Consider the following 72,089-nt stretch of genomic DNA (forward strand, 5'->3'; position numbering starts at 1 on the left):
AGAATCAGTCAGTGCTCTGTGAATGGAGAGCGGCACTGACTGACAGCAGGTACTAATGCTGAGCTGCTGTCAGTCAGTGCCGGGGGAGCGATTACAGCTCTCTGTATTCATAGCGGTGACTCAAGCCCCACCGGTGGCACCCTTGTAAATGAACGCCGATCTCTGCCGGGGGAAATAAAGTTCATATTCTGCGGGATGCGTGGCTTTCAGTGCTGGCACTGCACGTGTCAGAACACTTGCAGATTGACCCCATTTCTGCAGGTTAATAGCGTTAGTTTTAAAGATGAGCGAGTATACTCGCTGCTCGGGTTTTCCCAAGCACGCTCGGGTGGTCTCCGAGTATTTGTGACTGCTCGGAGATTTAGTTTTTGTTGATGCAGCTGCATGATTTACAGCTACTAGCCAGGCTGAGTACATGTGGGGGTTTCCTGGTTGCTAGGGAATCCCCACATGTAATCAAGCTGTCTAGTAGCCGCAAATCATGCAGCTGCTGCAAGGAAAACTAAATCTCTGAGCAGTCACAAATACTCGGATACTCGGAGATCACTCGAGCCTGCTCGGGAAAACCCGAGCAACGAGTATATTCGCTCATCACTAGTTAGTTTACATGACAGGTTCCCTTTAAGATAGAACATGTCACCTCGGAAAACGCTATTTACCTGCAAATATTGGGTTAGTCTGCATGTAAGCAGAGTTACAATGCTTCCAACTTATTCTGCAATGCAAACTTTGCAATGCAATTCACTCTGGGGCAAAAGGCCCAAGAGGTTAAGGGGGCCACTACCACCTCCAAAGCAGATGGAATTGTGCATCATAATGAGCTATTGGACTGCAAAGGGCCCATATATCAGTCTTGCACAGGGGCCCTTTTCTGTCTGTCCACCAGTCCACCAGTGCGTTCACTATGCTGTGATTGACAACTCATGGTGCATCGCATCTGTGCAGAGCGAGCTGTCAATCAAGGTGCCAGGACTCACCCATAGTGATGCCCCAATCAGTGCAGAGCGAGCTGTCAATCAAGGTGCCGGGACTCACCCACAGTGATACCCCAATCAGTGCAGAGTGAGCTGTCAATCAAGGTCCCGGGACTCACCCATAGTGATGCCCCAATCAGTGCAGAGCGAGCTGTCAATCAAGGTGCCGGGACTCACCCATAGTGATGCCCCAATCAGTGCAGAGCGAGCTGTCAATCAAGGTGCCAGGACTCACCTATAGTGATGCCCCAATCAGTGCAGAGCGAGCTGTCAATCAAGGTGCCAGGACTCACCCATAGTAATGCCCCAATCAGTGCAGAGCGAGCTGTCAATCAAGGTGCCGGGACTCACCCATAGTGATGCCCCAATCAGTGCAGAGCGAGCTGTCAATCAAGGTGCCAGGACTCACCTATAGTGATGCCCCAATCAGTGCAGAGCGAGCTGTCAATCAAGGTGCCGGGACTCACCCATAGTGATGCCCCAATCAGTGCAGAGCGTCTACAGTCATTTTCTCCCAGTAGCCGCCCTTTCAGCATTATAGTTTTACCCCATGTCTGCAGTTAAATAGCATTTTTTTGAGGTGACAGGTTCCCTTTAAAAAGTTAGTCAACTTTCTGTTCTGTACAGAGTGGAAGGTGTCAAAGGTGAACATTCACTGGAATACTGTGAGTGCATCAGTCAAAAAGTTGAGCGATTAACTTCCATAAGTTGTGCTGTAATCATTGCTGGAAAGCTTTGTGCAATACCGTAGTGAAGCGGTGTAATACGTGCACATTAGGAGTCGCCCTCCTTACACGGGGTCAGACTATTCCTGGGAGAGAGCGCACGCTCAGCTCGCCCCATGCACATCCCATCCACCTAAACTCCCTCTTGCTCCATCTGTGGATGTGACTTCTCCTTCCCCTCCCATCCAGCACTCTCTCCACTATCTGCCTATCTCTCTACCTTTCTGTGTGAGGAGTCAGGGTCTCACCACAAGTTGTATAGACAGCAGATCCAGCAAGAAGACAAGAGAGGATACAGACAAAGGGGAGGATACAGGGGGAGAGACAAGAGGACAGAATGAGAGAAGCAGAAAAGGAAGGAGAGCGACTCAATCCATACACATTCTTCTATGACACCAGCAAATCCTGGTAATTGGGACTATTTTCTTTCGGGACGAGGAATGTTGTGTTTGCTTTGTGAGAGTTTACATAGGATGGGGGCGGCCGGACCCTTTGGAATAAGTATGTCCTGGTATATCGCAGCTTTTCTCATTGTTTTCTGTCCTTGTCCCTCTCTTACCTTCCTTCTCTACTGAACAGACTGTGCATGTGAATGAATCTGCTTGGAAAAGACCCTTCCTTACCGAACAAGTTCCTTGCAAGATTTTAGGATCGGCTTCTAAGGAGAAACCCATCAAGTGAAATGATTGACAACTCTTTCATATGGCTGTTCGTCCTATTGCATTGCACCCTGACTCCGGTAAGTGTCAAAAATGATTAAATACACTGTATGAAAAAAAAAATAGTTATAAATATTTTGGCAGAATTCATCATGTCAAAATGTGTTATCGGTGGCTTTTCGTGAAACTGACGATACTTCTGATTTCAGAGGGTCGCCACGTGCGCAATGAAATGACAAAGTCAATCTTATATAATGCAGAGTATCCTGGATCCGCGGAGTCTGGGGTAATGACATAATGTTACATTGTGTAGAGGATTTACATGCAATGTATCAAAAGAGTTTCCAAAAAAAAAAAAGGAAACTTTTCGCCCCTTTCGTTCAGACAGTCCGGGTTATTTATTTTTTGTCCCAAAGCCACAGAGGTTTATTTGCTTAACCTCGAAAAGTTACCCAATCCGATAACCTAACAAATAAAGTATAATAATTACAATTTCGTTCATCCCGGACGTTATTACGTTCTGCTTTCCTTATTAGAGAAAATTCTATTCTGCAAAATGGAACTGGGACTTGTGGCAAAACACGAACCAAGAATAGTTACTTCTTTATAACAAAGAAACGTCAACAGTAAACAAGGAACAATATACATCAAATATTATGTTATTGCACGTATATAAGTTACAGACCAGACAAAGCATAAAAAACGATTAGAAGGGACCCGGTGATTGGTGCACTACTATGACCCGGGTGATAACACAACCTGGCTGTACACCTTCTAACACACGTAATGAAAAGTATATTAACCCTTGTACTCCAGCCAGGTATCAGTACGCTGATAAAGCCTCACGTCAATCAATACATATAAGTGGAAAAACACCATCCCCAGAAGCCGACAAAGTAAAGAGCAGATTAAAGATTCATCAATAGTATCAATATTCAGAAAGAGAGAGCAGAGACTGAAATCTTTAAAAAAGTATTAGCAAGAGAATGGCCGTGATTACAAATAATTAATAAGTGTGTTAGATATACAGGAAACAATCTATAAATAGAGGTTGGTAGGGGGATGCGTTTCGCTGCCCAGTGAGGCTTCCTCAGGGTTCCCACAGTTACTGTTGTACTTCTTCCCTGAAATGCAAATCTCTGTGGAATACATTGACCTTTTATAAATGTTATGAACATTTCTGTCCAAATTCTGACCTGGTAAATGTATGTTTTGGAATGCAACACTAGTCACTAGACAATGGCTGGGAAATTTGCTTTTCACTAGTCATTGCCCCTTTAAACCCTAAGATGTACAGGTTGACAGTGTGAGACCCATCATCACTCTAAAGTTAGGGTCAGGCGAGCATGGATTCTCTCATCGGAGAGAATCATGTCAATTATGCAAATCTTCTTATCCATCTTCTCCAGTCTGTCAGTCCATTGAAATCAGACTGCACTCAGATGTCATCTGAGTGCAGTCTGATGTTTTCCACAGACTCATTGACTTGTGTGGCATAATGCAATCAGATTATTGGACCAAACTTGGATTTTCTTCCTAGGACCGGCTTGGCCCGGGGATAAAAATTAGAAAGTGCGCGGCCCCATAGATTAATATTGGTATGAGTGCAATCTGATATTTTGTTGAATTGCACACGGACCAATAATACATTAGTCTGCACAAGGTTAATTTCAGCCAAAAACCTCTACCTTCCATTGAACCAAGGGGGAAAAAGTTTTTTTAGTAAATTAGAAGCTGAGTAAGTAACAAACCCAGATAGTGGTCTCTTCAGCACAAGGTCTTCTGTGAAGACCCAGCTCTGCATGTCAGTACACTGGGTTACCTATTACAGATGAAGCACAGAACAATCTGTCATTTAACTGTTTCACTTGTGCACCGAGTTAAGAAAACTTTTACTTTCAATCCACTGTAGTAATTTCCCTGTTTTTCCTTCTTCTGTGCCTACTTAATCTTATCTTATCCCCATAAACTAAAGTGACAAAAAGCAAATTATATTTTTCTTGAAAATCTGACTTTTCCCAGCTGACCTAATGGCAAAACAGCTTAGTCGTATTTGTCTAACATGACAGATTCTGGAATATTGGAAAGCTAAGTAACAGTTCATATACGCCCTAACTTCCATATTGATTTAAAGATCATCTAATTAAAGGGGGTGTCCCGCAATAGAATATTGATGACCTATCCCTAGGATAGATATCAGATTGGGGGGGGGGGGGGGGGTGTCTGACACCTACCGATCAGCTGTTATTTGCTATGGTGACAGTCCGATGTGTATACCGTACTTAACATAGCTGAACTGCACAGCTCCATACAATGTGTAGCAGCCCCTGCCGGAGAATAGGGTCAGATCTGCAGTACCCGCAGCAGCCAGTATGCAATGTGTGGCACTGTGCTGTTCAGTGTTTACAACCTTTTCTATTTGGAGCCAACAAGAGCTGATCAGTGGCCATGTCAGGTGTCAGACCGACGCAGATCTGGCATTAATAATTTAGTCCTGGACCCCTTCCTTTAACAATGTAACTAAGAAACAACAATGGATCCCACAACAGATCCCAACAGCCCCATCTGACTTATAATGAAGTCCAGAGGACTAAAGGAAACAAAATACTGTAGGGTACATTCTACTTGCCTCATATTAGACAAAAAACGTATGAATTGTCATCCCCAAATGTTACAATAAATTCAACATCACAACATGTAGTGGCAGAAAGTTTCATAGTGTCACTGCTCTTACAGTAAAGAATCCTCCCCTATGATGGTTTGGAAGCAGGCTCGGACTGGCCCATAGGGGAACAGGGGAATCCCCCGGTGGGCCCCTGTGCAGATCTGGGCCCCCAACCCCACTGTATGGGCAGTACTTGGCATAATTCACTTGATTCACTCTGTACAGAAAAAAAGCAGCATATGATCATTCATTAACCAAACTACCCAGTTTATTGTCATATAGAGATATAGGTGAATGTGAGATCGAGGGTAGTGTAATATATGAATGCAGGTGAAAAGTGGGCCCCCAAAGTCAGTGTTACTGGTGGGCCCTTGTCACCCCACTCCGACACTGTATGGGAGATGTAGTGGATGCCCCCTTGTTATAGTCCTGGGTATAAAAAACAAACATTAGACAGATGTGCTTATATACAGGGTTATCAGTGGATTTAGGGTGCAGAACCGCCGAAAACTGGGTGAAAATATGGCTGAACTGTGCTATATTCAGCATGGAGCGGGGTATTGAATATTTATCCCAAACGTGAGATGTTGGCAGGTCTGACAGATACTTATAGTTCCAAAAAAAGTCAGTATTCCGTAGAGAAAAGCTGTAATTATGTGATGACGGCTCCAGATCATTATAGTAATTGCTCTGTATATCACGGAGGTAGGGGCCAGCGGGATGTGACGTGATGACCCCGCGGATGGCAGAACACCCGAGCGTTACATCTTATTGGAATCTCACCGCGACTTCGGGGCTTGATGTCACAGTGATGTCACGGGCGGGCACCATGTGAAATCGCTGCTGCGGTCTGCTGGTAGCACGGGCTGTGTGCAGACACTGGGTGCTACGTGGAGAAGCTGCAGACTGACTGGCTACTGCCATCAGATTATATCTAATAGGGGAAAAGGGCTCCGCTGTTTATGGAGGAAAGGGTAGAAGAAGGAGGATGGGGGAAGTGGTGAAGAGCACTGTGCAAACTGATGTAAAAAGGAAAAACACAGTTAATGTGCAATATGTGTGATGTCTGCTGTGTAATATGTGTGATGGCTGATGTGTAATATGTGTGATGTATGATGTGTAATATGTGTGATGTCTGATGTGTAATATGTCTGATGCCTGATGTGTAATATGTGTGATGTCTGATGTGTAATATGTGTGATGTCTGATGTGTAATATGTGTGATGTCTGATGTGTAATATGTATGATGACCACCTTGTGTAATATGTGTGATGTCTGATGTGTAATATGTGTGATGGCTGCACTGTGTAATATGTGTGATGGCTGCAGTGTAATATGTGTGATGGCTGCACTGTGCAATGTGTGATGGCTGTTGTGTAATATGTGTGATGGCTGCACTGTGCAATGTGTGATGGCTGATGTGTAATATGTGTGATGACCACCTTGTGTAATATGTGTGATGTCTGATGTGTAGTATGTGTGATGGCTGCACTGTGTAGTGAGTGATGGCTGCTGTGTAATATGTGTGATGGTTGCAGTGTAATATGTGTGATGGCTGCACTGTGCAATGTGTGATGGCTGCAATGTAATATGTGTGATGGCTGCTGTGGAATATGTGTGATGGCTGCTGTTGGATATGTGTGATGGCTGCTGTGCACTTCACCCGATCCCATCCTACTTCATCCCAAACCTCGCCACAGTCTTCATCCCAACTCTATCCCATCTCTTCAACCTATCACTAACAACTGGTGTTTTCCCCTCAAGCTTTAAACATGCCTCAATCACACCTATCCTCAAAAAGCCCTCTCTTGACCCATCCTCTGTATCTAGCTATCGCCCTATATCACTTCTCCCTTATGCCTCCAAACTACTGGAACAACATGTCCATCTTGAACTGTCCTCCCATCTCTCTTCCTGCTCCCTCTTCGACTGCTTACAATCTGGCTTCTGGTCACACCACTCCACTGAAACTGCCCTAACTAAGGTCACCAATGACCTCTTAAACGCCAAGAGCAAGCGACACTACTCTGTCCTCCTCCTCCTGGACCTGTCCTCTGCCTTTGACACAGTGAACCATTCCCTATTACTACAGGCCCTCTCATCCCTTGGCATCACAGACTTGGAACTATCCTGGATCTCATCATACCTAACTGACCGAACATTCAGCATCTCCCACTCACACACAACCTCCTCACCTCACCTCACCCTCTATCTGTCGGACTCCCGCAAGGTTCAGTCCTAAGGCCCCTGCTCTTCTCCATTTACACCTTTGGCCTGGGACAGCTCACAGAGTCTCACGGTTTTCAGTATCATCTCTATGCTGACGATACACAGATCTACATCTCTGGACCAGATATCACCTCCCTACTAACCAGAATCCCTCAATGTCTATCTGCTATTTCATCCTTCTTCTCCGCTAGATTTCTAAAACTTAACATGGACAAAACGAATTCATCATCTTTCCCCCATCTCATGCGACCCCCCCCCCCCCCAACGAACCTATCCATTACAGTAAACGGCTGCCCACTCTCCCCAGTCCCACAAGCTCGCTGTCTCGGGGTAATCCTTGACACTGATCTCTCCTTCTAACCACATATCCAAGTCCTTTGCACTTCCTACCGCCTTCAACTCAAAAATATTTCACGGATTCGTACATTCCTCAACCAAGAATCTGCAAAAACCCTAGTCCATGCCCTCATCATCTCCCACCTCGACTACTGTAATCTCCTGCTCTTTGGCTTCACCTCAAACACTGTCGCACCCCTCCAATCTATTCTAAACTCAAAATAAGAAAACTATTCTAAACTCAAAATAAGAAAAAAGCAGAATGGCACTAAGAAAAACGTTTATACTCACTGGTGGAGAAGGTAATTTCTGAGTCAGCGTCACCTTGCCCGGTGAGTCCACGGTAGTGGGTGTGCTTGCTTTGAAGACACATATGCAAAGATCTAATGAAGAAAGAAAAAAGCCGCACCACTTCAACGTTCCGTGTAGTTAAAAAGACGTTTGTCCTTTATTTCTTACAATGTGGTGTGGACATGATTACAGAGGGCAGTGCATTTGCAGAAAATGCTGGTACATGAAGAGGCCCTCTGTAACCATGTCCACGCCACATTGTAAGAAATAAAGGACAAACGTTTTTTAATTACACGGAACTTTGGAGTGGTGCGGCTTTTTTCTTTCTTCATTGGATCTATTCTAAACTCCGCTGCCCGACTAATCCACCTGTCCCCCCGCTATTCTCCGGCCTCTCCCCTCTGTCAATCCCTTCACTGGCTCCCCATTACCCAGAGACTCCACTACAAAACCCTAACCATGGCATACAAAGCCATCCACAACCTGTCTCCTCCATACATCTGTGACCTCGTCTCCCGGTACTTTCCTGCAGCAACCTCCGATCCTCACAAGATCTCCTTCTCTACTCCCCTCTTATCTCCTCTTCCCACAATCGCATACAAGATTTCTCTCGCGTATCACCCCTACTCTGGAACCCTCTATCACAACACATCAGACTCTCGCCTACCATCGAAACCTTCAAAAGGAACCTGAAGACCTACCTCTTCCAACAAGCCTACAACCTGCAGTAACCACCGATGGACCAAACCACTGCATGACCAGCTCTATCCTCACCTACTGTATCCTCACCCATCCCTTGTAGATTGTGATCCCTCGAGGGCAGGGTCCTCTCTGCTCCTGTACCAGTTATGACTTGTATTGTTTAAGATTATTATACCTGTTTTTATTATGTATACCCCTCCTCACATGTAAAGCGCCATGGAATAAATGGCACTATAATAATAAATAATAATAATAATGTCTGCTGTGTGATATGTGTGATGTATGCTGCGTAATCTGTGTGATGACTGCTGTGGAATATGTGTGATGGTTGCTGTGTAATATGTGTGATGTATGCTGCATAATATGTGTGATGACTGCTGTGTAATATATGCAATGTCTGCTGTGTAATATGTGTGATGTCTGCTGTGTAATATGTGTCATGACTGTTGTGTAATATGTGTGATTTCTGCTGCATAATATGTGATGTCTGCTGCATAATATGTGATGTCTGCTGTGTAATATGTGTGATGTCTGATGTGTAATATGTGTGATGTCTGCTGCGTAATCTGGGTGATGACTGCTGTGCAATATGTGTGATGACTGCTGTGGAATATGTGTGATGGCTGCTGTGGAATATGTGTGATTGTTGCTGTGTAATATGTGTGATGTATGCTGCATAATATGTGTGATGACTGCTGTGTAATATGTGCAATGTCTGCTGTGTAATATGTGTGATTTCTGCTGCGTAATATGTGTGATGACTGATGTGCAATATGTGTGATGTCTGCTGTGTAATATGTGTGATGTCTGCTGTGTAACATGTGTGGTGGGTGCTGTGTAGTATGTGTGATGTCTGCTGTGTAATATGTGTGATGTCTGCTGTGTAATATGTGTGATGGCTGCTGTGTAATATGTTTGATGTCTGCTGTGTAATATGTAAATTTAAAAAAACTGACCGTCACATCCAAACATAAGCTAAATGTGAACAGGTGCTGAACCTAGAGTCACCAACTCATATACAATCAAACAAAAAAGGCAGCAAACTGTGGTGCCATAGCATGTAAATATAAAATATGAAATTTGAATTGCATTAAAAATATGAAAAATTGAGAAAGCTTAGCACATAAATTGGCCAATTCATGTGTAACTGTAAGCCACGTTAAGGCGATTCTCGTTTCCAGGGCCTAAACAATGCCTTTCCTCTCTTAGAATACAGTCTTCATGTGTATGGGAACTTAATATGAATCCTCTCTTAGACTAAAATCTCTCTCTAGAGGGGAAGTGGTCCTGCTGTGATTAAAAACACCTGTGGCTAAAAGGCGGAGTGCTCAGTCAGAAGGCATTGTTAGGTCCTGGAAACGAGAAACACCTTAACGTGGCTTCCAGGTACACATGAATTGGACAATTTATGCGCTAAGTTTTCTCAATTTTTCATATTTCTAATGCAGTAATGCAATTCAATTTTCATATTTCACATTGGCATGCTATGGCTCTACAGTGTGCTGCCATTTTTGTTTCAGTGTATATGAGTTGGCGACTCTAGGTTCAGCACCTGTTCACACTTAGTTTATGTTTGGATGTGACGGTCAGTTTTTTTAAATTTGTATTTATTAGCCTTCTGACTGAGCACTCCTCCTTTTAGCCACAGGTGTTTTTAATTACAGCAGGACCACTACCCCTCCACAGACATATAGATTTCAGTTTAAGAGAGGATTCACATTAGGTTCCCATACAGATGAAGACTTTAGTCTAAGAGAGGATTGGCATTAGGTTAGGTCCTGGAAACGAGAATCAATATGCACTAAGCTTTCTAAATTTTTCATATTTCTAATGCAGTAATGCAATTCAATTTTCATATTTCATATTGGCATGCTATGGCGCTACAGAGTGCTGCCTTTTTTGCTTGCTGCTTAATATGTGTGATGCTGCTGTGTAATATGTGTGATGGCTGCTGTGTAACATGTGTAATGTCTGCTGTGCAATTTGTGTGATGGCTGGAATGTGTCATATGTATGATGGCTGCATTGTATAATGTGTGGTGGCTGTATTGTGTAATATTTAAACTGTAAGGCTATGTTCACACAGTGCAGATTATTTGCGTTTTTTTAGCGTTTTTGCGCTATAAAAACGCTATAAAACCGCAAATAATCTGCATACATTAAGCATCCTATCATTTTTAATGAAATCCGCAATTTCTGTGCACATGATGTGCGTTTTTCCGCATGAAAAACGCATTGCGGTAAAAATCCGGACATGCTCATTAATTTTGCGGTTTTTTCGCGGTTTTTCCACTGTCTAATGCATTGGGAAATGTTTGGGAAAAACCGCGACAAAAACGCGTCAAAAACGCGTCAAAACCGCGCAAAAAAAACCGCATGCGGTTTTCATGCAGAAAACCGGCAGAAATGTCAGGATTTTCCCAGGAATTTTCTGCATCAATTCCTGAACGTGTGTATGGGGCCTAAAGCGCAGCGGAATATGTTGGTGCTATATAAAGATTATTATTATATGTACATTGTGTTATGTGTGATGAGTGCAATATGTTTTGTGTGTGATGAGTACATTGTGTGTTATATGTGATGGGTGCAATATGTGTTATGTGTGATTAGTACTGTCACAGGTTCCTTCTCCGGTACCACACAATCAACAGAGCCAGCGAAGAGTGAACAATCCCAAGACCTTTATTTAGGCAAAAGTACGAAAGGTCCATATACGATCCACCACACACAGGATAAAATATTCCAGAACACTAATGCAGTTCAATTACAGAATAAAAGTCCAACAATCCAGCACAGAGGATAACAGTCCATATTCCCTTCTTTCTCTCTCTAATATGCTCTTCACATCATGGTTCCACACAGGATCTGATCTCTGTCTCACCTCCCTGATATTTACAAGTCCCTCTCCTCATTCACAGGTTAGGGGGGTGGGTCCCATGGGCTCATTGTTTCAACAAGCTAGGTCAACATGTCATTAGCATATTAGCAAACAACATTATTCACTGACTCTGTGGAGAGATAACAATACAGAACTGTGGGGAGAATATTAGATGGCAAATAACAACTCATCCTACAAGAGAACACAATGAAAATAAGTAAAATATAAATATACACAAAAATGATACCCACATAGCATATCACCCCATCACAACCTCTCCCCCTCATAGTAAGTGAGCACGCCATTAGGTCTACACAGACCTCTGGCCTGCTCACTTTAGTCCACTTTGCTCCACTGTTTATAGTTCCTTGTACAGTGGCAGGGGTTGCAATAATCATGAGCACTTGTTATCCATAAAGTCCCGGGTCCTGGCTTTATGGTCATACCAGGCTTTTTGACTGGACTGGGCCATTCGCTGATGTTCATTAGCCAAGGAAGCTAGCTGGGCGAGACAGTCTCTGAACTCTAGAACGTAGGGAATGATGGGCGTTCCGGTATCTGCGATATCTCCCTCCAATTGTTCTTTCAGAAGAGTGAGAGGCCCACGGACCTTCTGCTCCCACAAAATGACTTTGTAACTCCCTAATGTCATTTCCAAGGAGGATATCTGCAGGAAGTCCTCCCATAACTCCAATCCAACACAGTTTTTCTCCAAAACCATAATCCAAACGTACCAAAGCTCGCTGCATATATTTGCGGACACCCCCCGCCAAGACAATGGGAATTCCCGGGCCCTGGTGAATTGCCTCGGGTCTAACCACACGGGGGTCAGCGATAGTCAGGAATGCCCCCGTGTCTCTAAATCCTGACACTTTGTATCCATCAATTAAGACATCCTGCAGGTGGCAATGCCGTTGCTCTGTATTTCTGATGGACAAAGGCTGGAGTCCGTACACTCCAGGAGGGGTATCTATGGTGTCGTGGTCAGTACTGTTGGGGCCCAGGATTGTGAGCTGTGATTGTCATTGGCCTGCGGCTGGGTGGAGGAGCAGATATAATCGGAGGGGGACGGGGCGCGAGAGAAGGCCGTGGTTCATTGTCCAGAAGCCTCCTCCATTGCGGTCGGATAGTAAGGGCTTCATCGGCCAGGGCTGCAGCTCTAGCCACTGTGCACGGCGTGCGCTCCTGGACCCATTCCCGTACCTCTGCGGGGCACTTGGCAAGAAATTGTTCTATAAGGAACGCCTGTATAACATCTTCCACAGTAAAGGCATTTTCTGCTTCCAGCCATCTCCGACATGCCTGGGACATCTTATGTGCATACATCCTAAACGATCCCCCCATGGTGCATGGGAGGTCTCGGAACTTGGCCCTATATGAGTCTGGGGTGATAGCATGGTAATCCAGGATAGTCTGCTTTACAATGTTATAATCCCGATTCCGCTGTGAGTCAATGGTTTGGTAAGCCTCCGGCAGGCTACCGTTCAGGAGTCCCACTAACAAACGCATCCAGCCTGAGTGAGGCACCTCCATCACAGCACACTGCTGCTCAAAGTCCTTGAAGAACCCTTCCACATCTCCGGAAGCCTCATCAAATGGCTTAAACTCTGTCCGGGTGATCCGTACAGGCTCCCGGATCGTTGGGTTTATATTCGACATTGCGTTACTCCCTCTTTCAAGCTCCATTGCTTCTTGTCTCCGCTGTGCCCGGTGGGCAGCCTCCTCCTTGTACTCCTGAGAGACACCTGGGCCCAGAACCGCCATCTCTTCTTCCTACCACACCACCCACTTTTTTTTGGGGTGGGGTCCTCGTCTCCAGTGCTCGTCCTTCAGACATATGGGAGTAGGTGGTCTGGCTAGCACCCACCAGTAGATCAATTAAGGCCTCTTTAGTCAGTCCCTGGTAGTTCAGACCCAGGTCTCGGGCTCTCTCCTGTAAACTGGATACAGTCCCATTTCTGTACTCTGTGGGTGGTTCTCCATTAGGTTACGCTCTGTTGATCCCGCTGCTTGCCACCAGTTGTCACAGGTTCCTTCTCCGGTACCACACAATCAACAGAGCCAGCGAAGAGTGAACAATCCCAAAACCTTTATTTAGGCAAAAGTACGAAAGGTCCATATACGATCCACCCCACAAAGGATAAAATATTCCAGAACACAAATGCAGTTCAGTTGCAGAATAAAAGTCCAACAATCCAGCACAGAGGATAACAGTCCATATTCCCTTCTTTCTCTCTCTGATATGCTCTTCACATCATGGTTCCACACAGGATCTGATCTCTGTCTCATCCCTGATATTTTCAAGTCCCTCTCCTCATTCACAGGTTAGGGGGGTGGGTCGCAGGGGCTCATTGTTTCAACAAGCTAGGTCAACATGTCATTAGCATATTAGCAAACAACATTATTCACTGACTCTGTGGAGAAATAATAATACAGAACTGTGGGGAGAATATCAGATGGCAAATAACAACTCATCCTACAAGAGAACACCATGAAAATAAGTAAAATATAAATATACACAAAAATGATACCCACATAGCATATCACCCCATCACAACCACATTGTGTGTTATGTGATGAGTATATTGTGAATTATGTGTGCTGAGTGTATTGTGTGATGTGTATATTGTGTGTTATGTGTGATGGGTGCAATATGTGGTATGTGTGATTAGCACATTGTGTGTTGTGTGATGAGTATATTGTGAGTTATGTGTGCTGAGTGTATTATGTGTTGTGTGATGTGTATATTGTGTGTTATGTGTGATGAGTACATTGTGTGTTGTGTGATGAGTATATTGTGTGCTGTGTGATGAGTACATTGTGTGTTGTGTGATGAGTACATTGTGTGTTATGTGTGATGAGTACATTGCATGTTATGCGTGATGGGTGCAATATGTGTTATGTGTGATTAGTACATTGTGGGTTGTGTGATGAGTATACTGTGTGTTATGTGTGATGAGTACATTGTGTGTTATGTGTGATGAGTATATAGTGTGTTATGTGTGATGAGTATATTGTGTGTTATGTGTGATGAGTATATAGTGTGTTATGTGATGAGTATATTGTGTTATGTGTGATGAGCACATTGTGTGTTATGTGTGATTAGTATATTGTGCATATCTGTGGTTAGTGCATTATGTATTATGTGTGATATGTTGAGTTGAGCAAAAAGATGCGAGCCGTCCTGGATCTGCATCCAGTCCTGTCCTCCATGGCACCTGAACCAAGGAAGTGTTCACTTCTGCAACTGGCATACTTGAATATTGGGCATTTACCAGACTCTGTGACATGGCGCGAGGCCCAATCACTCTGCCCCACGTGACACCGGAGACACCCAGGATGGCCAGGCGAGGGTGCTGGCCGCAGGAGTGATGATTGCTGGCTGCTATAGAGGCATAAGGCAGCACAAATTTTGTTGCTCCACTCAAGTGATATGTGATGAGCGCATCTTTTTTATTTTACTTATCATATATAGCAGCGCTTTACAGACATCGTTATCACTGTCCCCATTGGGGCTCACTATCTACATTCCCTATCAGTATGGTTTGTGGAGTGTGGGAGGAAACCGGAGAACCCGGAGGAAACCCACGCAACACGGGGAGAACTGAGCTACGTGAAGCCCCGTATTATGTGTGATGAGTGCATTGCGGCTAATAAAACGCACACATTCTTTTTACTTCTATTTTGTTTTACTTCTACTTAAACCATATTTTCTTCTGTTTTCAGCTTTCACTATCTCAGACTCCACAGACCCAGAAAATAGAAGGTACCACTCGCATGGTTATTTATTCTATACTTTTACTGCAACTCGCCCTAAACCTGCCTGTGTGAATGCTGCTCTCAGATGGCTGTAATTAGACCCTTATAGTGAGACCCTTAGGCTGGCGTCACACATGCGTGTTTTACGTACGTAAGAGCGCAAAAACTACGTACGTAAAACTCGCATTACATACGGCACAATGCTTCTCAATGGGGCTGCTCCTATTAGCCGTATATTACGGTTCAGTATTATACGGCGTTCTACGGCCGTACAAAATCGCCGCATGCTGCGTTTGTCAGCGTATTGCGCAAATAATACGCCAATGAAAGTCTATGGGGGCGAGAAAAATACGGATTCCACACGGACCAGCAGTGTGACTTGCGAGAAATACGCAGCGGTGTTAGTGAAAAGTCGGTAATTCAATTGCCGGCTTTTCATTTCTCCTTCACAAACCCGACAGGATATGAGACATGATTACATACAGTAAACCATCTCATATCCCCTTTTTTTTTGCATATTCCACACTACTAATGTTAGTAGTGTGTATGTGCAAAATTTCAGCGCTGTAGCTGCTGAAATAAAGGGTTAAATGGCGGAAAAAATTGGCGTGGGCTCCCGCGCAATTTTCTCCGCCAGAATGGTAAAGCCATTGACTGAGGGCAGATATTAATAGCCAGGAGAGGGTCCACGGTTATTGGCCCCCCCGTGGCTAAAAACATCTGCCCCCAGCCACCCCAGAAAAGGCACATCTGGAAGATGCGCCTATTCTGGCACTTGGCCACTCTCTTCCCACTCCCTGTAGCGGTGGGCTATGGGGTAATGAAGGGTTAATGCCACCTTGCTATTGTAAGGTGACATTAAGCCAGATTAATAATGGAGAGGCGTCAATTTTGACACCTATCCATTATTAATCCAATTCTATGAAAGGGTTAAAAAACACACACACATGATTTAAAAGTAGTTTAATGAAATAAACACAGCGGTTGTTGTAATAATTTATTGTTCTCGCAATCCATCAGGAACACCCTCGCTTGGAAAAATAATAAACGCACAAGATACATACCTTCTGGTGAACCGTCTCGTCCCACGAAGTAATCCATCTGAAGGGGTTAACTAATATTACAGGCACGAGCCCTGCTAAATGCAGCTGTGCTCCGTGCCTGTAATCCCCAGCGAATGAATGAAATGTAGGTCATTGACCTACATTTCCTTCAGTCGCGGTGATGCGCCCCCTGGTGGATGTCCTCATATGACCTGGAGCGTGGGAAAAAGTTCCCAGGCTGCAGTTCATGAGAACATCCACCAGAGGGTGCCTCACCGCGACTCAATGTAAGTACAGATCCTGCTTTCCTTTCAGCACCCGGGGATTACAGGCACGAGCGAGTGGTTTATCGCAGCTCGTGCCTGTAATATTAGTTAACCCCTTCAGATGGATTACTTCGTGGGACGTGATCTGACATCAGAAGGTATGTATCTTGTGTGTTTATTATTTTGCCAAGCGAGGGCCTGCAAATGGATTGCGAGAACAATAAATTATTACAACAACCGCTGTGTTTATTTCATTAAAATCCTTTTTAATCATGTGTGTGTGTGTTTTTTAACACTTTCCAACAATTGGATTAATAATGGATAGGTGTCATAATTTACGCCTCTCCATTATTAATCTGGCTTAATGTCACCTTACAATAGCAAGGTGGCATTAACCCTTCATTACCCCATAGCCCACCGCTACAGGGAGTGGGAAGAGAGAGGCCAAGTGCCAGAATAGGCGCATCTTCCAGATGTGCCTTTTCTGGGGTGGCTGGGGGCAGATGTTTTTAGCCACGGGGGGGCCAATAACCATGGACCCTCTCTAGGCTATTAATATCTGCCCTCAGTCACTGGCTTTACCGCTCTGGCGGAGAAAATTGCGCGGGAGCCCACGCCAATTTTTTCCGCCATTTAACCCTTTATTTCAGCAGCTACAGCGCTGAAATTTTGCACATACACACTATTAACATTAGTAGTGTGGAATATGCAAAAAAAAAAAAAAAAGGGATATGAGATGGTTTACTGTATGTAAACCATGTCTCATATCCTGTCGGGTTTGTGCAGGAGAAATGAAAAGCCGGCAATTGAATTACCGGCTGTTCACAGATATCGCGCTGAATGAAATCTAAATACAGAATATATATATGTGTCTCAATGACATATATATATATATATACTGTATATATGTTTTCCCTAACATTTGAGCACATAAATCCATTAGATGTCGGTTTTGCAAGCCTGCGCGAAAATCTCGCAGTACGGATGCCATACGGATTACATACGGAGGATGCCATGCGCAAAATACGCTGACACACCCTGACTACGGATCACTATTTTGGGAACATTTCTCCGTATTACGGCCGTAGTACGGACGTATAATACGTGGCGTATTGTCTTACGCCATGTGTGACTCCAGCCTTATAGTGATCTATGGGGGATACATATATACATATTCGCCAACACTCCCTCAATAAGTAGCAATCACACAATTAGACCAGAGAATAAAGTCTTTACTTAGCACAAAGATTAATAAAGAAAAACAGACAAGATGAAGGACTGCTAATAATAAAAACATGATTTTTATTTAACCCCTTCAAGACGTGTCCCTTTTTCGTTTTTGTGTTTTCATTTTTCTCTCCCCTCCTTCCCAGACCCATAACTTTTTATTTTTCCGTCAATATGGCCATGTGAGGGCTTATTTTTTGCAGGACGAGTTGTACTTTTGAACGACATCATTAGTTTTACCATGTCTTGTACTAGAAAAAGGGAAAAAAATTCCAAGTGTGGTGAAATTGCAAAAAAAGTGCAATCCCACACTTGTTTTTTGTTTGGCTTTTTTGCTAGGTTCACTAAATGCTAAAACTGACCTGCCATTGTGATTCTCTAGGTCACTACGAGTTCATAGACACCAAACATGTGTAGGTTGTTTTTTATTTAAGTGGTGAAAAAAAATTAAAAACTTTGCTAAAAAAAAATAAAATTGCGCCATTTTTCGATACCAGTAGCGTCTCCATTTTTCGTGATCTGGGGTTGGGAGAAGTCTTATTTTTTTGTGTGCTGAGCTGATGTTTTTAATGATACCACTTTTGTGCAGATATGTTCTTTTGATCGCCTGTTATTGCATTTTAATGCAATGCCACGGCGACCAAAAAAAAGTAATTCTGGCGTTTCAAATTTTTTCTCGCTACGCTGTTTAGCAATCAGGTTAATCCTTTTTTTTATTGATAGATCGGGCGATTCTGAACTCAGCAATACCAAATAAGTGTACAGTATATTTGATTTTTTTTGTTTTATTTTTGATGGGGCGAAAGGGGGGTGATTTAAACTTTTATATTTTTTTTATTTTTTTCATATTTTTTTTAAAAAATTTTTTTTTAACTTTTGCCATGCTTTAATAGCCTCTATGGGAGGCTAGAAGCTGGCATAGCCTGATCGGCTCTGCTACATAGCAGCAATCATTAGATCGCTCCTATGTAGCTTAATTACAGGCTTGCTATGAGCGCCGACCACAGGGTGGCGCTCACAGCAAGCCGGCATCAGTAACCATAGAGGTCATGTGATCATGTGACGGGGGTCGGCGATGCGCACATTTCCGGCCGCGCGGCCGGAAGCGGTAGTTAAATGCCGCTGTCAGACTTTGACAGCGGCATTTAACTGGTTAATAGCGGCAGGTGGATCGTGATTCCACCTGCTGCTATTGCGCGCACATGTCAGCTGTTCAAAACAGCTGACATGTCCCAGCTTTGAGGTGGGCTCACCGCCGGAGCTCACATCAAAGGGGGAGACACGACATGTGCTGTACTAGGACGGAGCATGTCATGAAGGGGTTAAAGTAATCTCTCAGCAGGTTTTCCGACGTAATCTGAGAGCATCATAATGTAGAAAAAGAAAGCCTGATTCCAGAGATGTCTCACTTATTAGGCTATTGTTACGCCTGGAGTTCACTGGAGCCCCTGATGGTGGAGACAGCCTCGGGTGCAGATCCCGGTACTGCTGCTGCTGACCCCAGGGGTTAGGTTATCTGACACGGACTAAAGGTACCTTTACACTAAACGACTTTGCAACGATAACGATAGCGGTCCGTGACGTTGCAGCGTCCTGGATAGCGATATCGTTGTGTTTGACACGCAGCAGCGATCTGAATCCCGCTGTGATATCGCTGGTCGTTGCTGAAAGTCCAGAACTTTATTTGGTCGTCAGATCGGCGTGTATCGTCGTGTTTGACAGCAAAAGCAACGATGCCAGCAATGTTTTACAATGGTAACCAGGGTAAATATCGGGTTACTAAGCGCAGGGCCGCGCTTAGTAACCCGATATTTACCCTGGTTACCACTGTAAAAGTAAAAAAAAAACACTACATACTCACCCTCTGATGTCTGTCACGTCCCCCGGCGTCCGCGCTGCTGCTCAGAGCTTCCTGCACTGAATGTGTCAGTGCCGGCCGTAAAGCAAAGCACAGCGGTGACGTCACCGCTCTGCTTTAGGGCCGGCGCTTACACAGTGCAGGGACGCGACAGACACCGGAATGTAAGTATGTAGTGTTTGGGTTTTTTTACATTTACACTGGTAACCAGGGTAAACATCGGGTTACTAAGCGTGGCCCTGCGCTTAGTAACCCGATGTTTACCCTGGTTACCCGGGGAGTTCGGCATCGTTGGTCGCTGGAGAGCTGTCTGTGTGACAGCTCTCCAGCGACCACACAACGATGAAACAGCGACGCTGCAGCAATCGGCATCGTTGTCTATATCGCTGCAGCGTCGCTTAATGTGACGGTACCTTAAGGCTATGTTCAGACACACAAGTCTCGGATACTGGATATGGGACTGGCCACACACAGATCATGGGACAATGTTCAGGAACTGGTCACACTGGGACCAGGGGACTTCAGGAACGGGACTGGCCACACTGGTAACAGGTGACTTCGGATTCAGGACTGGCCGCACCAGGACCAGGGGATAACATTTAGGCACTGGCCTCACCAATACCAGAAGACTTTGAGAAGAGGACTGGCCGCATCGGGACCAGGAGACAACATTCATTTACTGGCTGCTCCAGGACCATGGGACAACGTTCAGGCACTGGCTGCACTGGGACCAAGGATTCTGGATCAGGACCATGGCCACAGTGGGACCAGGGGACCTCACAACTGCACTAATAGAGCACAGACTACTTAATGACTCAACTTGTTGCTTGGCGACTCCCTAAGGGAAAGAGAGACATTTATACAGGATAACTCTGAGCAATTGGCTGGGAGCCGTCTTGCAGGTGTACTAATTATACTAAATGTGTCTCAGCAACAAGCTGAGGGCATTTACTATATGTGCGCGCTGCCCTTTTGAGAACAGGAGAGTAAGCACACATTCGCACTAGGTGCGCCACTGGGAACTGCGGCACACACTTCAGGAAGAGACAGGAGCACATCGGGAAACAAAGCGGGGTGCCGAGACGGCGAGAAAGCCCTGCATAGAGAGAGAAGGGGACACAATGCAGGGACACCAGCCACTGCGCTACAGCTATGTGATGTAGTTTCAATACAATGATTGTTTTATCACCAGTAGATTATCACTGCAGCACTAAGTCTCACATGCAGGCTAGTCCAGTTAATCTGTGTGATGCGGGGTTGCTGCATCATCAGACTCATTCCCATAGTCCACAGGTATAATAAGGTGGAATGAGTAGACCAAGAATGGTATGTGGCTGATCAAAGAAGAGGCTGGAATCCCCAAGCCTCCAAAAGGAAATTTATAAAAGTTGGCAAGTATAATAATATGGATGTTAAAATGTCGCCTTCTGAAAGTGGCCGAACAAGTTTCTTCAAAACTAACTGACCAGTAACAGTAATTAGAGATAATAGAAATTATATTGGTTTTACACCAGACCTATCAATTGTCGTAAAGATATATATTTTTTGTGTGTGCTTGGGGTAAATCCTCGTGTTCTCCTGAATACGGCGCTGTTTTTCTTTTGTTCCTATGCCCCTTCATTCCTGAGATACAGCCCCCTTTTTCTTGTATGTCAAACAAGCCTTACTACCAAGTGGGTGTGACAACAATGGGAGTCCTGCCCACTTCGTAAAAATACTGTGGACAGGGAGAGAGCAATTTCTCTGGATTGGAGAGGCTCAGGAACAAAAGAAAAACAACGCCAGATTCAGGAGAACAGCGGCAATTACGCCAAGTATAATAAAACGCATATTTATGGCAAGTGAAAGGTGAACTAATTGGCCATGTTTTACATGTTTGCCATTTGTACGCTTGCAACATTTGACCATTGATTTGCTGTGATATTATGATGACATTCTAGGTGTTAAATGCACAGTTGGTTGACAGAAACTTTAAGGGCACAGTGATATTCTGTGTATTTCACTATGTATCTGTGCAGCGCCCCAGAGTCCTGGTCGTTGCAATAATGTCGTTCTTCCACCAGGGGGAGTGATATTACATCTGATGGCAATAAAGGAGATCTTCTTTCCAGGTATCACAAACCATACACCACACTTCACACTCCAGTCCACCAGGGGGAGCTACGCTCCTATCTAGTAGGGCACTCCTCACAGAAGGGTAAAACTGGTGGATTGGATAGGAAGTTAGTCAGACGCTACCTGGGCTTGACCCAGGGAATTCCTGTCAGGCAGACAGGGGGAAAGGAGGAACATCGGAGCTGCAGACAGAGGGTCCCTGACAGGGGTGGGATCCTGTCAGAGGCCTAGATAGCTAGAAGGCTACGGAGCTGCGCCTGCCCCACGTGCGGCAGCATCCTAAGAAAGGACACGAAGAGAATTGTGTTGTAGAGGGTGAGAAACGAAGTCACAGCACAAGGAGATAAAACCAGAAGGGAGCTTAGTCTCCAGAAACGCGTTGAGATTCTTACCCATATGGTTCATGCTGAAGTCTGTATCCTCCATGTTTAAAGTTTGTGAATAAAGAAAACTCTTTTTTTCCGGACTCGGTGAAGCTGGACATTCTTTTCTTTTTTGGACAAGGAGATAACACCAGAAGGAGTTCTGCCCTGAAATAGGCTGCCTCCTTCTGAGGCGCGAAGCCGGAACACCGAGGGAGCAACCGTCTTCAAGCATTGCTCCAGAGACCGGCAGGACAGTCAATTCCAAGTTGGCTGCCTGACCTTAATACCTAAGAAGACACGGTGGCAACTTGTGGGGGTCGGGGCGTCTCTAGGGTCCCTATAAAAAAGTCTCAGGCCATCAGTCATACGGGTTTGTCCTATCCATACCATCTGGGGGACAGAGAGGAAGAAATAACATCTAGAACATCTACAAGAGTTGTGAGGACCTTACCGGGAAGCTCAGCAGGGAGGTACTACAACACACAGGCGCAAGAAGGAAGGCTACTGATTGCCACCTGGATAAGGGGACTCTGGATTTGCCTTCAGACCGGCCGGACTCTGCCTACCCTGTGGTCGGTACCCTGGACTGTGGATGCTGAAGTCTTCAGTAAAAGGTAAAGAGACGGCAACCTTGTGTCCTCGTTATTCCCTGTGCCTAACATCGTCCACCATCACCCTCTACACTTCTGGGAAGCCCTGGGGATACACTTTACCTGTGGGAAGGTATACCATCTCGCTGCCATTACATCACCCCAGCGGACCCCTAAGCAGCGTCGGTCACCCTGACCGAATACCACAGGTGGCGTCACGAACACTTCCCCTTTAAAGACCTTTCCCAAAACCATAAAAACTCCTTTCTTTATTGGACGTCCCTCAAAAGGCCACGGACCGGGTCGGGCCTCCGTGACATCCCCTGAATCGAAGGACCCGGTGCCGGGTACCCCATTGCCCTTACGTGGGGGCGCTCCATCTGCACTATTTGCGGCACAATACATAGATGGCCTTTTCTTTTTTTTGTTTTTCCCAAAGCGCACTCTCATGCAGTGGTAAATATCCTTGCGTCAGTTGCACATGGATTTCTTATAAAGTATTAAACCGAGGAGAACTGAGTGCTGACTTTCTTCTTTGGATTTATCAACCATTTATAACCTATCCTGTGGATATGTCATGAAAGTCTATCATCGGAATAAGTTAACCATGTACTGAGAAAGAAGAAGAAAGAATCTCCAGTAATGGAGCCATATAGAGACCATCCACCTCTGGATGATGACTCCATAAATCAACATCCTATATGACTTATTTTCTCCATATGAAATAGTAGGCAAAGGTCTTACAACACAGGTCCATAACCCAATCATGTGCGCGAGACCTTGGGGGATCAATAGATCAATGGACATCTGAGAACATCATATTTCGGGATATTAAAATATTGTGTCTGTACCCAGTGCGATCATAGGCAGGGGGGAAGACATTGCTTATCCTGCTTTTACTTATCTGCCACTGTAAAACACACACATATCCATCAGAGTGACACATACTACTGTCACTTTAACACTTTTAATTATCAGTCTTGGGAAATGTTCAGCCATCTGTCAACGTAACGATGATGAAACTCCCCTGTTATCGTCTGCAGATGTTAGGTTGAAAAGTTTTGGTGCTTTTAAGATTTCTTCAAAATGATGAGATTAGCATTTCCTGTTTTTCCCTGAAGTAATAGTTTTCTGTAGGAGTGCATAGTTTCTGTCACTGTCCCATTGGATGCACAGAGCATAACTATTCCCACGTATGTCAGTAAGTAGCAGTGACATAGACCTGCATTTAGCCACATATTTAGCCAAACACAAGGGCTAGTGTCATGATTCTCAATGGCGAGAGAACATAGCCCAGCATATATGAGAACTAGCTCTTGGAAGATGGAAACTATACTGACCATGAACTAAACCTGCCGCACAACTAGAAGTGGCCGGGTAGCATGCCTACGTTTTTTAACCCTAGATGCCCAGCGCCAGCCGGAGAACTACCTAATCCTAGCAGAGGAAAAGACAGTCCTGGCTCACCTCTAGAGAAATTTTCCCAAAAGGCAGACAGAGGCCCCCACATATATTGGCGGTGATTTTAGATGAAATGACAAACGTAGTATGAAAATAGGTTTAGCAAAATCGAGGTCCGCTTTCTAGATAGCAGGAAGACAGAAAGGACACTTTCATGGTCAGCAGAAAACCCTATCAAAACACCATCCAGAAATTCCTTTAAGACTCTAGCATTAACTCATAACACCAGAGTGGCAATTTCCGATCACAAGAGCTTTCCAGACACAGTAACGAAACAGCAGCTGTGAACAGGAACAAAATGCAAAAACACACAAGGACAAAAGTCCAACTTAGCTGGGAGTTGTCTAGTAGCAGGAATAAGCACAGAAGGCTTCTGATTACATTGTTGACCGGCAAGAAACTGACAGAGGAGCAAGGTTATATAGCGACTCCCACATCCTGATAGGAGCAGGTGAACAGAGGGGATGATGAACACAAGTTCAATTCCACAAGTGGCCACCGGGGGAGCCCAGAATCCAATTTCACAACAGTACCCCCCCCTCAAGGAGGGGGCACCGAACCCTCACCAGAACCACCAGGGCGATCAGGATGAGCCCTATGAAAGGCACGGACAAGATCGGAGGCATGAACATCAGAGGCAGTGACCCAAGAATTATCCTCCTGACCGTATCCCTTCCATTTGACCAGATACTGGAGTCTCCGTCTGGAAACACGAGAGTCTAAGATCTTTTCCACAACGTACTCCAACTCACCCTCAACCAACACCGGAGCAGGAGGCTCAACGGAAGGCACAACCGGTACCTCATACCTGCGCAACAATGACCGATGAAAAACATTATGAATCGAAAAGGATGCAGGGAGGTCCAAACGGAAGGACACAGGGTTAAGAATCTCCAATATCTTGTACGGGCCGATGAACCGAGGCTTAAACTTAGGAGAAGAAACCCTCATAGGGACAAAACGAGAAGACAACCACACCAAGTCCCCAACACAAAGCCGAGGACCAACACGACGACGGCGGTTGGCAAAAAGCTGAGTCTTCTCCTGGGACAACTTCAAATTGTCCACCACCTGCCCCCAAATCTGATGCAACCTCTCCACCACAGCATCCACTCCAGGACAATCCGAAGATTCCACTTGACCGGAGGAAAATCGAGGATGAAACCCCAAATTACAGAAAAACGGGGACACCAAGGTGGCAGAGCTGGCCCGATTATTGAGGGCGAACTCCGCCAAAGGCAAAAAAGCAACCCAATCATCCTGATCCGCAGACACAAAACACCTCAAATATGTCTCCAAGGTCTGATTAGTCCGCTCGGTCTGGCCATTAGTCTGAGGATGGAAAGCAGACGAAAAAGACAAATCTATGCCCATCCTAGCACAGAATGCCCGCCAAAATCTAGACACGAATTGGGTCCCTCTGTCAGAAACGATATTCTCAGGAATACCATGCAAACGAACAACATTTTGAAAAAACAGAGGAACCAACTCGGAAGAAGAAGGCAACTTAGGCAAGGGAACCAGATGGACCATCTTAGAGAAACGGTCACACACCACCCAGATGACAGACATCTTCTGAGAAACAGGCAGATCCGAAATAAAATCCATCGAGATGTGCGTCCAAGGCCTCTTCGGGATAGGCAAGGGCAACAACAATCCACTAGCCCGAGAACAACAAGGCTTGGCCCGAGCACAAACGTCACAAGACTGCACAAAGCCTCGCACATCTCGTGACAGGGAAGGCCACCAGAAGGACCTTGCCACCAAATCCCTGGTACCAAAGATTCCAGGATGACCTGCCAACGCAGAAGAATGAACCTCAGAGATGACTCTACTGGTCCAATCATCAGGAACAAACAGTCTACCAGGTGGGCAACGATCAGGTCTATCCGCCTGAAACTCCTGCAAGGCCCGCCGCAGGTCTGGAGAAACGGCAGACAATATCACTCCATCTTTAAGGATACCTGTGGGCTCAGAATTACCAGGGGAGTCAGGCTCAAAACTCCTAGAAAGGGCATCCGCCTTAACATTCTTAGAACCCGGTAGGTACGACACCACAAAATTAAACCGAGAGAAAAACAACGACCAGCGCGCCTGTCTAGGATTCAGGCGCCTGGCAGACTCAAGGTAAATTAAATTTTTGTGGTCAGTCAATACCACCACCTGATGTCTGGCCCCCTCAAGCCAGTGACGCCACTCCTCAAAAGCCCACTTCATGGCCAAAAGCTCCCGATTCCCAATATCATAATTCCGCTCGGCGGGCGAAAATTTACGGGAAAAAAAAGCACAAGGTCTCATCACGGAGCAGTCGGAACTTCTCTGCGACAACACCGCCCCAGCTCCGATTTCAGAAGCGTCGACCTCAACCTGAAAAGGAAGAGCAACATCAGGCTGACGCAACACTGGGGCGGAAGAAAAGCGGCGCTTGAGCTCCCGAAAGGCCTCCACAGCATCAGGGGACCAATCAGCAACATCAGCACCCTTCTTAGTCAAATCAGTCAATGGTTTTACAACTTCAGAAAAACCAGCAATAAATCGACGATAAAAGTTAGCAAAGCCCAAAAATTTCTGAAGACTCTTAAGAGAAGAGGGTTGCGTCCAATCACCAATAGCCTGAACCTTGACAGGATCCATCTCGATGGAAGAGGGGGAAAAAATGTATCCCAAGAAAGAAATCTTTTGAACCCCAAAAACACACTTAGAACCCTTCACACACAAGGAATTAGACCGCAAAACCTGAAAAACCCTCCTGACCTGCTGGACATGAGAGTCCCAGTCATCCGAAAAAATCAGAATATCATCCAGATACACAATCATAAATTTATCCAAATAATCGCGGAAAATGTCATGCATAAAGGACTGGAAGACTGAAGGGGCATTTGAAAGACCAAAAGGCATCACCAAATACTCAAAATGGCCCTCGGGCGTATTAAATGCGGTTTTCCACTCATCCCCCTGCTTGATTCGCACCAAATTATACGCCCCACGGAGATCAATCTTAGAGAACCACTTGGCCCCCTTTATACGAGCAAACAAATCAGTAAGCAGTGGTAACGGATATTGATATTTAACCGTGATTTTATTCAAAAGTCGATAATCAATACACGGCCTCAAAGAGCCGTCTTTCTTAGACACAAAGAAAAAACCGGCTCCTAAGGGAGATGACGAAGGACGAATATGTCCCTTTTCCAAGGACTCCTTTATATATTCTCGCATAGCAGCGTGTTCAGGCACAGACAGATTAAATAAACGACCCTTAGGGTATTTACTACCCGGAATCAAGTCTATGGCACAATCGCACTCCCGGTGCGGAGGTAGTGAACCAACCTTGGGTTCTTCAAAAACGTCACGAAAGTCAGACAAGAATTCAGGAATCTCAGAGGGAATAGATGATGAAATGGAAACCAAAGGTACGTCCCCATGAGTTCCTTTACATCCCCAGCTTAACACAGACATAGCTCTCCAGTCGAGGACTGGGTTATGAGATTGCAGCCATGGCAATCCCAGCACCAAAACATCATGTAGATTATACAGCACCAGAAAGCGAATAACCTCCTGGTGATCCGGATTAACACGCATAGTCACTTGTGTCCAGTATTGTGGTTTATTACTAGCCAATGGGGTGGAGTCAATCCCTTTCAGAGGTATCGGAGCCTCCAGTGGCTCCAAATCATACCCACAGCGTTTGGCAAAGGACCAATCCATAAGACTCAAAGCAGCGCCAGAGTCGACATAGGCGTCCGCGGTAATAGATGACAAAGAACAAATCAGGGTCACAGATAGAATAAACTTAGACTGTAAAGTGCTAATTGAAACAGACTTGTCAGGCTTCTTAGTACGCTTAAAGCATGCTGATATAACATGAGTTGAATCACCACAATAGAAGCACAACCCATTTTTTCGTCTAAAATTCTGCCGCTCGCTTCTGGACAGAATTCTATCACATTGCATATTTTCTGGCGTTTTCTCAGTAGACACCGCCAAATGGTGCACAGGTTTGCGCTCCCGCAGATGCCTATCGATCTGAATAGCCATCGTCATGGACTCATTCAGACTCGCAGGCACAGGGAACCCCACCATAACATCCTTAATGGCATCAGAGAGACCTTCTCTGAAAATCGCCGCCAGGGCGCACTCATTCCACTGAGTAAGCACAGACCATTTGCGGAATTTTTGGCAGTATATTTCAGCTTAATCTTGCCCCTGAGACAAGGACATCAAGGCCTTTTCCGCCTGAAGCTCTAAATGAGGTTCCTCATAAAGCAACCCCAAGGCCAGAAAAAACGCATCCACATTGAGCAACGCAGGATCCCCTGGTGCCAATGCAAAAGCCCAGTCTTGAGGGTCGCCCCGGAGCAAGGAAATTACAATCCTGACCTGCTGTGCAGGGTCTCCGGCAGAGCGAGACTTCAGGGACAAAAACAATTTGCAATTATTTTTAAAATTTTGAAAGTGAGATCTATTCCCCGAGAAGAATTCAGGCAAAGGAATTCTAGGCTCAGACATAGGTGCATGAACAACAAAATCTTGCAAATTTTGTACCTTTGTGGCGAGATTATTCAAACCTGTAGCTACACTCTGAAGATCCATTTGAAACAGGTGAACACAGAGCCATTCAAGGATTAGAAGGAGAGAAAGAGAGGAAGGCTGCAGTATAGGCAGACTAGCAAGTGATTAAATTAAGAGCACACTCAGAACTAGAGGAAAAAAAAAAAAAAAAATTGTAGCAGACTTTTTTTTTCTCTCCTTTCTCAGCCAGTAATTTAACCCTTTTTTGGGCCGGTCAAACTGTCATGATTCTCAATGGCGAGAGAACATAGCCCAGCATATATGAGAACTAGCTCTTGGAAGATGGAAACTATACTGACCATGAACTAAACCTGCCGCACAACTAGAAGTTGCCGGGTAGCATGCCTACGTTTTTTAACCCTAGATGCCCAGCGCCAGCCGGAGAACTACCTAATCCTAGCAGAGGAAAAGACAGTCCTGGCTCACCTCTAGAGAAATTTTCCCAAAAGGCAGACAGAGGCCCCCACATATATTGGCGGTGATTTTAGATGAAATGACAAACGTAGTATGAAAATAGGTTTAGCAAAATCGAGGTCCGCTTTCTAGATAGCAGGAAGACAGAAAGGACACTTTCATGGTCAGCAGAAAACCCTATCAAAACACCATCCAGAAATTCCTTTAAGACTCTAGCATTAACTCATAACACCAGAGTGGCAATTTCCGATCACAAGAGCTTTCCAGACACAGTAACGAAACAGCAGCTGTGAACAGGAACAAAATGCAAAAACACACAAGGACAAAAGTCCAACTTAGCTGGGAGTTGTCTAGTAGCAGGAACAAGCACAGAAGGCTTCTGATTACATTGTTGACCGGCAAGAAACTGACAGAGGAGCAAGGTTATATAGCGACTCCCACATCCTGATAGGAGCAGGTGAACAGAGGGGATGATGAACACAAGTTCAATTCCACAAGTGGCCACCGGGGGAGCCCAGAATCCAATTTCACAACAGGCTAGGACTGAAGGAGAAATGGAAGGGTTATTCCCAATATAGTAAGTTATCCCCTGTCCACTGGATAGGAAAGCGGGAAACTGGCAGTACAGAGCTCCATCTTGTAAGAAACATGAATTCCGCTCCACCTATTGTCTATGGTACTGCTGGAAATAGCAAAGCACTGAACTCCACTTTCTCCAGCAGTGACACTGAAAATGAATGAAGTAGAGATCACACATGTGCTCCTCCGCTCCTTATAAGTCAGGGATCTTTACTGTCAGGTTCCCTGATCTCCTTTGACAGGAGGGGGTCTCAGAAATCCGGCCTCCAGCGAGGAGGCCTCCAGCAATGACTTAGGGTACCGTCACACAGTGCCATTTTCATCGCTACGACGGCACGATCTGTGACGTCGCAGCGTCGTATGATTATCGCTCCAGCGTCGTAGACTGCGGTCACACTTTGCAATCACGGCGCTGGAGCGATGCCGAAGTCCCCGGGTAACCAGGGTAAACATCGGGTTACTAAGCGCAGGGCCGCGCTTAGTAACCCGATGTTTACCCTGGTTACCAGCGTAAACGTAAAAAAAACAAACAGTACATACTTACATTCCGGTGTCTGTCCCCCGGCGTTCTGCTTCTCTGCACTGTGTAAGCACCAGAGCCGGAAAGCAGAGCGGTGACGTCACCGCTGCGCTCCCTTTCCGGCCGGCAGGCGCTCACAGTGCAGAGAAGCTGAGACGCCGGGGGACAGACACCGGAATGTGAGTATGTACTGTTTGTTTTTTTTACGTTTACGCTGGTAACCAGGGTAAACATCGGGTTACTAAGCGCGGCCCTGCACTTAGTTACCCGATGTTTACCCTGGTTACAAGCGAACACATCGCTGGATCGGTGTCACACACAACGATCCAGCGATGTCAGCGGGTGATCAAGCGACGAAAGAAAGTTCCAAACGATCTGCTACGACGTACGATTCACAGCGTGATGTCTGATCGCAGTAGCGTGTCAGACACAACGATATCGTAACGATATCGCTAGAACGTCACGAATTGTGCCGTCGTAGCGATGAAAATGGCACTGTGTGACGGTACCCTTACTATCTTGGGAATGGCTGTCACAAATCCTTCAATCCATTCACAGACAAACTTTGCCTTAGCCTGTCCACATAGCAATCCCTAGGAACAGGCTGGTTTACACCCCTATATAAGGATTTGGCCTTGACTGCAGGGGCCCTACGTGTTGAGTCCACAGAGTAGCTGCAGGCCAGTGTCTGGGTCAGATTCAGAAATGAAAGCATGGACAGCATAAAACACGGACAGCATAAAAACAAGCTCAAAGCCAGGTTAGAATAATGAAGGAATGGGCGTAATGATAGTGGGTACAGGGGTTGCAGTCACATCCGAGCCTTGTAGCTTAGGGGGTCCTAAAGGACCATATAAAAAGAACAATACTATACTATCAAGACATATAAAAGTTGGGGGCCCTGTAGGAGACTTTGCATTTTGGCCATCAAGCAACACGTTATGCCATTTTATAGAGATCAGTCCTAACATACTATAGGAGGAGTATAACACTACAATAATTGTACATAATACGGGGGAGGAGGGCTGATTTAAATAAATGGTCTAGAGAGTCAGACCTGCTTGTTTATTGGCCAATCAGCAGCATCATCACTGAGTCTGACAGCCCTGGTTCTTGTTGCCCAGCCCCTGAGGGGCCACCACCTGCACCAGCGCCATCACCAGGAGCACAGCAGCGGTGATCAGGGCATTAGCAGGGACAGATGAGTTGGCCGCAGTGGCCACTTGTTTTACATGTGACTAACTTTGACTAATTGTATTATCAGAAATGATCATTTTAAAGTGAACGTCCTTCTCTGAACACCATATAGTTTTGCTATAAAAATGATTACGTTATTAAAATGATTAACAAAATGATACATCATTTTCAATTGTATCTTTATATTGTTCGATGATTTGTATTATTTCTGATACAAAGCTCCAAATTGCTAACATTAGCATTAATTTCTGCCACTAGAGGGAGCTCAGGAGCTTGCTGCATACTGGTTTACATTAAACTGAATAATATACTTCTATTGGGAATACAGAGAAATGTAGATTAAAAATAAATATCTATATGAATATAAAAAATAATAACTATATAAAAATAATATATAAATATATACTATTTTTTTATATAGTTATATATATGTTATGTATATAAAAATGTATTTTAGTTTAGTTTTTTAAGTCTATCCTGGCATGATTTTTATAATATATTTAATTGCAAAATAAATAATCCCAGAGTTTTGGAGCTAAAATAACATGGTGTTGAAAGGTGGACATTTACTTTTGGCATACTAAAACATAATTAATTTTTTCCTCTATTTATATCGCGACAAGTCTGCCTGGTATTAGCTAATGGGGTCATTGGTGTTAATTGCTGGGCCCCAGATACATAACAATAAGTCATGTGTGCGGGCAGCTCGCTTTCTTCTATAGTCCGCCATACGTGCCCTGTAAAGCCTTATGGATTACCACGTGACATAATAACACAATTGTTGTGGTGTGTGTTTTGCAGGCCATGCCTGGAGGGATATATTTAACATGAGTAAGTGCCAGCCTCGATGGGTCCTTCTTAATCTGCTAAACGAGTTTCCGCAGTTTTCAGACTTTCTCTTCAAACCTCCATGCGTGTCCGTCCAGCGCTGTGCCGGCTGCTGCCTGGATGAAGCCCAGAGCTGCTTCCCCTTACAGTCCCATGTCATCAAAATGGAGGTGACTGAGATCAATACTGTTAATAAACTGCAGACTGCATAACAGCATATTTCTTCAAATTATGTCTCGGAGCAACTGGTTTTTTTTCTTAAATACATGTATTTTTTGGCTAAAAATCATTTTGAGTTTCAATAAAAACTTTTTTCCATCTAAATAATTTACAGCGAAAAAAGTAGCCGAACAACTATCCAATATTTTAAATGAAGAAAATATTTATTGAGGAATACATAAACCATAAGGAGGGGTGGGAAAGTACCAAGGAAGAAAGGGGGGCAACGTGGGGGACACTGATTGTCTGGAACTCTATATGAATACATACAACGTGGCCAAAGTTTTATATCATAATGTACTTATATAAAAGAGTCATTAAGCCACAAGAATAGAGACAAAATCAGATGCAAATGTATACAGGCATTTCAAGAGTAAAACTGTTATTCACTAAATTAGTCATATAAGGGGGCTAAAATAAGGTTGCTAGTCGCCAAGCATATGTGTGCATCCATAGCTTAAAGTGCAGTTAGTCACATCCAATAGTTAATCAAAAAGCAACCCTATAAATTACCTTGTGTCTGGCAATATCAGAGTCCCCGCAATGCGCCCTGCCCCGACGCGCGTTTCGGCGTCTGCCTTCGTCAGGGGCCTTCGTCTAAATCCTGTATTGCTGGCTGTAGAATGGTTTAACTGAGAATCAGTCAGTGAGCTCATTCTAGCAGAGTTTGGAACTATTATTTTTCTTCTTTTTTTTTGTTTTGGAGCTCCTCTCAGGTGATTTATGACCACAGATCACACCAAAGTTGTGGTTACGGAATACGCAGCCACTAAGGCCGGAGTCACACTGGCGATTTTAACGTACGAGTAATGCGATAAAAAAATCGCATTGCACTCAGGCCAATGTTACACTATGGGGCAGCTCCCAGCAGCTGATTTTGTGTCGGCCGTTTTCCTCGGTCCGAGACAATCGCACGGACACTCGGCCGACTCTCGGCTCACTCGCACCCATATAAGCCTATGGGTGCGAGTGAGTCCGAGTGCTGTGCACTAAACGTGGACCCCGGCAATGGAGGAGATGGAGAAATTAGTTTCTCCGCCTCCTCCGCAGCTGTGCTCCGATCCGCTCTGTGCGAGATGCTCGGAGCACAGACGCATGACACTCTCGCATCGGACGCAATACGCTAGTGTGACGATGGCTTAAAATCTTTCAGTAAGCTGGATTGCAAAAATTGTTTTTAGACCCCTGATTTTAGTCAGTTTTCTAGCCAATTTTTTTTAGCTGGGCCCCATTTGGCACATATGAAAGTACATTAAGGGTTTGTTCGCACTACTTTTTTTTTCCGGTAATCTATGACAAGGTTTTCAAGTGGAAGAAAATTTAGAAGTTTTTTTTTATCCTGAAGCTATTTTTGTTACTGTTTTCTATAGACTTTTTTAATGCTTTTTATTTATTTATTTTTTTTACCTTTTCCATTGACTGTAATTCTAAAATATGGAAAACTCCCATGTAATGGGCATGTTGCTACTTTTACCGCTTGGCGTTTCTGAAAGCCTGAACATGTGAACAGAAAGTTGTTTTGAGGGTATGTGCACACGATGCCTTTTTTGTGAATTCCGCCTAAAAAAAGAAAGTGCAAAAAAACCGAACAGCAATATCAAAACAACATTCCTGTGCGCTTATTCCGGATTATGCAACTTATATTAATTGCAGGGTTCAGAAACTGTGGTAAAAAAAAGTGACATTCTCATTCTTCAGGCGGCTTCCGCTCGGAACCTGCGAAACTTCATAGTATAAAGAGAAAGATGCTGCAAGGACAATGACAAAGCTGCTCCAGAAATATGACATTTTTCTCGAGCAATTTTGGAGGCTCTAAATGACACCATCTGCATATATAAATAGACAGAAATAAACAGAAAGGTTCTTTTGTGTATTTTTTTTAGCACTTTTTACTTTTTAGCGAAACTACTAAAAAAGGCATCTGAAAAACCATAGCGTCAACTTATCCTTAGTAAGAAAGCTCCTAGGTCTAGGAAAACCACCTGTATCAGACAGCATGCAAAAGGAACTCTGCAATTACTAAAACAAACTTTTAACTTTTTTTTCAGGTTCAGGTTCATAAATCCAAATCGTTTCCGGAATTGACAGAAATCTCTGTGATTCAACACTCAGAATGTGAATGCAGGTAAATACGCGATGATAAATCTCCACTTTTTCACGAGACCTTTGCATTGCAGGCATGTTGGTAGGATCATCATGTTATTAATACAAATGTCCCCATACACATTACCGACAATCGATCCTTCGTCAATGATTCAAGATACATCGTAAGCTTTGTCAGGAAGTTTTTTTTCTTTTTTCCGGCGATGATGTAGGCAGTGCTGATCCTCGGCCAAGAAAATCCAACATGCCAGACCGGTGTAGGGAATGAATGATTACGTACTTTCATTGATCAGTTGTTGGTCAAAATGAACGATCGTTTGCTATGGTCGACATCGACCATTTCGTTCTATGAACTCATCTAAGACTTACATCATTATTAGCTATTGATATAGTATTATTATTATTTATTATTGCTATAGTGACATTTATTCCATGGCGCATTACAGGTGAATATATCAATATTATCCCATATTATTAATATCAATAATAATCAGTATTAGAATCTTCTCTTACATTGCACATGTATGACAGATCACACCCACTGTAGGTACTGTATGATAATGTAGATCATATCATCGACTACAATCCAAAAAACAATTTTATTATTTACGCCCAATGACTAAAACCCTTACTGGACACCAAGTTTTAATCCTTGACCTCAAAGAATTCTACTCACCATTAGGCTTCATTCAGACATCAGTAGTTTCCAGGTATGAGAAAAATGTTAATCAGAGTTTGGTCCGAGTGGCATCAGATTTTCTCATACCTTTTCCACCTTCTCCATTCTGACAGTCCGTGAATATCGGACTGCACTCTGATGTCATCAGAGTATGGTGCATAGACTTGCATTGCCGATTTTGATCTAACACTTGGATCAAAATTGGATACATTTACATTTTTTTAAACAGACCACTCAGTCTGATGAAAAAGTCAGACATGTGAGCAGCCCCATAGACTATCATAGGTACGAGTGAAAATCACGGATAGGACGCATAGAAGAAAAAGCGTATGTCATAATGATCTAGACCCCAGGATACTGATCAGCACCTACATAGTCTAGGTCACCAGTAAAATGAGTGATAACCCAGTGACTATCATAGACCACAATAAAAATGGGCATTGACGTCACAGCACTCTCTGGTACATCTTTTTTAATCAAGGAATGTTTCCCTTTTACTTTCCAATTGACTTTTGATTGAGTTAATCAAGGTAAAACCACAATGTTTTTGATGCAATTTTTTTATATTGAGGCAAACGGTGCAATTTTTGTTGCGGTTGAAGCCAAAAAAAAAAATCACCACGACCACAATGTGTGAACGCAGCCTAAGGGTATGTGTTTTCACGTGGAATTTGATGGTATTGTGCCACATGCCTGAAGATTACGTGATAAAACCGCCTACTATTTACCATAGTACAGAGCAAATCATGAGCCTCACCTGTACGGGCCACCGATCTGCCAATTCGCCCTAGATTCCCTGCACGCACAGGATCATCCAGTGTCTCACCAGGTCCTGCTGCAAAACTACAGAAAATCAATGGTGCCTTCACCATGCGGTGCAGCCCTCTACCATCCCATAAACGCCAATGTAACAGGTTATGGCTGCCGTCACGCTAGCAGGATTTGGTCAGTATTTTACATCAGTATCTGTAAGCCAAAACCAGGAGTGGGTGATAAATGCAGAAGTGGTGCATATGTTTCTATTATACTTTTCCTCTATTTGTTCCACTCCTGGTTTTGGCTTACAAATACTGATGTAAAATACTGACCAAATACTGCTAGTGTGACGGCAGCCTAATGTCAGCAAGCATTCCAAAGACCAGAAAACGGAAAAATCATATATAGTTTTTAATGGACAAAGATGATTAGTCACTTGAAATTTTTTTAAAGAGTATGTTCAATTAAATACTTGGTAAAAGTTATTTTATGGGATTCATAATGCAGATGGTCCAGGCACAATAACAATAACAATAATAACAATAATAATATGGATAATAATAATAATAATAACAATAATAATTAATACGGATAATAATTAATGATAATAATAAGGATAATAATGATAATAATACTGATAATAAGGATAATAATAATGATAATAATAATATTAATTAATATGGATAATAATAATAATAATAATAATAATAATTATTATTATTATTATTATTATTATAAGGATATTACATAATGATAATAATACTGATAAATAATAATAAGGATAATAATGATAATAATACTGATAATAATAATAAGAATCTACATGGAAAACCAGAGGAAGAGCAGAAAGGCAAAGACATATAAGTTTCCCAAACCTCAGCTGGGACATGGAGTAATAGTCTAACATGTGCCCACAGGTAGCAGTAAAACATGATAATACCAATGTGATGAGCGCTTTTGCAACGTTCGGGTTGTGGACTTGTTGGTATTTGCAAATGAATAAACAAGTCGGTGTCGCAGCTCAGTTTGTTCTCTTGCACAAGTAGTGGATTACAGCTCCATATAAGTTGTTGGAAAGCTCTGGAACATTAATAAAATATTGCAATGACTTCCTTTGTGTAAAGGTTAATTTATTAGCGTAACTTAAACTATAGCTCATATCAGCATAAGGGACGATTTTCTGGGACGAGTGCCATCTGTGGTTTTCATGGATCGTACTTGCGCCTATGATATTCTATGGATCCGTGCACATGTCCAATTTGTTCCTCGGACCAACTGGTTCTATGAAAAAATTGGAGACTTGTTCAATTTTGATACGATTGACGGATAGAACTCAGCAATGCAAGTCTATGGATCTGTGAAAACTATCGGACCGCACTCGGATGACATCCTTGTGTGGTCCAATTTTAACTCCACTTCCAAGAAAAACAGATGCCAGTGTGGTCAAAGTGTGATCAGAATAATTGGACCGTTTATCTCAGATGTGGAGACATCAGTAGAACCTACCCTAAAGGGGCATCAAGGTGGCTCAGTGGTTAGCACTGTTGCGTTGCAGCGTTGGCATCCTGGGTTCAAATCCCATCAATGTATTTGGGACTAAAAATAATTTTTGTATTTGGGTTTCATTAAAAATTTTGTACCATTTGCCTTCTATATTCTCTAGCCTATTGCTAGCTACAGGATGAGCTAACTGAGAATGCATCAGTGAGCTCAATATAACAATCTGATAAGGAGTTTGTGGCTCTTTTTTTCTCTTCTTTTTTTTCTGAGCTCCTCTTACCTTATCTTTTTTTAATGAAACACAATTGCAGAAATTATTTTGAGCCCCAAATACATACATGCATCAATGTGGGCCCAGCTTCGGGGGTACCCGAGATTAGATTTACGCAAGGAAATTCGGAATAATGGAAAATCATGGGGGTTACATAAGAAAAACAATTTACATATTTGACCTAATAAATCAAAGTTTTTGCTGTAGCATAGAAGCTATAATTTCTGTCCGCATGTGTAGTAATATGTATGTGATGTAATTTCCACCCTGTAAGCAGGATCATTAGAATAATAGGACATTTCATGGCTCATAAATTAGTGATGGGGTACATTCCTCCAGGCAGGAGAACATGGTTATAGAGTAATAAATTCTAATTATATCCTGAAGTTTCTCTATGAATGACAGCATAATTCTACTATTTTTATGCATTACAGGCCACATGCCAATATCACAGTGCAGGCCAGCAGGTAAAGTTCCCACATCTATCTGCCAATGCTGCTTTCCAATATCCTCCTCCTGTTCCTGCTCCTTCTCTTTTTTTAAAAAAAAAGACTGATACTAATGTTTTTTTGTATCAACAACTGTGTTTGCATCAGAAATGCTTTAAAAATTGCATGAAAAACTACATATGCGAATTCGGCCTAACGACGACTCTTAAAGGGTATCTGTCACCAGGTTAATGCCACCTAACTTGAGAACAGATGTAGGGGCCTAGACCCTGATTCCGGAAATGTGTCACTTATTTGTCTGCTTGCTGTAGTTTTGAAAAAAAATCAGTTTTATCAGCAGGAGATTATCACTAGAGGACTAGTAAAGCTGTTGCCACGTAGTCCTTCATATTCATGAACCACGCCCGCACCACTAATTGGCAGCTTGCTGACAATGTACACAGAAATCACCCAATCAGTAATGTGGGCGGGGTTACATACAGCTCAGCATTCAGAGAACTGCTAGTTCTGCAGCAGAAAAAACAGGAATTGTATCAGAACTGCAGCAAGCAGATGAGTAAGTGATACATGACTGGAATAAGGGTCTCTGGCCCTATCTCAGCTGGGGTAGCAAAAACCTGCTGACCTTTAAATTAAGAGTCTGGGATCATGTTTTTTCTTACCCAAGTGCTAATAAAATGTCCTCATATAAGTTTATAGAGCAAAAAAAAAATATTATGGTGATTGAAATATACAAAATATACATTTCTTATATAAATCTGGCATTATCATAACAGTATGGATTTGTAGAAGAAGGTTTAGTTTATTGCAAAGTGAACATATATAAATACAATACAAGCCCACAATACAACTGCACAATTGGTTTAAATTACTTTTTTATTTCTTTTTTTTTTTTTTTTTTACTATTTTCAGTATATTCTATGGTAAAATAAATGGTGATCCAAAAAGTAGGTGATGTATCCTGCTTAAAAAAAAAAAATCCTCATGTGACTGTCAAAAGAAAAACAAAAAAAGAAAACACCAAACTGATAAATTGAGATAATAGTAATGGTGGGACCTTTTGGGGGGGTCTCTAGGCTCCAGAGTTTGGGTGCGACTGCAACCCCTGCTCCCACTATTGTTGTGCCCCTGCTCGCCTCTTGTTACCCCCCCAATATAGGGGGCACTGGTTCCCACCCTTGGGACTATAGAGCCCCCAACATTCATGTTACAGGTGGAGAACTGCTTTAAGAATGGGCGCTCCAGCTCCATAGTCAGGATATCAGTGCCATCAGGCAGAATAAGGTGGCAGGGATCTAGCTGGGTGAATTCATGTTCCCTCACCTCGGTTGAACCCATGAGTTGACTTTTTTCTTTTGCGTGAGCTGAGCTTTATTTGCTGATGTCAGAAAAATCTTGATGGATGAACTACGGCGCGTCATTGTGCGTTCTGCACGAACAACAGCCGGTGAGTCACCATCTGTGCCATCCCACGTCCGTGCCGCCGCTGCGCCGCTCTCCTTTCATTAGTTTAGTGCTGTTTTGTGTTTTTTTCATATCGCAGCATAAATTGATTTTTTCTCGACCTATAGAACATATTGTCCCCGGTATGTAATGAGCTGACGCCGCGCGGTTTTCTCTCTCTCGCAGGATCTCTTCTATCTCAGGTGACAAAAAAGGAAAAAAAAGGAGGCGGAAAGGGAAAAGGGGGAAAGGAGCCTCAAAAAACACCAGGTTTGTAGCAGGATGGAGGGTGAGTGACATGTTAGACAGCAGCAGCAATCCCTGGGTCATGGGAAGGTCTGCTGGGAGGTCAAAGGGTAGAGATCAAAGGGAAAAGAATCTGCAAAAAAAAAGGGAACATGTTAGTTTGCTTTCCTGAATAGTCACACTGGAAATGAACTCCTATACAAGTCATGCAGCAATATACATAGTCAGCAGTTGCCAAAAATCTCCAGGGACCGTTCACTGTTTTCCTTATTTTTAGATTTATGTTCTGTTATTCTTCCATTTCTGGATATAGGAAATCCATACTTTACTTTTCACTTAGCATATACATATCTGTTTTCTCCCATCGTCAGCTTCATTCAAACTTAAAGTGGATCTGACACCAAATTTCACAATACAAACAGGCATACGTTACTAAATATTAATCCGAGACCCGATGAAGCTGGTGTACTTACCGTGAAAATCCACACCAAAATGGCCGTATCATTCTTTTTGCACATTTTGCTGACTGATTAAAAAAATAAATTAAAAAAATGAGCGATTGACGAGTTAATCTCTAGCTGGACTCCTAAAATGCTTATATTATTATTCTTCACACTTTCCAAACTTTCCAAACTAGCAGTATTTTACTGCCTAAGGATACAGAGTGATTCCAGTAGAAGTTTTTTTTTTAATTAATATTTTATTGAATACATAGTTAAAAAGATTATGCATAAAAAAGTAACAAACAGGGTTTATTTTTTAACTATGTATTCAATAAAATATTAATAAAAAAACAACCAACTTATTCTGAAATCACTCTGTTTCCTTAGCCAGTAAAATACCGCAAGATTGGAAAGTGTGAATTGTAAATTTGGAGCGTCTAGTACCTAAAATATGGTCTTTGGACCCAATTTTTAAATTATTATTTTATTATTCGTAGTAAACAGTTTTTCGATATTTTCATTTTCCACTTTAGGTTTGTGAAAAAAAAAAATTCTGGATGGAAAAAATAAGTTTTTATGTTGGTTCTTTGAAGCTGTCCTCGATGGAATCCGATCCAAACTAAGCTCCGTCCAATCGGTAGTCAAAAAAATTACATCGCAAACTCCCCAAACGATATGGACATAGGACGTCTTTTTTTTTTTTTTTTTAAGGGAGATTCCGCCTGAAAAAAGTGCTGCAAAAAATGATGCCAAAACCACCAGCAAAGCTACTTCAGGAAAAAGACCTCTGGTTGAGCGGTTTTGCCTAAAAAAAACCCTCAGCATTTCTGCCACCGGAAAAAAGACGTGTGCACACACCAAAATAAGAAGGGTTTCCTGTAGAAAACGTATAGTTTTTCACTAGCTGAAAAATCTTTGCCTGAGGGCTCAATCAGGCGTCCGATTTTTACGTACGAGCGCTATCAGTGGTTTTCATGGATAGCACTTGTACCTCTCATAATCTATGGGGCCATTCGAATGCTAGTGATTTTTCGCTGACCGAGAAGTTAGTGGAAAATTGTGGAGACATGTCCGATTTTGATCTGAAGGTCGGATCAAAATTGGCAATGCAAGTCAATGGGTCCGTGAAAAAAATTGGACTGCACTCAGATGGCATCCGACTGTGCTCTGATTTTCAAGGACTGTCAGAATGCAGAAACTAAAGAACTTTTTTATTATAATTTTTCCACGTACAAGAAAAAACGGACGACACTCTGATCAAAGTCTGATCAGAATAATCAGTCTGTAAAAATCATACCCAGAAAAATCAGACATGTAAATGAGCCCTAAGTCTTTCTGGAAGTTCAGAATCAAACTGCAGGTATTGGACATAAAGTAATGATGAAGATATATTGAAAAGATCTCAATGGTTGCTTTAAAAGAACAATGTTTTGCACCACCACAGACACAAAGAAGACAGAATTTAGGTTTTGTGTCTCGTTAAACCAGGATATGAAACTCTAGGGCAAAACATCTTTTCCAGGCAGAAACCAGAGATATAAAAAAAAAAGGATTAACATGATCCTGAACTAGCATGCAGCTTTTCCATTCCATGGTCCAAGGATGCTCCACAGAAAGTTCTATCTGATCCTGCCGCGGATTTGTACCCTCATTTTGTAAATCCCAGTTACTTAATTTCTTTTGTGACATCATCAAAAGAGAAGTGATATCTAATAATAATAATAATCTTTATTTATAAAGCGCCAACATATTCCACAGCGCTTTACAGTTTAAGGCCGGTGTCACACTTAGCGTAGGGAAATACGGTCTGTTTTTTACAGGCGTAATACGCAGAAAAGTTCCTGAACAGTGATCCATATTCAACGCGACGATGCAATTTTTTCTCTAAAAATTATCCGTGTGTCATCCGTATGACATCTTTACGGCGAGATTTTCTCGCCGGCTTGCAAAATGGACATAGAATGGGTCCATGGATGCAAATATTCGTGAAAACATTTATACAGTATATATATATATATATATATATATCAGTGAGACACATATATATATATATTTATTTATATTTCATACAGCTCTAGATAGCTTAAAAGCCGGTAATTAAATTGCCGGCTTTTGCTATCTACTTGTTACAGGGTCCTTCTCCGGTATCACACAATCAACAGAGCAGAGCTAGAGTATAGTAAACAATCCCAAGACCTTTATTTAGGCAAAAATACGAAAGGTCCATATACGAGCCACCACACAGAGTATAAAATAGTCCAGAACACGAATGCAGTTCAGTAACGGTATAAAAGTCCAACAATACAGCAGACAGAGGATAGCACAGTCCATATATGCTTCTTTCTCTCTGAGATGCTGTGAACACATCATCATTCCACACAGGACTGATTTGTGTCTCTCCTCCCTGATATTTTAAGTCTCCCTCCTCATTCACAGGTCAGGAGGGGGAAGGTCTCAGGGCCTCATTGTTTCAACAAGCTAGGTCAACATGTCATTAGCATATTAGCAAACAATACAGTACTGTGGGGGCTGATATCAGATGGCAGCAACAGCCATTCATCAATTTGCAAATAACTCCTTCTACAAGAGAACACCATGAAAATAAGTAAAATAGAAATATACACGAAAATGATACCCACATAGCATATCACACCATCACAACCTCTCCTCCCTCATAATAAGTGAGCACGCTATGAGGTCTACACAGACCTCTGGCCTGCTCACTTTAGTCTACATTGCTCAATAGTTTATAGTTCCTTTTACAGTGGCAGGGGTTGCAATAATTATGAGCACTTGTCCATAAATTCCCGGGTCCTGGCTTTATGGTCATACCATGCTTTTTGACTGGACTGGGCCATTCGCTGATGTTCATTAGCCAAGGTAGCTAGCCGGGCGAGACAGTCTCTGAACTCTAGAACATAGGGAATGATGGGCGTTCCGGTATCTGTGATATCTCCCTCCAATTGTTCTTTCAGAAGAGTGAGAGGCCCACGGACCTTCTGCTCCCACAAAATGACTTTGTAACTCCCCAATGTCATTTCCAAGGTGGATATCTGCAGGAAGTCCTCCCATAACTCCAATCCAACAGTTGTTTCCAAAACCATAATCCAAACGTACCAAAGCTTGCTGTATATATTTATAGACACCCCCCGCCAGGACAATGGGAATTCCCGGGCTCTGGTGAATTGCCTCAGGTCGAACCACACGGGGGTCAGCGATAGTCAGGAATGCCCCCGTGTCTCTGTATTTCTGATGGACAAAGGCCAGAGTCCGTACACTCCAGGTCGGGTATCTATGGTGCCTGTTGTGGATTCTGTTTGCGGGCTCCCTCTGGTGGTTACTGCTGGTACTGGGTGACTTTGGTGGGTTGCGGCCTTTGGTTTCCATCTGTCCATCAGAGGCTGGGTGTTTCCTATTTTACCTGGCCTCTCTGTCATTTCCCTTGCCGGCTAACAATGTGTTCAGATGTGCTCTGTTTGGTTCCTGCCTACCTGCTCCCAGATCTTTCAGGATAAGCTAAGTGCTGATTTTCAGTTGTTTGGTTTTTGGTCCAGCTTGCTTAGAATGTCTCTTTGTTAGCTGGTTGCTCTAGTGGACTGAGGTTCTCCCCATGTGCCATGAGTTGGCACATGGGTTCTTGTAATCTCAGGATGGTTTTTTTGATTAGGGTTTTTTGCTGACCGCTCAGTCCCCTTTTGTGTCATTCTGCTTTCTAGTTTTCAGCGGGCCTCTATTTGCTAAAGCTATATACATCATCTCTATGTATGTGCCTTCCTCTCATTTCACCGTCAATACATGTGGGGGGCAACTATATCTTTGGGGTTAATTCCTCTGGAGGCAAGTGAGGTCTTTGTTTTCTCTGCAGTACTAGTTAGCTCTTAGGCTGGTGCGTGGCGTCTAGAACCAACGTAGGCACGCTCCCTGGCTATCTCTAGTTGCGTTTGTCAGGCGTAGGGCAGCGGTCAGCCCAGGTTCCATCACCCTAGAGCTCGTCCGATATTTATTATACTTTGCTTATCCTGTGCTATCCCTAGCCATTGGGGATGCATGACAGTATAGCCGGCCTACAAAGTGTTAATTGTTTGGGCTGAAGCAGGAGGAAAAGAAGTGTTCAAGGAAAATTTTTTATTTTTTTTTTCCTTCAGAGTTTTGCTGCCTAGCCCTTAATTGCTGTCTAGCTGCTTCTTACCTCCTCTTAACCCTTGAATGGCTCTGATCTTAGCTGTTTATCATGGATGTCCAGAGTTTGGCTTCCAGCCTGAGTAATCTCGCGGCAAAGGTTCAAAACATACAGGATTTCGTTGTTCACACTCCCATGTCTGAACCTAGAATTCCTATTCCAGAGTTTTTTTCTGGAGATAGATCTACCTTCCTGAATTTCAGGAACAATTGTAAATTGTTTCTCTCTTTGAAATCTCGCTCCTCTGGAGACCCTGCTCAACAGGTCAAGATTGTTATATCGTTCCTACGGGGCGACCCTCAGAATTGGGCATTTGCATTGGCACCAGGGGATCCTGCATTGCTCAGTGTGGATGCGTTTTTTCTGGCATTGGGATTGCTCTATGAGGAACCTAACCTAGAGATTCAGGCTGAAAAGGCTTTATTGGCCCTCTCTCAGGGGCATGATGAAGCGGAAATATATTGTCAGAAATTTCGGAAATGGTCGGTGCTTACTCAGTGGAATGAGTGCGCCCTGGCTGCAAACTTCCGAAATGGTCTTTCTGAGGCCATTAAGGATATTATGGTGGGGTTCCCTGCGCCTACAGGTCTGAATGAGTCTATGGCTATGGCCATTCAGATTGATCGGCGTTTACGGGAGCGCAAACCCGTGCACCAGTTGGCGGTGTCTTCTGAACAGGCACCTGAGACTATGCAATGTGATAGAATTCAGTCCAGAAGTGAACGGCAAAATTATAGGCGGAAAAATGGTTTGTGTTTTTATTGTGGTGATTCAGCTCATGTTATATCAGCATGCTCTAAACGCACAAAAAGGGTTGATAAATCTTTTGCCATTGATACTCTGCAGTCTAAGTTCATTTTGTCTGTGACTCTGATTTTTTCACTGTCTTCCATTTCCGTCGATGCCTATGTGGATTCAGGCGCTGCCCTGAGTCTTATGGATTGGTCATTTGCTAAACGCTGCGGTTTTAGTCTAGAGCCTCTGGAAGTTCCTATTCCTCTGAAAGGAATTGATTCTACACCATTGGCTATGAATAAACCGCAGTATTGGACACAAGTGACCATGCGCATGACTCCCGTTCATCAGGAGGTGATTCGCTTCCTTGTACTGTATAATTTACATGATGTACTAGTGCTTGGTCTGCCATGGTTACAAACTCATAATCCTGTCCTGGACTGGAAAACAATGTCTGTGCTAAGCTGGGGATGTCACGGGGTTCATGATGATGCACCTCCGATTTCTATAGCTTCATCTACTCCTTCGGAGATCCCTGCATTTGTGTCGGATTATAGGGATGTTTTTGAGGAGCCTAAGCTCAATTCGCTCCCTCCCCATAGAGAGTGTGACTGTGCTATAGAATTGATTCCTGGCAGTAAGTTCCCTAAGGGTCGTTTATTTAATCTGTCACTGCCAGAGCATACTGCTATGCGGAATTATATTAAGGAGTCCTTGGAAAAGGGACATATCCGTCCATCTTCGTCCCCTCTGGGAGCAGGTTTTTTTTTCGTGGCAAAAAAAGATGGTTCCCTGAGGCCTTGTATAGATTATCGCCTTCTGAATAAGATTACAGTCAAATACCAGTATCCATTGCCATTATTTACTGATTTGTTTGCTCGCATTAAGGGGGCTAGGTGGTTCACTAAAATAGATCTTCGTGGTGCGTATAATCTGGTGCGGATAAAACAGGGTGATGAGTGGAAAACTGCATTTAATACGCCTGAGGGCCATTTTGAGTATTTGGTAATGCCTTTTGGACTCTCCAATGCTCCGTCAGTCTTTCAGTCCTTTATGCACAATATTTTCCGTGAATATCTGGATAAGTTTATGATTGTGTATTTGGATGATATTTTGGTGTTTTCTGATGACTGGGAGTCTCATGTTCTACAGGTCAGGAAGGTGTTTCAGGTTTTGCGGGCCAATTCTCTGTTTGTGAAGGGCTCAAAGTGTCTCTTCGGAGTCCAGAAGATTTCTTTTTTGGGGTACATTTTTTCTCCTTCTACTATTGAGATGGATCCCGTTAAGGTTCAGGCTATTTGTGACTGGACACAACCTACATCTGTTAAGAGCCTTCAGAAGTTCTTGGGGTTTGCTAATTTTTATCGTCGGTTCATTGCTAATTTTTCCAGTATTGTTAAACCTTTGACTGATTTGACTAAAAAGGGTGCTGATGTTGCTGATTGGTCTCCTGCGGCCGTGGAGGCCTTTCGGGAACTTAAGCGCCGGTTTTCTTCTGCTCCTGTGTTGTGTCAACCAGATGTTTCACTTCCTTTCCAGGTGGAGGTTGATGCTTCCGAGATTGGAGCGGGGGCGGTTTTGTCACAGAGAAGTTCTAATGGCTCGGTGATGAAGCCATGTGCTTTCTTCTCTAGAAAATTCTCGCCCGCCGAGCGCAATTATGATGTGGGTAATCGGGAGCTTTTGGCCATGAAGTGGGCATTTGAGGAGTGGCGTCATTGGCTTGAGGGTGCTAAACATCGCGTGGTGGTCTTGACTGATCACAAGAATCTCATTTACCTTGAGTCTGCCAGGCGTTTGAATCCTAGACAGGCTCGTTGGTCGTTATTTTTTTCTCGTTTCAATTTCGTGGTTTCATACCTGCCAGGTTCAAAGAATGTGAAGGCAGATGCTCTTTCCAGGAGTTTTGTGTCTGACTCTCCTGGAGACACTGGGCCTGCTGGTATCCTTAGGGATGGAGTAATATTGTCCGCCGTATCCCCAGACTTGCGACGCGCATTGCAGGAGTTTCAGGTGGATAAACCGGATCGATGTCCACCAGAAAGACTGTTTGTTCCGGATGATTGGACCAGTAGAGTCATCTCCGAGGTCCATTCTTCTGTGTTGGCTGGTCATCCTGGAATATTTGGTACAAGAGACTTGGTGGCCAGGTCTTTTTGGTGGCCTTCCTTGTCTAGGGATGTGCGTACCTTTGTGCAGTCTTGTGAAGTGTGTGCTCGAGCTAAGCCTTGCTGTTCACGGGCTAGTGGGTTGTTGTTATCCTTGCCCATCCCGAAGAGGCCTTGGACGCACATTTCCATGGATTTTATTTCTGATCTCCCGGTTTCACAGAAAATGTCCGTTATCTGGGTTGTGTGTGACCGCTTTTCTAAGATGGTTCATTTGGTGCCCTTGCCTAAGTTGCCCTCCTCCTCTGAGTTGGTTCCTTTGTTTTTTCAGAACGTGGTTCGTTTGCATGGGATTCCGGAGAATATCGTTTCTGACAGGGGATCCCAGTTTGTGTCTAGATTTTGGCGGACGTTTTGTGCCAAGATGGGCATTGATTTGTCTTTCTCGTCTGCATTCCATCCTCAGACGAATGGCCAGACGGAGCGAACTAATCAGACCTTGGAAACTTATTTGAGGTGTTTTGTTTCTGCTGATCAGGATGACTGGGTTGCTTTTTTGCCACTGGCCGAATTTGCTCTTAATAATCGGGCTAGTTCGGCCACGTTGGTCTCTCCTTTTTTTTGTAATTCGGGGTTTCATCCTCGTTTTTCCTCTGGTCAGGTGGAGTCTTCGGATTGTCCTGGAGTGGACGTGGTGGTGGACAGGCTACATCACATTTGGAATCAGGTGGTGGACAATTTGAAGTTATCTCAGGAGAAGACTCAGCAGTTTGCTAATCGCCGTCGCCGCGTGGGTCCCCGACTTCTTGTTGGGGACTTGGTGTGGTTGTCTTCTCGTTTTGTCCCTATGAAGGTCTCTTCTCCTAAGTTCAAGCCTCGGTTCATCGGTCCTTATAGGATCTCGGAGATTCTTAACCCTGTATCTTTCCGTTTGGATCTCCCAGCATCGTTCGCTATTCATAATGTGTTCCATCGGTCGTTGTTGCAGAGGTATGAGGTGCCTGTTGTTCCTTCGGTCGAGCCTCCTGCTCCGGTGCTGGTGGAGGGAGAATTGGAGTATGTTGTTGAAAAGATCTTGGATTCTCGTGTTTCCAGACGCAAACTCCAGTATTTGGTTAAGTGGAAGGGTTATGGTCAGGAGGACAATTCCTGGGTGGTCGCCTCCGATGTTCATGCGACTGATTTGGTCCGCGCCTTCCATAGAGCTCACCCTGATCGCCCTGGGGGTTCTCGTGAGGGTTCGGTGACCCCTCCTCAAGGGGGGGGGTACTGTTGTGGATTCTGTTTGCGGGCTCCCTCTGGTGGTTACTGCTGGTACTGGGTGACTTTGGTGGGTTGCGGCCTTTGGTTTCCATCTGTCCATCAGAGGCTGGGTGTTTCCTATTTTACCTGGCCTCTCTGTCATTTCCCTTGCCGGCTAACAATGTGTTCAGATGTGCTCTGTTTGGTTCCTGCCTACCTGCTCCCAGATCTTTCAGGATAAGCTAAGTGCTGATTTTCAGTTGTTTGGTTTTTTGTCCAGCTTGCTTAGAATGTCTCTTTGTTAGCTGGTTGCTCTAGTGGACTGAGGTTCTCCCCATGTGCCATGAGTTGGCACATGGGTTCTTGTAATCTCAGGATGGTTTTTTTGATTAGGGTTTTTTGCTGACCGCTCAGTCCCCTTTTGTGTCATTCTGCTTTCTAGTTTTCAGCGGGCCTCTATTTGCTAAAGCTATATACATCATCTCTATGTATGTGCCTTCCTCTCATTTCACCGTCAATACATGTGGGGGGCAACTATATCTTTGGGGTTAATTCCTCTGGAGGCAAGTGAGGTCTTTGTTTTCTCTGCAGTACTAGTTAGCTCTTAGGCTGGTGCGTGGCGTCTAGAACCAACGTAGGCACGCTCCCTGGCTATCTCTAGTTGCGTTTGTCAGGCGTAGGGCAGCGGTCAGCCCAGGTTCCATCACCCTAGAGCTCGTCCGATATTTATTATACTTTGCTTATCCTGTGCTATCCCTAGCCATTGGGGATTCATGACAGGTGCCGTGGTCGGTGGTCCACTCTGGTGGGGGTGGTGGTAGCTCTTCCTCAGGTGGGATGGAGTGCACAAGATGTACTGGATGAGGTGGGGCTCCCTCCGAATCCTTGAGGGACAGCCAGACTGCAAATGTCCAGGTTGCCCACACCCATAACATCTCCTCTCTGTGATACCCCCAGGTCATGGTCGGAACTGTTGGGGCCCAGGATTGTGAGGTGTGATTGTCATCGGCTTGCGTCTAGGTGGAAGGGCAGATATAATCGGAGGGGTGCGGGGTGCGGGAGAAGGCCGTGATTCATTGTCCAGAAGCCTCCTCCATTGAGGTCAGATAGTAAGGGCTTCATCGGCCAGGGCTGCAGCTCTATCCATGGTGCACGGCGTGCGCTTCTGGACCCATTCCCATACATCTGCGGGGCACTTGGCAAGAAATTGTTCTATAAGGAACGCCTGTATATCATCTTCCACAGTAAAGGCGCTTTCTGCCTCCAGCCATCTCCGACATGCCTGGGACATCTTATGTGCATACATCCTAAACGATCCCCCCGTAGTGCATGGGAGGTCTCGGAACTTGGCCCTATATGAGTCTGGGGTGATAGCATGATAATCCAGGATAGTCTGCTTTACAATGTTACAATCCCGATTCCGCTGTGAGTCAATGGTTCGGTAAGCCTCCGCCAGGCTACCGTTCAGGAATCCCACTAACAAACGCTTCCAGCCAGAGTGGGGCACCTCCATCACAGCACACTGCTGCTCAAAGTCCTTGAAGAACCCTTCCACATCTCCGGAAGCCTCATCAAATGGCTTAAACTCTGTCCTGGTGATCCGTACAGGATCGTTGGGTTTACATTCCACATTACTTTACTCCCTCTTTCAAGCTCCATTGCTTCTTGTCTCCGCTGTGCCCGGCGGGCATCCTCCTCCTTGTACTCCTGAGAGATGCCTGGGCCCAGAACCGCCATCTCTTCTTCGTACCACACCACCCACTGGCTTTTTGGGGTGGGGGTCCTCATCTCCAGTGCTCGTCCTTCAGACATATGGGAGGAGGTGGCCGGGCTGGCACCTACCAGTAAGTCAGTTAAGGCCTTTTGAGTCAGTCCCTGGTAGTTCAGGCCCAGGTCTCTCCTCTAAATTCTCCTGTAAACTGGATACAGTCCAATTTCAGTTCTCACTCTGTGGGTGGTTCTCCATTAGGTTACGCTCTGTTGATCCCGCTGCTGCCACCAGTTGTCATGGGGTCCTTCTCCTGTTATGATCCCAATGGCAGAGGATCTCAGAGATTACAGCAAAGTCTGCAAACATAAATACCAGCTCATAGGGAAGTGGTAACTAAGCTGACCATATACCTGATCCTAGCACAACCAACTAACAGTAGCCGGGGAACGTGCCTACGTTGATTCTAGACGTCTCGCGCCAGCCGGAGAACTAACTAACCCTATCAGGGAAAATAAGACCTCTCTTGCCTCCAGAGAAAAGACCCCAAAGTTATAATACAAGCCCCCAACAAATAATAACGTAAGAATGAACTAGATTTTAGCAAAGAGAGGCCCACTGACTAATAGCAGAAGATAGTAAGATGACTTATATGGTCAGCAAAAAACCCTGCAAAATATCCACGCTGAATATCCAAGAACCCCCGAACCGACTAACGGTGAGGGGGGAGAATATCAGCCCCCTAGAGCTTCCAGCGATATCAGGAATCACATTTTGTACAAGCTGGACAAAAATATGAACAATGCAAATAAACAAAAATAAGAAAGCAGGACTTAGCTTATCTTGCAAAGAACCAGGACCTGAAGACAGGAGCAAACAGAAATGAACTGATTACAACGATGCCAGGCACTGGACTGAGAATCCAGGAAGTTTAAATAGCAACACCCCAGGCCTAACGAACCAGGTGAGAACCAACCTGGGAAAAGACAATCCAAGTGCCAAACCACTAGTGACCACAAGAGGGAGCCAAGAAGTATAGTTCACAACATTCTCCGATACCACACAATCAACAGAACGAGGGAAGTGTGAACAATCCCAAGACCTTTATTTAGGCAAAAATATGAAAGGTCCATATACAATCCACCACACAAAGGATAAAATAGTCCAGAAGCCGAATGCAGTTCAGTAACAGGATACAAGTCCAACAATCCAGCAGACAGGATAGCATAGTCCATATGCTCTTCTTTCTCTCTGAGGTGCTATGAACACATCATCATTCCACACAGAACTGATCTGTGTCTCACCTCCCTGATATTTTAAGTCTCCCTCCTCATTCACAGGTCAGGAGGGGGAAGGTCTCAGGGGCTCATTGTTTCAACAAGCTAGGTCAACATGTCATTAGCATATTAGCAAACAATACAGCACTGTGGGGCTGATATCATATGGCAGCAACAGCCATTCATCAACTAGCAAATAACTCCTTCTACAAGAGAACACCATGAAAATAAGTAAAATAGAAATATACACAAAAATGATACCCACATAGCATATCACACCATCGCACTCCTTATCAAACCCAACAGGATATGAGACATGGTTTACATACAGTAAACCATTTCATATCCGTTATATTTTTACATATTCCTCACTACCAATGTTAGAAGTGTCTGTGTGCAAAATTTGGTGACTCTAGCTGTTAAAATAAAGTGTTAAATCACGGAAAAAATGGCGTGGGCTCCCGTGCAATTTTCTCTGCCGGAGTGGGAAAGCCTGTGACTGAGGGCAGATATTATTAGCCTAGAGAGAGACCATGGTTATTGGCCCCCCCCAGCTAAAAACATCTGCCCCCGGGCACCCCAGAAAAGGCACATCTGTAAGATGCGCCTATTCTGGCACTTAGCCTCTCTCTTCCCACTCCCGAGTAGCAGTTGGATATGGGGTAATAAAGGGTTAATGTCACCTTGCTAATGTAAGGTGATATTAAGCCTAGTTAATAATGGAGAGATGTCAATAAGACATCTATCCATTATTAATCCAATAGTAGTAAAGGGTTAATAATACACACATTATGAATAAAGTATTTTAATGAAATAAATACACATTGTGTTTTAAAATCTTTATTGCACACTTAATCCACCTGAAGACCCTCGTTCTGTAAAAAAAATAAAAATAAAAAAGCAACAATATCCCATACGTCTCCAACGTTCTGTCATGTCCCACGCTGTAAAGCCATCTGAAGGGGTTAAATAAATTTACAACCAGGAGCGCTGCTAATGCAGCTGTTGCTCCTGGTTGTAAAAACTGGGGAATGAATGGAATGCAGGGGAACGTAGCATCGTAGACTTGCATTGCTGCGCCCCCTGCTGGCATAAACTCATATGAACTCTAGCGTGGGAATTTTTGTGACTATATATATATATATATATATATATATATATATATATATATATATATACCTATACTATGTGTATGCAAATTGCCTCTTCTATGTGTAGACATTTATTTTATCTATTCTATTCTAACCTTTCAGTGTGATTTTACTGTACACCACACTGAATTACCGGCTTTTCTATAGAACACCGGTACGTATTTATCACAATTCACACGCATGGTCCGTGTGTAATCCGTATTTTTCTCGCCCCCATAGACTTTCATTGGTGGATTTTTTGCGCAATACGCTGACAAATGCAGAATGCTGCGATTTTCTACACCCATAAAATACGGCTGCGAAATATACGGCAGATAGGAGCTTCCCCATAGAGAATCATTGGTCCGTGTGCAATGCGTTGTTTTTGCGCCTCTCATACGTCCTTAAAACTCTCTAGTGCGTCCCCAGTTTCAAACACAACAGTCATAAGTAACAACATTAACAATAATACAATAATTAAAGCAAAATAAAACAAAATAAAAGGACTCTGCTCGTGAGAGCTTACAATCTACAATGAGGTGGAGTCTTGAAGTCTTAGCCTCTCACCCAGCCAAATCAGATCTCATACTTTGCACTGATGAGGGGCAATACACCGAAACATGTGTCTACAAATTGAGATTCTTATTTGGCTTTTATCCCAAGTCATATTTCAAGGCTCGTTAAAGGGTTGATAATGACTAGTAGGATCGTTACTTCCAATAGGTGGCACTAGAGTTCACGTCCTCTTCCTCTCTGAAGAGGCAATTTGCATAATATAAATTTAGGCAGGTTCGCTCATCACTAACATCTACTCTTTTTTTTCCTTTCTTCAGGTCTGCTTGTCTACCATGTCGTCCGCGAAGAACTTTAAATCCTAAAAACTGCAAATGTGTCTGTGAGATTACCGAAGAGCAATGTAACCAACGAGGACGCACGTTAAATAGAGAGCGCTGCAGGTAATGCACTCCCCGCTCTCCGTGTGCCGCTCTCTGCACCGGTACCTAGAGAAGTTAGGACAGGAGTGTCCAGCATAGAGAATCACTCCAAATATAGGAAAGGCAAAACTGTCAGTGTTCAATTCTCCAGCAGTATCACTACAGGAAAACTGTCGGATTACATATTGCTCATTAATGGACTGCTGAGACCCTTGTTAAAGTTACTTTTCACTCCAACTTATTAATGGAGACAATATATAAGGGCACGCTTCTATTAAATAAGGTTTTCCCATCATTAAAGATTCTTATATTACATGGATGATTTAAAAAATGAGCAATGTTTACCATTTACTTGCTTTTTTTTTAAGAAAATGATCCAGTGAAGAGTTATGACCCTCTCAGTCACTATAACCACAGCCATTTTTCCTCTGATCACTGCAGAACGACCAGCAGGGTTAGCTTTCTGTCCTGCTTGTCAGGAAAGCAGCAAATCTCTGCCATAGTATGGCAGTATAGCCAGAAACACTTTTTGCAAGGGAGGAAGAAAGCTCTATATGGTCAGATGCCAGAAGGGGAAGGAGACTAATTCTGTTCATAACTGACCCCAATCAGACATATTAGCCATAGCACCAATGGAGTGCACATGGAAGCAAAAAATATTACAAATTCTTATGTTGGGTTGAGTTGGAGTTCAAATGTTCTGATTTACATATCCTATTTTTATTTCTATAAAATTATTTAAAATTAATAAAAATGTACCGGATTTAAAAAAAATTCTTATGCTACAGGGAAGGAGCAAAGTTCCTGCAATAGCTTATCAGTATAGCTAAGGAAATGCTTTATACAGAGGAGGTAGAAGGCACTATATCATCAGATGCCAGAAGGGGAAGGAGGCTAATTCTGTTCCTAGCTTTCTCTAATCACACAGATTAACCATAGCGCCAACTGGGGACACATGGAAGCAAAAAATATTACAAATTCTTATGCTACTGGGAAGGAGTGAAATCTCTGAAGTAGCTTGTTAGTATAGCTATAGAAATGTCTTCTGCATGGGAGGAAGAAGGCACTATATGAGCAGATGACAAAAGGAGAAGGAGGCTAATTCTGGTCATAGTTGACCCCAATCGCACAGATTAGCCACAGCACCAATTGGGGACAGATAGAAGCAAATATTATTAAAAATGTTATTCTACAAGCAAAGCAAATTAATATTAAACAGCTATTAAGAGACTTTCAGAACTTTTGGTATGAAAGCGACTCAGCCCCTTAAACTCAGGGTGCTTGAAAATGAGTTGGTTAAGCCAACAAATCCATAAAAAAGCGACATACCAGAAAATATTATTGTGTTCTTCCCATTTTCCTAGATTGATATTGTCAGATAACACTCGTAAAACAAAGCAGTTTTGCAGTTAACAGCTTATTAAAATGTGCAACCGTTATTGAGATATTATCACTTTTTTTTGCTTATAGCTCGTTGCCCAGGAGACCGACCACCACTGCTTTTTAGATTGTAAGCACTGTGTTGTAGTTAGCCAGGATTATGAGTAAAAATTGTGCTCCAGCGATCCCAGACTGCTTCAAAATAATGCTTACAAGCTCATAGTAAAGCCCTTGTAAGCACTGCTCAAGTTCTGCTGTCTAGCAGCGGTGGTCGGTGTTCAAGGTAACGGGGTGTAAACAAAAGTTAAGTGTTACTATCTCAAAAATGGCTGAAAATTTTAATAAGCAGTGAACTGCAAAATTGCTAGAATTTACATTCACATTAATTTTTATTTAATAAAAGGCATTTTAATGTAAATTAAAAACTTGACCATTTAGGATTACATTTGTAGCTTAATGTTCTTTACTCTTTTTCCTGGCAGGTGTGACAAGCCAAGAAGCTGACAGTCACCCGGCAAACAGAGAAAGTAAAGTTTCAGTGGTTTACTATGCAGAACCAGATTCTGTGTCGGTGTTTGACACCATGCTGGTAAACACAAGATATCCGCTGGGGAATAACAGCCACTAAATATCATGGCCATAGTTATGGGAGCCCTCTCCATGGTATATGTGCAGTCAGAATGGCGTCCTATTCGGCTGATATATATAAGGTGGACTTGCTGAAGAGGGGCCTCAGGATCCACACACAAAATTAAAGACAATGTCAAACAATCTGGAAAAGGAATCCATTCTTAAATATTTTACAACAATGTGGATAAGTCATCTATTAACAAATATGCGAACTTACTGTGTTACCTTTAAAAGTGCCTAATATCTGCTTTCTGCACATAATAACCATAAAGCATCAAAATATCCTAAATACATTTTTACAATCTAGAAGAACAACATTGAGAAGAAAAGGAATCAACACAGGTGTATCAGCAAATGGGGATGGCCTTCAGATCTGACAGTGAAAATATTCATAACAAACTATTCATGTCACAATGAAGAAAATTTGCTAAAACTTTCTTAATGGGGTGGCCCAACACAAAAATGCATTTTAATCCTAAATACCTATTTATTTAATGTTGTAATCTAATCTCTTTTCTAATATACGTCAATGAAAAAGTCTCTACCATTCCCTCTCTATTTAACTGTTTGATTTTCTTTATTACTTCCTCTGTGATGACACTTGATTTGAGAATCCCAGGGCATGCTAGGATAGTCAGACGAGTCATCATTAGGGGACAAAAGTATCAATTCTGATGTATGCTCAGTAATTCTTGTCACTGTGTAATATGCACAGTGACAGTGCGCCGGCATGCAGGAAAAGCAGAGACCAGTGCTTCCCCCACAAAGTTTCTGCTGACAGTGCGCTCTCTTGCTGACTTTTTACTTATCAGAAAAGGTGAGTGAGCGCACTGTCAATGTGCATATTACACAGTGAAAAGAATCTACTAATCACATACGTTGGTATTGACATGCTGAGTAGGGCAGGGACTAGCTCAGCCCCTGAAATGAACGTCACTGATTAAACTTCGTTTCAGGGATGGGGCCGAGGTTGGGGCAGTGATCGCAGCCTCTATCAGTAATGACGACTCATTTGACTATCCCAGCATGCACTGGGATTCTCAAAAGGAGTGTCAAAGAGAAAGTAGTAAAAAAACAAAACAAAACCCCAAAACAGTTAAAATAGAGTAGTCAGGGAACGGTAGAGACTTTTTAATTAAAGTATATCAGAAAAGAGATTAGATTATGAGATTTTGATTTTTAAAATTTGATAGTGATATCACTTAATAGTGCCCAAACACATTAGATTCACCCTTTTACCCTTGATTCCCTCATGCTGCTGCCCAATTCACTAGTCCAACATTCACAATGAAGAGATGGCTGTAACTTGATACCAAACTCAAGTGTTGGCAAATTCAGCAGACTTTCCTTAAGGCTGTCTTCACACCTCCGTTTTTTTATGTCCGTATGTGGTCCACTTTTTAAATACAGACACATGCACCCCCATTATATTCAATGATGGTGCACACGTCAGGTTTTCACAGGTTTTCCTAAGTGTCACATTGACAGCACATGGATGTCACATGGATGTCACATATGTACACATAGAAGCAAACCACGGATCTCACCGGTACTGGTTTTCCCAGTACCGGAATCACCAGGATGTGTGATGGAGGCCTCAGTCTGTATAGAGGTTATGGACACTTTTAGTCTTACATATGTTTTTACCTGCCTTAGGTTAAATCCTGCACAATAAAATTAGCATTTTAGAAAATAAGTAATGTTTTTTGGAGTCTTAAAATAGAAAGTTTCACCGGCATCCAACAAAATTTCCCTTATTGGCACTAAAACACAGGCACCCCATACTGACCCATCCAATGGTCTTTGTCCAGTCGGGTAATATATGGTATCCATGTTCTCGTGCCAATAATCATTTGTTGGATGCTGGCGAGACTTTCTTTATTTTCAGATGAATGTTAGTACATAAGAGAATTGGAATGGTCGACCACGACATCCTGGCAGGAGCTACACTTTTTTGGACTGTGTCGAAACGTCAGTATCTCAACCTTACTTTTACATCTATTACACTATGCTGTAGAATTAATTTTATACCTTCAGCCCATGCACTTATTTTTCATCCCAGATTTGAGACAATTAATCACAACTTTGAACTTAAGGACGTAACACCTCCAGGCAAACTATGCTAAAAAAAGCAAACAGTTAAAATATAAGACGATACTCAAATATATATGGTTTAGAAAACTTAAAAAAATCTTATCTAACTTGGTGATGAAAGCTGTGGCCTTTTAGGAAGGGAAGTCTGGAGTTGGCAGAAGTCAGGCTCTTCACTGTCTCACTATTTTAACAGCTGTGTTAGACTTCCTTTTTCTGCGAGATATCAATATATGTAGGGGTTACTACTTCTTACTTCATTCTGAATATTAATGTATAAGAAATAATGGAACACGGATTCCTGTGTATAATGAAGCAGCAGAAGAAGGAGGAGTGGTTGCTGGCTTTATGAGTATGTAGCGAGAACCTCAGAATAAGCCTTTACAAGCAGATGTTTCCTTAACCATTTAAAAACAGTTTTGTCCTCTTCTTGATGATCAATCCTTTAGACACAGCTATGTTCTCCCCTTGAAGATTAATCCTTTAGATGCAGCTATGTCCTCTTGACGATTAATCCTTTAGATACAGCCATGTTCTCCTCTTGACAATTAATCCTTTAGATACAAGTATGTTCTCCTCTTGGCGATTAACCCTTTAGTTGCAGTTATGTCCTCCTCTTGCCAATGAACCCTTTAAAAGCAGCTGTATATCCTGCTTTATCTGCCTGCATAATACATAGGGACATCGTAATACATAGCTGATAAGTAACAATAAATTATACATAGTAAACTTCAGACACCTGGCGAGAGGTGAGGAAAAATTTTCATCTGATTTATGTGTTAAGTCACATTTTTTGCTTTTGATGAATTAATATGAAAAATATGTGAGTCAATACCCCCATTGTATTCTATGAACCATTGATCGACAAATTGGCAAAGCAGGCATAGTCATCTGTTCACCCTGAATTCTACCCAGATCTGATCACAAGGTATGATGTTTTATCTGATCAGCTCCTTCTCTCTCACAGTTATGATGTTGTATCAGATCAGCTCCTTCCCTCTCATATTTGGTATCTCCCAGAAAAGACAATATCCGAGATTTTGCGCTCACTCTGATTAAATACAAGTAAGATTTGCATTCCTGTACTAATTAGGGAAATTATGTAACATGCTAATGACATATATTGGTGAAAACTCCCAATATTTTTCTGTTTTGTTAGAACACATAAGTTCTCTTTAAAGCGGATATGTCACCAGATTTCACAACACTTACTACATACATCACTAAATAGATTTTTCTTTTAGATCTGATGAGGCTAGTGTACCTACTTTGAAGATCTGTCAAAATGACTGTGTAATTCTGATATTAAAATGAACATTTTATAATTCCATCTATAGAATGAAAAAGATTAAGCGTCAAAGTGTAATAAGCCTTGGCACACCCAACCTGACTGACAGCTGCAGCTTGTACTGAGCAGTGTGAGATCTCAGCAGCAGGAGGGCGGAGGTACACTGAGGTTAATCAGGCTAGGTGGGCAAAGACTGAGTTGAATCTTCATTCTGACATGAATTGTCAAGTAGACCAGCCTCATCAGGTATAAGAGATCTATTTAATAATGTTTGCAGTTTGTATCTTGAAATCTAAAAGCAGTCTTATGTAATTCCATGGGTGTAGTGCGTAACCCCCTTTAATTAATGAGATGCAAACGAGCAGCACTAATAAAGACTATATTTATTTATGCTTTCATCATTTATTAATGTATTTATCTTTGTAAGATCCTTTCTTTACTTTGTATTACTGCACATATTCAGATGTATGTATATGTAAAAGTATTTATACCATCATTTATCAATATACATTTTTTTTTTCCAAATCCGATGTGCGTGTACTTTTAATAGGAAATGAAGCACATGATTGAACTATTCTGTTGCTTACTGGGGTTACCCAGCTAGTCACTGCGGCATTCGTAAAAACAGCAGGATATTCTGGCTGCAACACAAGACAGATATTATGGTCATATAATGTATCAAGAAACGTCAGATGTTTGGACACAGTAACTTTCTCTGCTACATTTGTTGACATAAATAAATGTATGTGGAATTACCCGTAGACTGATGAATGCTGACCTGCAGGCTGCTGCTGCTACAGATATTAAGGACTATAAATATACAAAGAAGGAAAACCAATGTTCCCTCCTTTAATTTAAGAGGTGTTGGGTGACCCACTTGTGCACTGTACACATTTTTAGCAGTAATTATCAGTATCCTGGTTACTGGCTGAATAATCCTGAAGAAGAAAGAGAAATTAAAGGGGTTTTCCGAGACTAAAATATTGATGACTTTTTCCTGGCCGGTCAGTTGAATGAAGGGGACGTAGAGCTTGCTGGAATGATGATCAGCCAGGGATAAGTCATCAATATTTTAGTCTTGGAAAACCCCGTGAATTTCTCATTCCCATTGTGTCTTCAGGACTATTCAGCCAGTTACCAGGATTACCAGGGGGCAGCAGCGCTCCTGCGAGATCTGCAGCCCCTATACTGGTTATAAAGCACAGTGGAATGCATTAAATGAGCATTATGGCTTGCACTGTTACAATTGTATGAGCATGATGATTGGGGCATTGGAAGTACCGTATATTTGCAGATGCAAAGTTGATATTTCCATCATTCTGCACTAGCGATTATACATTGGGCTCCTGCAGCTTAGGGGAAGTTGTCGCAATAAACCTTGGCTCCTGCTACTATTTTCACCAGTAATATGGATGACTGACAAAGAAGTAAAGATATTTTTACACACTTGACAATTCGTAGAATTTGGATAGTACGTGACTTATCACCTGCGCTGTGAAGAGACATGGACACTCAATAAAGGCATCCATCCATTTCTATCCCATGGAATCTATAATCTTCCACGAACGTACGTCACTTGGTGATCTATGGCTTCTTCCTCTCCCTTTGGCCAATCGGCCAGGGTGCAGATATTTTTATTGAGCCTGGCCATATACTGTACATAACATGTCAGACAAATTTACCCTTAAGTGTTAAGAGTAGGGTTGAGCGACTTTCATTTTTTTAAGATCGAGTCGGGTTTTGTGAAACCCGACTTTGTCCAGAGTCGAGTCGAGTGCAGTCGGCCGATTATCGCTAAAAGTCGGGGATCGACCGAAACACGAAACCCAATGCAAGTCAATGGGGAAGCATAGTCGACAGTGAGTGGAGGCCAGGAAAACACCTACAGTGCCCATTTTAATGCCAAAAACATCCATTCTTGTTTCTGAAGCTTGTCAATCTTAATTAACTTTATAATAATAGTTGGGCATTGGAAATTGGGGGTCATTTGGCAAAAGTTGTGGGGGGTAGGGCTGGTTCAAGGTTTTAGTGGGCACAGTAAACGTGGACTACGTCACGGCGGTGGAGCAGTGAGAGGTAAGTATGTCAAGTTTGCAAGTGCTGTGATCCTAAGCAAGCAGGGGGGGCCCACTCGTTGGCATTGGCACTGGCACAGGGCCCCTCAAAGTACAGCGGTGTGTTTGCATGGCGGGGGCGCCTCCCACTGGCAGAGACACTTTTGCGTACTCTGAGGGGCCCTGTGCCAGTGACGTCGCCAATGAGTATGCCCCCCCACCTGATGAAGGAACCTGCACTTTCATCTGCACCTTCCTCTTTGTCCCTGTGTAAGGTGGTATAACATGCGGGAAGGGGAACCTTACTTTCAGCAGGGTCAGATTCTGGCTGTGTAGAGTGCAAGGGGAATGTAGTGGTCTAGGTCAATGTACCAGCAGACTCATCTAGCAGTGGCTGGGCAATGGGCAGGATGAGGAGGAAACACAGATATAGGGCCAAATAATAAAGTAGGCTAAATGCAGTTCAAAATTGGTAACAGGACTAAACAGGCGGCATTGCTTTGTTCAGTGGAGTAGCAAACCCAGGAGCAGCAGACACTGTTTTAAGGGCCCAACCACACTAGTAGGCCAAATGCAGTTTAATATCTGCTACTATAGGCCAAAAGCCTAAAGACTGAAGCTCAGCTTTATACAGTTGAGGACAAACACCAGGGAGCGGCAGACACCGTTAGTAGGCCCTAACCACCAATTTTTAAAAAAACAGCACTTAATGAGAGCTAGAATGTTGAAGCTCAACTTTATACAGTTGAGGACAAACACCAGGGAGCGGCAGACACCGTTAGTAGGCCCTAACCACCAATTTGTTAAAAAACAGCACTTAATGAGAGCCAGAAGGTTGAAGCTCAGCTTTATACAGTTGAGGACAAACAACAGGGAGCGGCAAACAGAGGTATTAGGCCCCAAACACCAATTAAAAAAAAAAAATAAAAAAAAAAGAGAGCCAGAAGGTTGAAGCTCAGATTTATTCAGTTGAGGAGAACACCAGTGAGTGGCAAACAGAGGTATTAGGCCCCAAACACCAATTTTTTTTTAAAAAAAGCACTTAATGAGAGCCAGAAGGTTAAAGCTCAGATTTATTCAGTTGAGGAGAACACCAGTGAGCGGCAAACAGAGGTATTAGGCCCCAAACACCAATTTTTTTTTAAAAAAGCACTTAATGAGAGCCAGAAGGTTAAAGCTCAGATTTATTCAGTTGAGGAGAACACCAGTGAGCGGCAAACAGAGGTATTAGGCCCCAAACACCAATTAAAAAAAAAAAAAACACTTAATGAGAGCCAGAAGGTTGAAGCTCAGCTTTATACAGTTGAGGACAAACACCAGGGAGCGGCAGACACCGTTAGTAGGCCCCAAACACCATTTTTTTTTTTAAAAAGCACTTAATGAGAACCAGAAGGTTAAAGCTCAGATTTATTCATTTGAGGAGAACACCAGTGAGCGGCAAACAGAGGTATTAGGCCCCAAACACCAATTTTTTTTTTAAAAAGCACTTAAGGAGAGCCAGAAGGTTGAAGCTCAGATTTAGACAGTGGAGGACAATTTGAATTAGGAACTGCAGACAGACTTAGTAGGCTGTCCCCTGTGGACCATGCATCCACCACATTAACCCATTGCGCCGTAATGGACACGTAACCTTCCGTGAGCCATGCCTACAGGTCCATGCGTCTGTTGTCAGGTGCACCTTTGTACTCACAGATTGCCAGAGTGCATGGACAATGCGGTCTTTTTCATGCTGGTGGAGGGTTGGGATGGCTTTTCTCGCAAAAGAAGTGTCGACTGGTTAGCTTGTAGCGTGGTACAGCGTAGTCCATCATGGCTTTATTAATATTAAATAAAATATATAAATAGGCTCTATGAACTTTTAAATAGGTTCCAGGGGTACACGGGCAGCATTGGTGTGGTCAGCGGAGGAGGATTGCAAGGAGGGACCGCAGACAGGCTAACGAAGGCCTAAAATAACAAAAAATAGGCTCAAGGCAGTTTTAAATAGGTTACATGGATACACAGGCAGCATTGTGGTCAGTGGAGGAGTATTGCAAGGAGGGACCGCAGACAGGCTAATGAAGGCCTAAAATAAATAAAAATAGGCTCAAGGCAGTTTTAAATCGGTTACATGGATACACAGGCAGCATTGTGGTCAGCGGAGGAGGATTGCAAGGAGGGACCGCAGACAGGCTAACGAAGGCCTAAAATAACAAAAAATAGGCTCAAGGCAGTTTTAAATAGGTTACATGGATACACAGGCAGCATTGTGGTCAGTGGAGGAGTATTGCAAGGAGGGACTGCAGACAGGCTAATGAAGGCCCGCAGACAGGCTAATGAAGGCCTAAAATAACAAAAAATAGGCTCAAGGCAGTTTTAAATCGGTTACATGGATACACAGGCAGCATTGTGGTCAGTGGAGGAGTATTGCAAGGAGGGACCGCAGACAGGCTAACGAAGGCCTAAAATAACAAAAAATAGGCTCAAGGCAGTTTTAAATAGGTTACATGGATACACAGGCAGCATTGTGGTCAGTGGAGGAGTATTGCAAGGAGGGACTGCAGACAGGTGTTGTGAACTCTATTTTTGGGCCCCCTCTAGTGGTCACAAGCAGTACTGTGTAGTGTTGTCTTTCTGCAGGTTGGCTTCATCACCTGGTTCGTTATCCTTGGTTGGTTTCCTATTTAGCTCACCTGGATACTCAGTTCCTTGCCTGCTATCAATGTATTCAGTGCACTTCAGATTCCTGGTGACTACCTTGCTCCCAGTCTCTCCAAGACAAGCTAAGTTTTTGTTTGTTCAGTTTCTGATTATCAGCGTTCATCATGTTTTTTTGTCCAGCTTGTTAAAATGTGATTTCTTACTTGCTGGTTGCTCTAGGGGACTGAGTTTCTCCCCTCACACCGTTAGTTGGTATGGGGGTTCTTGAAATCTCAGTGTGGATATTTTGTAAGGGTTTTTTACTGACCGCATAGACCCCTTTTCTATTTTCTGCTATCTAGAATTAGTGGGCCTCTTTTGCTGAATCTGCTTTCACCCCTGTGTATGTGCCTTCCTCTTACCTCACCGTTATTATCTGTTGGGGGCTTCTATATCTTTTGGGGATTATTTCTCTGGAGGCAAGAGAGGTCTTTCTTTCTCTCTAGGGGTAGTTAGTTCCTCAGGCTGGCTCGAGACGTCTAGGATTTTAGACACGTTCACCGGCTGCCTCTAGTGTGGTTGGATAGGTTCAGTTTTGCGGTCAGTCCAGTTTTCCACCTCCCTAGAGCTTGTCCTATGTTTAGTCACCTTGCTGGAGTAATTTGTGATCCTCAACCACTAAGGATCATAACAGTATAGCAGGCCAAAAAGTGTTTTATGCATCGCAGAAGTGGGATTAAAAGAAGACCTGAGTACATTTTTTTTTTTTTTTTTTGTGCTGCAGTCTGTCTAGCTTCTTTCATCCCCTTGAACTCTGAGTGGTTTTGAGCTCAGCTGCAGACATGGATGTTCAGACTCTGACTTCTAGTGTGGATCATCTTGCTGCACGGGTGCAAAGTATTCAGGATTTTGTTATTCATAGCCCTATGTCAGAACCAAAGATACCCATTCCTGAGTTGTTTTCTGGAGATAGATCTAGGTTTCAGAATTTTAAGAATAATTGTAAGTTATTTCTATCTCTGAGACCTCGTTCCTCTGGTGATTCCGCTCAGCAAGTAAAAATTGTTATCTCCTTGTTGCGTGGCGACCCGCAGGATTGGGCTTTCTCTCTGGCGCCAGGAGATCCTGCATTGCTTAATGTGGATGCGTTTTTTCTGGCTCTTGGATTGCTTTATGAGGAGCCTAATCTTGAGAATCAGGCAGAAAAAGCGTTGCTGGCCCTCTCTCAAGGGCAGGATGAAGCAGAGGTGTATTGTCAAAAATTTCGGAAATGGTCAGTGCTTACTCAATGGAATGAGTGTGCCCTGGCTGCAAATTTCAGAGAAGGTCTTTCTGAAGCCATTAAGGATGTTATGGTGGGGTTCCCCACCCCTACAAGTCTGAGTGATTCTATGGCTTTAGCCATTCAGGTTGATCGGCGTTTGCGGGAGCGCAAATCTGCTCATCCTTTGGCGGTATTTTCTGAACAGGGACCTGAGTCTATGCAATGTGATCGAACTCTGACCAGAATTGAGCGACAAAGTCATACACGTCAAAATGGGTTGTGCTTTTACTGTGGTGATTCTGCTCATGTTATCTCAGCATGCTCTAAACGCTTAAAAAAGGTTGCTAAACCTGTCACCATTGGTACTATACAGCCTAAATTTATTTTGTCTGTTACTTTGATTTGTTCTTTGTCGTCCTACTCGGTTATGGCCTTTGTGGATTCGGGTGCTGCCCTGAATCTGATGGATTTGTCATTTGCCAGGCGCTGTGGTTTTGTCCGGGAGCCTTTGGAATTTCCTATTCCTCTGAGGGGAATTGATGCTACGCCATTGGCTGAGAATAAACCTCAGTATTGGACGCAAATGACCATGTGCATGACTCCCGTTCATCAGGAGGTGATTCGCTTTCTTGTTCTGCATAATTTACATGATGTTGTCGTTTTGGGTCTGCCATGGCTGCAGGCTCATAATCCAGTTTTAGATTGGAAAGCTATGTCTGTGTCTAGTTGGGGTTGTCAGGGAATTCATGGCGATACTCCATTGGTGTCTATTGCTTCTTCCACTCCTTCTGTGGTCCCTGAGTTTTTGTCTGACTACCAGGATGTATTTGATGAGCCCAGGTCCAGTGTCCTGCCCCCTCATAGGGATTGTGACTGTGCTATAAATTTAATTCCTGGTAGTAAATTCCCTAAGGGACGACTTTTTAATTTGTCTATACCAGAGCATGCCGCGATGCGGAGTTATATAAAGGAGTCTTTGGAGAAGGGACATATTCGCCCATCCTCTTCCCCTCTTGGTGCAGGATTATTTTTTTGTGGCCAAGAAGGACGGTTCTTTGAGACCGTGTATAGATTATCGCCTTCTGAATAAAATCACAGTCAAATTTCAGTATCCTTTGCCACTATTGTCTGATTTGTTTGCTCGGATTAAGGGTGCCAGTTGGTTCACCAAGATAGATCTCCGTGGTGCGTATAATCTTGTGCGCATTAAGCAGGGAGATGAATGGAAAACAGCATTTAATACGCCCGAAGGCCATTTTGAGTACTTGGTGATGCCTTTTGGACTCTCTAATGCTCCTTCTGTGTTTCAGTCCTTCATGCATGACATTTTCCGAGAATATCTGGATAAATTTATGATTGTTTATCTGGATGACATTTTGGTTTTTTCTGATGATTGGGAGTCCTATGTGAAGCAGGTCAGGATGGTGTTTCAGGTCCTGCGTGCTAATGCTTTATTTGTGAAGGGCTCAAAGTGCCTCTTCGGAGTACAGAAGGTCTCCTTTTTGGGTTTTATTTTTTCTCCTTCTACTGTGGAGATGGACCCAGTCAAGGTCCAGGCTATTCATGACTGGACTCAGCCCACGTCTGTTAAGAGTCTTCAGAAGTTTTTGGGTTTTGATAATTTTTACCGTCGTTTCATCGCTAATTTTTCCAGTGTGGTTAAACCTTTGACGGATTTGACCAAGAAGGGCTCTGATGTGACTAATTGGTCTCCTGCGGCCGTGGAGGCCTTTCGGGAGCTTAAGCACCGGTTTTCTTCAGCTCCAGTCTTATGTCAGCCAGATGTCTCTCTCCCCTTCCAGGTCGAGGTTGATGCTTCCGAGATTGGAGCAGGGGCTGTTTTGTCGCAGAGAAGCTCTGAGGGCTCTGTGATGAAGCCGTGTGCTTTCTTTTCAAGAAAGTTTTCGCCTGCCGAGCGAAATTATGATGTTGGTAATCGGGAGTTGTTGGCTATGAAGTGGGCATTTGAGGAGTGGCGACATTGGCTCGAAGGAGCTAAACATCGTGTGGTGGTCCTGACTGATCACAAAAATCTGATTTACCTCGAGTCTGCCAAGCGCCTGAATCCTAGACAGGCTCGTTGGTCGTTGTTTTTCTCCCGTTTCAACTTCGTGGTCTCGTACCTGCCTGGTTCGAAGAACGTGAAAGCTGATGCACTTTCTAGGAGTTTTGTGCCTGACTCTCCGGGAGTTTCTGAGCCGGCTGGTATTCTCAGAGAGGGAGTGATTTTGTCTGCCATTTCTCCAGATTTGCGACGAGTGCTGCAGAAATTTCAGGCGGATAGACCTGACTGTTGTCCACCAGAGAGACTGTTTGTCCCGGATAGATGGACCAGCAGAGTTATTTCCGAGGTTCATTCTTCGGTGTTGGCGGGTCATCCTGGGATTTTTGGTACCAGAGATTTGGTGGCTAGGTCCTTCTGGTGGCCTTCCTTGTCGCGGGATGTGCGTTCCTTTGTGCAGTCTTGTGGGATTTGTGCTCGGGCTAAGCCTTGCTGTTCTCGTGCCAGCGGTTTGCTTTTGCCTTTGTCTGTCCCGAAAAGGCCTTGGACGCACATTTCCATGGATTTTATTTCGGATCTGCCAGTATCTCAGAAAATGTCTGTCATCTGGGTGGTGTGTGATCGTTTTTCAAAGATGGTCCACTTGGTGCCCTTGCCTAAGCTGCCTTCCTCCTCCGATTTGGTCACTCTATTTTTTCAGAATGTGGTTCGCTTGCACGGCATTCCTGAAAATATTGTGTCTGATAGAGGATCCCAGTTTCTGTCCAGGTTTTGGCGAACTTTTTGTGCTAAGATGGGCATTGATTTGTCTTTTTCGTCGGCCTTCCATCCTCAGACTAATGGCCAAACCGAGCAAACTAATCAGACGTTGGAGACTTATTTGAGATGTTTTGTTTCTGCTGATCAGGATGATTGGGTGACTTTTTTGCCATTGGCCGAGTTTGCCCTTAATAATAGGGCTAGTTCTGCTACCTTGGTTTCGCCTTTTTTCTGCAATTCTGGTTTCCATCCTCGTTTTTTCCTCGGGTCAGGTTGAGTCTTCTGACTGTCCTGGGGTGGATTCTGTGGTGGATAGGTTGCAGCAGATTTGGAGCCATGTGGTGGACAATCTGAAATTGTCACAGGAGAGGGCTCAGCGCTTTGCCAACCGCCGCCGCGGTGTGGGTCCCCGACTTCGTGTTGGGGATTTGGTGTGGCTGTCTTCTCGGTATGTTCCTATGAAGGTTTCATCTCCTAAGTTTAAGCCTCGCTTCATCGGTCCTTATAAGATCTTGGAAATCCTTAACCCGGTGTCTTTTCGTTTGGATCTCCCGGCATCGTTTGCCATCCATAATGTGTTCCATAGGTCTTTGTTGCGGAGGTATGTGGTACCTGTGGTTCCTTCTGTTGAGCCTCCTGCTCCGGTGCTGGTCGAGGGCGAATTGGAGTACGTGGTGGAGAAGATTTTGGATTCTCATATCTCTAGACGGAGACTTCAGTATCTGGTTAAGTGGAAGGGCTATGGTCAGGAGGATAATTCCTGGGTTGTCGCCTCTGATGTTCATGCGGCCGATTTGGTTCGTACCTTCCACGCAGCTCGTCCTGATCGCCCTGGGGGTCTTGATGAGGGTTCGGTGACCCCTCCTCAAGGGGGGGGGGTACTGTTGTGAACTCTATTTTTGGGCTCCCTCTAGTGGTCACAAGCGGTACTGTGTAGTGTTGTCTTTCTGCAGGTTGGCTTCATCACCTGGTTCGTTATCCTTGGTTGGTTTCCTATTTAGCTCACCTGGATACTCAGTTCCTTGCCTGCTATCAATGTATTCAGTGCTCTTCAGATTCCTGGTGACTACCTTGCTCCCAGTCTCTCCAAGACAAGCTAAGTTTTTGTTTGTTCAGTTTCTGATTATCAGCGTTCATCATGTTTTTTGTCCAGCTTGTTAAAATGTGATTTCTTACTTGCTGGTTGCTCTAGGGGACTGAGTTTCTCCCCTCACACCGTTAGTTGGTGTGGGGGTTCTTGAAATTTCAGTGTGGATATTTTGTAAGGGTTTTTTACTGACCGCATAGACCCCTTTTCTATTTTCTGCTATCTAGAATTAGTGGGCCTCTTTTGTTGAATCTGCTTTCACCCCTGTGTATGTGGCTTCCTCTTACCTCACCGTTATTATCTGTTGGGGGCTTCTATATCTTTTGGGGATTATTTCTCTGGAGGCAAGAGAGGTCTTTCTTTCTCTCTTGGGGTAGTTAGTTCCTCAGACTGGCTCGAGACGTCTAAGATTTTAGACACGTTCACCGGCTGCCTCTAGTGTGGTTGGATAGGTTCAGTTTTGCGGTCAGTCCAGTTTTCCACCTCCCTAGAGCTTGTCCTATGTTTAGTCACTTTGCTGGAGTAATTTGTGATCCTCAACCACTAAGGATCATAACAGGATCCGTCGCCCATAGGCGGCCATTCTATGGAATGACGAACGCGACGGATCCGTCGCGAACCGCCATTTCGGCGCAGACAAAAAACGTTACAATGGCCGTCAATGTCTAGATGACGTCCGCCAAATCTCGACGGATCCGTCACATGGCGGATGGAACGGACGACCATCCGCCACAATCCGTCGCTAATGCATGACTATGGGAAAATAGCGGAACCACCAAAAAAAATGGCGGATCCGCTATTTGATGAAAATGGCCGTTTCAGACTGACGCCAAAAGACTGAAGTGTGAAAGAGGCCTAACCCTAATGCCAACCCGATCCATAATCCTAATCACAACCCTAAGGATAATCGCAACCCTAACCTCAAAACAACCATAACCCTAATCAGAACCCTAAATCCAACACACCCCTAATCCTAATCTCAACCCTAACCTCAAACCTAACCCTAATCCCAATACACCCCTAATCCCAACCCTACCCTTAACCCTAATCCCAAACCTAACCGTAATCCCAAACGTAACCCTAATGCCAACCCTAATCCAAACCCTAATCCCAACCCTAACTTTAGCCGCAACCCTAGTCCTAACTTTAGCCCCAACTCTAACTATAGCCCTAACTTTAGCCCCAACCCTAACCCTAACCCTAAATTTAGCCCCAGCCCTAACCCTAAATTTAGCCCCAACCCTAACCCTAAATTTAGCTCCAACCCTAACCCTAAATTTAGCCCCAACCCTAACCCTAACCCTAGCCCTAACCCTAACCCTAGCCCTAACCCTAGCCCTAACCCTAACCCTAATTTTAGCCCCAACTCTTTCTCTCCTGCCGGCCGGCAGATGGCAGCAGAGAGCGGGCGCACTGCGCATGTGCCCGCCATTTTATTTTTATAGGAAGAAGCCGGCCGGCAGGAGAAGACACAGGAGGACCCAGGGACACCGGTAAGTATGATAGGGTCCCCGAATCCCCCTATTTCTCTGTCCTCTGATGTGCGATCACATCAGAGGACAGAGAATTACACATCCCTTTTTTTTTTTTTGCGTTCGCCGGTAAACAGTTAATTACCGGCGATCGCAAAACAGGGGTCGGTAAAACCGACCCTGATCATGTTCTTTGGGGTCTCGGCTACCCCCAGCAGCCGAGACCCCAAAGATCTCCCAGGTGCCGGCCGGCGGGCGCACTGCGCGTGCCATTTTTAAGATGGCGGCGCCCATGGGGAACCACGAGGAGCACCGGGGGAGACAGGTGAGTATTGGGGGGGCATCGGGGGCGACCGGGGACCCCATTTCTCTGTCCTCCGATGTGCGATCACATCGGAGGACAGAGAAATTAAATGGGAAATCGCGTTTTTTGTTTTTTTTTGCGATCGCCGGTAAACGGTTAATTACCGGCGATCGCAACTCGGGGGTCGGTAAAAAAAACCCGAATCATGTTCTCTGGGGTCTCGGCTACCCCCGGTAACCGAGACCCCAGAGAAAATCCGACTCTGGGGGGCGCTATTCACTTTTTCCACAGCGCTGTTAATTAACGGCGCTGTGGTTTAAGTACCCTTAGCGGCCGCCGTTAAAAGGCGTATCAGCGGTCGTTAAGGGGTTAACTAGTATCATAGATGTCAACAAATTGGTATTGGCAGTGCCAGGCATTGAATTATGTCAGCGCATAGACTAAACATTGGTGGAGCTGTGCGAGATAATTTTGCACGTGGTAGAGCACAGTTTGAGCTGGGGGGGGAACTCTCTTGTGGCCGGCGGTACCGTCCCAGGGCCCCTCATGTTACAACGGTGTGTCTGACGTTGGGTGCGCACCACCACCGCCAGAGACACTTCATTGTACTATGAGGGACCCAGTGGCAGTGCCATCGACCAAAAGCGGGCACACCCACCTCTTCAGACAAACAGCACTGTAACGGGTGCTTGTGCCAAGTGGCGAGACCACGGCCCCGTGGGGGGAATTTTCCCATTGAGGGAGGTGTAAACATGTCATATGCTGGACAAACAGCTGCTGCAAATTAAGAGATTGGACCAGTCCACAAGCAAGACCTTTTTATAGGAAAGCTAGGTGTCAGCCGTGAAAGGTGGGGCAAAATAATTTGAAATCCAGGAGTGGTTCATTTTAATGAAGGTGAGATCATCCACATTTTGGGTAGCCAGATGAGTCCTTTTTTCGGTTAATATTGAACCAGCAGCACTGAATACTCTTTCTGATAGCACACTAGCTGCTGGGCAAGCAAGCTCCTGCAATGCATATTCTGCCAATTCAGGCCAGGTGTCTAATTTGGATGCCCAGTAATCAAATGGGAATGACGGTGGAGGGAGAACATCGATAAGGGATGAAAAATAGTTAGTAACCATACTGGACAAATGTTGTCTCCTGTCACTTTGAATAGATGCTGCAGTACCTGTCCTGTCTGCGGTCATTGCGAAATCACTCCACAACCTGGTCAGAAAACCCCTTTGTCCAACTTCACTTCTGATCTGTGCACCTCTAACACCTCTGCCCTGTAGCCCCCTGCAGCTTGTGTGAGAACCATCACCGGCGCTGTGTTCTGAGAATGCCTGAATCAAACGGTCTACAAAAGTAGCTTGTTTGGTTGCTAATATTTGTTCGAGGTTCTCATGTGGCATAATATTTTGCAATTTGCCTTTATAGCGAGGGTCAAGGATGCAGGCCAACCAGTAATCGTCATCGCT

General features: G+C 43.8%; 1 protein-coding gene across 3 annotated transcripts; it reads left to right on the forward strand.

Annotated features, from left to right (window-relative positions):
* Positions 1-1,687: 1,687 nt before the first annotated feature.
* LOC143806751 (vascular endothelial growth factor A-like) lies at positions 1,688-56,222 on the forward strand. 3 transcript variants are annotated; one of them, XM_077287600.1, is made up of 9 exons: positions 1,688-2,107; positions 2,349-2,438; positions 15,185-15,224; positions 32,223-32,419; positions 34,517-34,593; positions 38,212-38,244; positions 39,856-39,939; positions 53,572-53,694; positions 55,536-56,222. In XM_077287600.1, the coding sequence occupies exons 2-9, from the start codon at positions 2,382-2,384 to the stop codon at positions 55,555-55,557; spliced, it is 633 nt and encodes a 210-aa protein (XP_077143715.1). In that variant the 5' UTR covers positions 1,688-2,107; positions 2,349-2,381; the 3' UTR covers positions 55,558-56,222. The 3 variants fall into 3 exon arrangements, with proteins under 3 accessions (XP_077143715.1, XP_077143714.1, XP_077143713.1); XM_077287599.1 differs by having other exon boundaries at positions 1,691-2,200; positions 2,279-2,438; XM_077287598.1 differs by having other exon boundaries at positions 1,691-2,107; positions 2,279-2,438.
* The last annotated feature ends 15,867 nt before the right edge of the window (positions 56,223-72,089 follow it).

Source organism: Ranitomeya variabilis, chromosome 2, assembly GCF_051348905.1.
Source record: "Ranitomeya variabilis isolate aRanVar5 chromosome 2, aRanVar5.hap1, whole genome shotgun sequence".
Taxonomy (NCBI): Eukaryota; Metazoa; Chordata; class Amphibia; order Anura; family Dendrobatidae; genus Ranitomeya; species Ranitomeya variabilis.

Coding starts and splice junctions, on each gene's coding strand:
- LOC143806751 (XM_077287600.1), top strand. CDS start 2,382: ATGATTGACAACTCTTTCATATGGCTGTTCGTCCTATTGCATTGCACC. Junction 38,245..39,855: donor ATCACAGTGCAGGCCAGCAG/GTAAAGTTCCCA, acceptor TCTCTCTCGCAG/GATCTCTTCTATCTCAGGTG. Junction 39,940..53,571: donor GGAGCCTCAAAAAACACCAG/GTTTGTAGCAGG, acceptor TCCTTTCTTCAG/GTCTGCTTGTCTACCATGTC.